The 71,725-nt window shown below is 35.3% G+C and overlaps 5 protein-coding genes across 10 annotated transcripts; 2 read left to right on the top strand and 3 right to left on the bottom strand.

Moving 5' to 3' along the window:
* Positions 1-10,387: 10,387 nt before the first annotated feature.
* Positions 10,388-11,047, top strand: LOC113338545. Its single transcript, XM_026583941.1, has 2 exons — positions 10,388-10,671; positions 10,771-11,047. The coding sequence occupies exons 1-2, from the start codon at positions 10,388-10,390 to the stop codon at positions 11,045-11,047; spliced, it is 561 nt and encodes a 186-aa protein (XP_026439726.1).
* A 12,860-nt stretch (positions 11,048-23,907) lies between these two features.
* LOC113338326 (F-box/LRR-repeat protein At4g14103-like) lies at positions 23,908-27,115 on the bottom strand. Of its 3 annotated transcripts, XR_003354725.1 has the most exons (5): positions 27,017-27,115; positions 25,566-26,478; positions 25,294-25,443; positions 24,413-25,149; positions 23,908-24,252 (listed from the first exon to the last, which is right to left on the bottom strand). XR_003354725.1 is itself a non-coding variant. In XM_026583769.1 (4 exons), exons 2-4 carry the CDS (start codon positions 26,448-26,450, stop codon positions 24,583-24,585), a joined length of 1,602 nt encoding a protein of 533 aa, XP_026439554.1. In that variant the 5' UTR covers positions 26,451-26,478; positions 27,017-27,115; the 3' UTR covers positions 24,260-24,582. The 3 variants fall into 3 exon arrangements, 2 of the variants coding, with proteins under 2 accessions (XP_026439554.1, XP_026439555.1); XM_026583769.1 differs by lacking the exon at positions 23,908-24,252 and having other exon boundaries at positions 24,260-25,149; XM_026583770.1 differs by lacking the exon at positions 23,908-24,252 and having other exon boundaries at positions 24,260-25,149; positions 25,566-26,460; positions 27,017-27,108.
* A 367-nt stretch (positions 27,116-27,482) lies between these two features.
* Positions 27,483-32,104, bottom strand: LOC113338544. Its single transcript, XM_026583940.1, has 4 exons — positions 31,766-32,104; positions 31,064-31,138; positions 30,295-30,552; positions 27,483-30,146 (listed from the first exon to the last, which is right to left on the bottom strand). The coding sequence occupies exons 1-4, from the start codon at positions 32,102-32,104 to the stop codon at positions 27,483-27,485; spliced, it is 3,336 nt and encodes a 1,111-aa protein (XP_026439725.1).
* Positions 32,105-57,875: 25,771 nt separating this feature from the next.
* LOC113338817 (E3 ubiquitin-protein ligase UPL7-like) lies at positions 57,876-63,525 on the top strand. 4 transcript variants are annotated; one of them, XM_026584204.1, is made up of 14 exons: positions 57,876-58,008; positions 58,105-58,227; positions 58,321-58,567; positions 58,687-59,279; positions 59,703-60,698; positions 60,803-61,134; positions 61,340-61,618; positions 61,738-61,990; positions 62,070-62,240; positions 62,323-62,415; positions 62,561-62,668; positions 62,842-62,958; positions 63,077-63,166; positions 63,261-63,525. In XM_026584204.1, the coding sequence occupies exons 1-14, from the start codon at positions 57,985-57,987 to the stop codon at positions 63,342-63,344; spliced, it is 3,510 nt and encodes a 1,169-aa protein (XP_026439989.1). In that variant the 5' UTR covers positions 57,876-57,984; the 3' UTR covers positions 63,345-63,525. The 4 variants fall into 4 exon arrangements, 1 of the variants encoding a protein (XP_026439989.1); XR_003354862.1 differs by lacking the exons at positions 62,842-62,958; positions 63,077-63,166; positions 63,261-63,525 and having other exon boundaries at positions 62,070-62,200; positions 62,561-62,600; XR_003354864.1 differs by lacking the exons at positions 62,561-62,668; positions 62,842-62,958; positions 63,077-63,166; positions 63,261-63,525 and having other exon boundaries at positions 61,738-61,980; positions 62,070-62,200.
* A 117-nt stretch (positions 63,526-63,642) lies between these two features.
* Positions 63,643-65,466, bottom strand: LOC113338820 (GDSL esterase/lipase At5g03810-like). Its single transcript, XM_026584206.1, has 5 exons — positions 65,160-65,466; positions 64,914-65,044; positions 64,607-64,840; positions 64,257-64,515; positions 63,643-63,984 (listed from the first exon to the last, which is right to left on the bottom strand). The coding sequence occupies exons 1-5, from the start codon at positions 65,401-65,403 to the stop codon at positions 63,788-63,790; spliced, it is 1,065 nt and encodes a 354-aa protein (XP_026439991.1). The 5' UTR covers positions 65,404-65,466; the 3' UTR covers positions 63,643-63,787.
* Positions 65,467-71,725: the final 6,259 nt, after the last annotated feature.

Raw genomic sequence — 71,725 nt, 5'->3', positions numbered from 1 at the left:
ACCTACTGCCGATACATATATGAAAACATATTTTCACCTAAAATGTTCATCGTAATAATTGTGAAAAATTGTGATATTTGATATTTTGTTTATTTAGGTAAAATATTTTTTAACTATACTATATATATAGTGGGTCTCATTTATCATAATTTAATAAATTTAATAAATTATTTTATTAAATAGATTCTATTTTAAATCATATTGAACGAAAGTTAGGAATCGTACAAAGCTTTAGTTGGCAACCCAGCAACAAGCTGGGTGCCAACTCCCTTTTGAATAGAAACACCTAATCTATGAAAGATAAAACTTCCTAGACCACAACTAGCATCATTACTAACTAGGTTCTATTTAAATTAAAAAAGAATATTAGCTTATATAAAAAATGGGTCGTATTGGACTTGCTCTTATAAATATTATCTGAAATTGAGTTTTCCCATACAAGTGGACAGGAAAATGAGAAAATATAATAGTGTCCACTCAACTTGCTCTTATACTTTTTTATATTATTTCTACGTTACCGACCAAATTCATTGATATTATTATCTTTATGCTGATTCATCGCAAATTTGCAATCAATTCATTGATATTATTATCATCCTAGAATTTAAGGTGGCGCGTACAACTTGCATGAGAATAGGAGAAGAAGAATATGAAGAGATAATTTCTTGTAGGATTTTATAAGTGTAGGTTGTAGGAGTATTTATAAGAGTTTATAAAACTAAGTACGCCGAATGTTGTATTTTTTGTTCATGGTTGTCAACCTTAAACGATAATTGTTAGAGCATTGCTCGGTTGAACCCATCAAGTGTTGGTACGTTAAGTTTGATTATCATATTTTAGTATTAGTACTCAATTAGAGTTGCTTGATTAAATGTACTAGAGTCAACTTCGTTTATGTTATAGTAGAAAGTCTAGGAATGTTGAGATACAAGTATTACTCTGAAGAACGTGAATACGTATCGACTACAACGAAGACATCATCCTTGTACTTGAGGTATAGTGACACTGACCTGACTTTTTCATTCATATCCTTGCTTTCAAGTCATTTAAGATTGAAAACATAACATGCGATGTTATATTTAATACTCTAGTAGTATACTTGGTCATTTTATTATGATCAAAGTGTCAAGATGAATATTTTATTACAAAGTATAACGTTTATCTCTTAAACTTTGTAAATGTGACATCGACACAATCTATGTAACTCGTTACTTGATTGTGTATTGGATATATGTGTGATTTCATCCTAGTAAACTATGTTTGATTACATTTGTCTAAAGGAAGTACATATATGAAACTTGTTTCGTAATCGAAAGGAAATCAATAGGCGTTTTGGTCCGGTTTTCATTGAAGATCTATTGGATGACTAATTCGAACCTAGGTAATAACTTCGGTAGAACCGATCTTGACTTATGCTGAGATATATGGTAGAACCGATATTTACGTAGTTTGGGATATGTGGTAGAACCGATCTTGGCTTATGTTGAGAGTTTTGGTATAACTGATCCTTACCTATCTTGGGATACATGGTATAACTAATCTTAACTATTGTTGAGAGTCTGGGTAGAACCTATCCTTACCTTTGCTGGGATACTTGGTAGAAGCGATCCTAGATTTTGTTGGAAGTCATGGTAGAATCGATCTCTATCTATATTTGGATATTTGGTAGAACCGATCTTAACCTATGTTAGGAGTCATGGTAAAACTGGTTCCAAGAGCGAAACTGGTCCTCTATATTCACATATTACTTTACGGTTTTGTGTGAGTTTGGAATTAAGGTTTGCTAAATAGGAAATTTCTGGATGTCAATATAATTTGTACATAAACATAATTATTATATATATTATTTTCCAAAGATATTCCTTGATACTCAAGGTGATCCCAATCTGAAATATTGAGAATCTTTGAATTAAAATTTTCGATTATATGCTTTTAATTTTCCAGCAAATCAAAAAAACATATCTCTTGGAAAGTTATATTATTTAAGTGTTAAAATATATTAGATATTTTCTAGCGAGAGATTTCGGAATTACAGGTTGTATATTAGTTGGAAATATGAAAAACGAAATTAGGTACTTATTGCATATCTTGAGAATATTTTCGATTTTGGAAATTCCTTATTGTCCAAACAACCTTGGTCTATAAATAGTTGGGATCAAGAAGCTCTACGAGTATCGTTGATGGGAAACTAGATAATTGCATTGTTATTTTAGTTTTCTATTATTGATTTGATTGACTAACGGTTGTTGAAATTTTGATTGCACCTAGTTTGATTATTCTTGGGAGCCTTCTCTTTTGACATAAGGGTCACACAAAGTAGATAAAAGTATTGATGGGATCTTTAGAATTGTTGTTAGATCTAAAGACAACTTGTAATCATCCATTGTTAATAAACTCCGTTCTGTGTGTGATCGATCATAAGTGGATTCAAGTTTGTGTTAAAAGGTACAAAAGAAGGCAATTAAAGATTTGAAGACAAGAAGATTTTTCTTATTGGTTTTTGTATCTCGTCATTTGTGCACACATCTTGATCGTCTGGGATCCGAATTAGATCTGGTTCATCTTTGATAGATTTGATCGTATAGTCTTTTTGATCGGTAACTATCATTCAGTAGTATTCTTCAACATCGGAATCTGATGTGAATCATAATCTAATTACTGATTTGGATTGATCTTACCGACAAAGGAGTTTACTTGTTTAAACGGAAAAGCCTTTGTCAAAACTCAACGAATCTTTTTCTAAAAGATTATTGGAGTAGTTACCAAACAACTTTGTTCCTTTGTTGTTTGGAAGACGATCAAAAGAGTTGAGTGCTTATAACTTTACATCGGTAAAGTTACTCAAGATAGTGATTTTTTATCTTGGGATTCACATGCCTAACCAGATGGCCGTAGACGCAGGGATACTAAAGGAACTAAGTAACTAGGGGTAGAGTACTTGGTCTCAATTATACGAAGTTGAGTTTGTTCTTTGTATAGAGGCTTAACTCTAAGAGTATTCAAAACTGGACTAGGTCCTGGGGTTTTTCTGCATTTTCGGTTTCCTCATTAAAAAAATCTTGTTGTATGATTTGCTTTTACTTTCCGCAATTATAATTATTTTAATATAATTAAAAATAAATACACTAGTATGTTAAATCATAATCACTTTATATTGATCTATAGTAAATCGGTTTTGAACCGTAACTATTATCAAGTGAGTACCTAGTTGTTGTATTGTCTCAACTTTGTCTATAGACGATCACACTTGGTATAGAACTTATAGGTTGAAACGAAAAAGCGTGGTGTATTTGGGTACCCTCGTAATTTCAATAATAATTGATCTTCATAGTTAACCATGATTTTTTTTATTCATTAATTAAGCTCGATTCTAGAATGAAAAAAACATTGAATCTCATTAGATAGTAATCGAGGGTATCCTGGAGCATAGCGCTTAAAGCATCGATAACAATCATATTGGATGGAGGGTCGGCCTCTTCGTATATCCCACAAGTTAAATGCATGTCTTTTCTGAAATTTAATCAATTTTTATTAATAATAATCAAAGAATAATTATTAACCCTAGCATCAGTACCAACATCTCTATCTCTATTAGTAGATTCAGTGACTCTATAAGCTGTCTTGACCAAGAAGAGCCCATTTGCAGTTGGGATCATCTCATCCTTACCTGAAACAGGGTTTTAATGATGATTATACGACTTGGTGTCCTGGTCAATTAACTGGTCAACAATTTTCATAAAGGAAGAGACATAATGGGAGAAAGGAGGAGCTTTCCAACCTGGTATCCGTTTGTCTTTCCAAATGTAAATATTCCTACCATCTCCAACTTCCCCACACTGATTCCCCATAATTATATTAATATCTCTACAAACACCTTTCCAAATCCAAGATCTAGACTTGTCATTAACATGATGAAGAGGATTATGAAAAGGGAAATACTTACCTTTCATGACTCGGCCTTTCTTTTTTTTTTTCTTTTTTTTCCTTAATCACATTTTATTATTTTTATGAAAATTATTTTTGAAAGATTACAAAGAAAATATCAGAAGAAAAGATAGCCAACTACATAGGCTTTTGAAAGGTTACAGGACAAATATTAGAAGAAGAGATAGCCAACTACATAGGTTATAAAAATGATATCTAGCAAAATCTGTAATATTCAACATTTGGTAGCTCTATCCTTGCTAAGAAACTTGGTCTTCCATAAAAAATTGCATGTGACCTGCTGCCAATCTTGCACCTTTTTTTTGCAGTTGTATCTGCAGCCAAATTAATTTCTCTGAAGCTGTGCCAAAATTTGATTGAATGAATATTACTTATTTCCTTTTGTCATCTCATCTTTACAAACATGGCATTTTGTTGTCTGCAAATTCAGATATCATTGTTTTGGAATCTGAGTTTAGTATTAAATTCTGCATCTTCCATTCCATTGATAACTCCACTACACTAATGATTGCATATACTTCTGCAATGTAATTAGTAGCAATACCAATTCCCCCATACATTACACCCAACACTTTACTTAAGTGATCTCTTATTACTATATCAAAACCAGCAGCACCTGGATTTCCAATGGATGCTCCATCACAGCGAAACATAACAAAACCAGTACTTGGTGGTATCCAGTAGAAAGGTTTAATGCATTGAAATTTAGTTCTTCTTGGTCCCAGATTGAAAATAAGAATTACCTGGTTATCCAAGTCAGAGTTCCACTTGTGTCTTTTGATTCTGAACCCTCCCCCATATATTGTCTTTTTTATCCTTCCCTTGAAGTTTTAAATATTAGGCTTGATCTGCTCAAAGAACATCTTATTTTTCTGAAACCACAGCTCTTTAAAAATTGCACAGGCAGCAATTATCCAACACTCTCTAATAAAAGGACTTTTACCTCTTGCATTTATCCACACCTTTTCAAAAGAATTTGGAAATTTGAATTTAAATATAGAACATGTCCATTTCCAAATCTCTTTACTGAATTTGCACTCCCACAACAAATGATGTATGTTATCTTGGTCTTCTTCACAAATACAGCACTTTGAAGCCAATTCATACCCTCTTTCAACCATTACTGAGTCATTAACATATATTCCTTGAATAATTTTCCAGATGTTGCTTGTTATCGTATGATGTAAGAATGAATTCCATATATATTTATAGAAATGCAGAGGATGTTCTTTATTTCTCACTAAATTAATTGCAGAGGAAGTTGTGAAATTACCTTTTATTTCTCCTTTCCATATTAAGCTATCATCTCCAATACCAATTTCAGGTAAAGTGTAATTTGAAAGCACTGGTTTTATCTTCTCAGGTACATTCCATTTTCCTTTCAGAATTAAATCTGACACTTTCATGTTGATGTGAGCTTTAACATAGTCAGTGTATCCAACTTCTTCTATAAGGGGAGAATTACCAATCCAGGGATCAAACCAAATAGATATCTTATTCCCATCTCCAAGACACCATATTATGTTCTCTTTCAAGTGATTCCATGCCCATTTTAAACCTGGCCAAATTGATGAAATTTTTCAGTTATTCTTCCATTGATTATGCTTATCTTGAAATTTAGCTTTGATAAATAGAGCCCATTTAGATTCAGAGTTTATTATTCTCCATAGAATCTTCATCAGTAATGCTTTATTGAGCCCTTCCAATCTTTGTATTCCCAAACCTCCTTCATTATAAGGAGAACAAACTTTTTTCCATGAGAGAATTTTGTATTTTCTAGTTTCACTATCCCCAGACCACAAAAAATTTCTGATTATTCTCTCACAGTTTTTGATTACTGATTATGTCCATTTGTAGATTGACATATTGTAAATTGGCACACTGCAAAGCACTGATTTTATGAGAACTAATCTACCATTAAATGACAGCAATTTTCCTTTCTAATTGTCCAATTTCTTTTTCATTAACTCCACCATTGGCCATAGAGTTGCAATTTTTGCTCTGCTAGATTGTAAGATTACTCTTAAGTATTTGTCAGGTAGAGTACTTACTTCCATCTGCATCATGTCTTTAATTTGCATTGTCCTTGCTGCAGTTGTTGCATCCACAAAAAGCTTGCTTTTACTTTTATTTATTACCTGGCCTGAGCTTTTCTGGTATTCTTCTAAAAGTATCATTAAATTCTGCCATGCTAGCTTACCAAGGAGAGCACTACTCATCACTTCAGTTTTTTTAAGTTCAACCCACCTAGAGCTTTAGGTTGTGCCACTTTTTTCTACTTAATAAGACTAATACTTCTACTATTCTGTATCTTTTTGAGAATTTTTTTCTTCCGAAATCTATCAAACTTATCAGTAAGAACCTTGGGCTTGGTAAAAACAGATAAATGGTGAGAGGTTAAAGTCCCTGAAACAATTTGAGCTAAAACATTCCTTCCAACCTGATTTAGATGTTTATCATTCCATAAAAGCCAACTTGCTACCAAATTTTTCAGACAAACGACCATAAGTATCTACTTTGTTTTTCTTAATTAAAAGAGGCACACTCCTAACTATTTAGCTTGCAGGGTTGTTCTCCGAATATTAAAAATACTAGCAATTTAATATTTTACATTAGGGTTAGTTTTGGGACTGAAATCCAACCCCGACTTATCGAAATGATAGACTTCCCCGAAAACTTATTGAACATGTGGATTATCTCAGCTAAATGTTTTGCTCCATAAATAGTGGCTCTAGTAAAGACTAAAAAATCGCCCACAAAGAATAAGTGACTAATGGATGGAGATTTTTTTGTAACTCTAGTTAACTTTTCCCACTATTTTCAGCATGAACAAGCGGTCGAGAAAAATATTTCATACAAATTACAAAAAAAAAGAGGGACAAGGAGTCTCCCTACCTAAGACCCCTTGTAGGATAAAATATCTCACTGGGACTGCCATTAAGAAGAATAGATGCTGAAATTGTTGACACACATTTATATATCATATCACACCAATCATCATGAAAACCTAATATTCTAAGAGCTATCGAGAAACTGCACTCAATCCTATCAAAGGCCTTAGACATGTCAAGTTTCACTTCCGTAAGGCTTTGCTTAGCTCTATACACTTTTCACAGTGTCCACAATTTCATGGGCTATAATTATATTATCAGTTATTAACCTAGATGAAAGGAAGGTGATGAGTGCTAAAAAGTGCATATTTCTATATATTTCTCTTGGCATTTAACTCATCTTTTGTGCATTAATTCTACATTTTATCCCATATTCTGTATTTTCATTGTTTTCAAGAATAAATATTTTTCTTACTTAATTTTGCATATTTAGGTAATAAATAAAGTTTGGATGAATAGCAGAGCGGAAAAGAGCAGAAAAGTAGTGAAAAGCCGGGAGGAATTACACAAGGAAGCCACGAAGAATGTTGTGCACAAGACCAAAAGGCTAGAAGTGGGCTTGAAGAAGAAGAATTGTCCTTAAAGAAGATATGGGCTTGGCATACTCAAGGCCCAAAACCCTTACCCAAACCCATTTTCTATATCCATACCCGCCTCCATTCTCAGCCGTTAGATCGGATCCATCTCATTATCCAATGGTCGCTTCTTCATCGTTCATCAAAATCTGAAGTCCCTGCAAAACATCAAAGTACCTAAATTCCAAGCCTTCAGATTAGATCACATTTAGATCCTACGGTCGCTTCTTTGCCTGCGCATCAAACCTCGATACTTCCGCTTAACACTACAACACCTAACTCCATCTGGTGTCGTTAATTTTGTTGTATCTCATAATCCAACGGTCGCTACATACCTCTCCATCGTAGCCGTTCGATTCAATCTATATGGGATCATCCAATGCTCTTTACTTGCTGTTCATCAAAGTTCGCTACACCCGCTCAACACCCTAGCAACCGAACCCTTATACCCCAAAACAAACAGCCCCTAACCCATTCTTCTCTCGATCTCTTCTTCCCCTTCTTCCCAAAATTTGCAGAGCCTGCAAATTCCTTTCCCCGACCATGGCAGAGCTGCTCTCTCGAGCTTCACCACTTCCACCTTCACCCGACATCCCAGAAACCAAAACCCATCACTCTAAACTCTATCTCTCTCACCTCTATCTCATTCACCCTATGAGATAAATCTAAGAGAGCTAGGGTTTGAGTATCAGTCGACAGGAGCATCAGAGAGTATGGGAAAAGAAGGAGAGGACGAAAAGGAAGCATGGGTCGAGCACAGGGGAGACAAATTCAGAGAATCAGTGAGTTTAATTTCAAATTTAAAAATTAGGGTTTGCAAAATTGGGGATTTTCAATTTAGGGTTTTGTTGTAAACTATAAATAGGAACTGATGTAGGATGTTAAAACTTGTTCTTGGGTCATCCGAGTTACCCCCTAATTGGGTTAATTTCATGTTTAATTTCAATTTCCATTTCAAATCAATTTAGGGTTCTTCAATTTTAATTTTTAGGGTTTACTGTTACTGTTAATTTTGTGATGTTTGATACTTTAATCATGTTATGTTAATCACCATGTTTGTTATGTTCTAATCCACCACTAGGGTGAGAAGACCATTGAACCATGTTGGTTAGCCATTTGGGTTACATCCTGTTGAGCTCAAAACACTTAGGTTAGTGACATTCCAAGGGTTCACTGGCTTGTGATTAGTGGTGCTTTAAACAGACCATTAATGCTAGGGGTCAGTGATAGTCTGAGGGATTAACAAAGCCATATTAGTTAGAGGCCTAGAACCTAATTGACCTGTGATTGTTTATGCTTTAATCAGATAGGCAATGCTAGGGGTTAATCCAGGGACTTTAGGTAGTTAACTAGACACATGACAAGGTTAACCTAGGTGAACTAGCTAGGTGAAGGGAATTCTCATCCATCTCCATACACTTCATTCCCATCCACAATTTCTCTCCCATGTTCTGTTTTGGTTACGTTTTTCTTATTCTTTGCCACTGCCTTTGGCTCACTGCCACTGAATTTTCTTTGTTTCTTTGTCTCTTAACTTCACTGCCTTTGTTTAATTTCCACTGTCACTATCTCACTGTCACTTAGTTACTTGTTTAGATAACTTTAGCTTAGGAAGATTTTAGCTTACTCACACCTTGTCTCTGTGGATCGACCCTGCTTGCCCTATTCTATACACTAGACCCTGTGCACTTGCAGGTATAATGTTTGTGACTCTTTTAGAGAGCCACCAGAAGGCTGTCTGGAAATTACTTATGAATTTATCCATTACCTTTTTCAATCTGGTGGCCAACAACTTAGAACTTGTAAGATACGTTACTAAGACTAATAGGTCTTTAGTCAGAAATACTCTCTGGGGATTTAGATTCAGGTACTGGACTAATAAAACTATGATTCATTTGCTTAAGTAAGTGCCCAGAGTGAAAAAATGCTTTAACCATATTAATAACACTCTCACTGACCACATTCTACATTTTCCGGTAAAAACCAGGTGCATAACCATCTGGACCTGGTGAGGTCCATGGCTACATTTGAAAGAGAATATCTCTAATCTCCTCAGCGGTAGGAGGCTGAAGAAGCATAAGATCATCCTCATTAGTGATACAAGGATTTAAATTTATCAAAAAATCTCAAGGTCAATGCATACATACCTACTATGATGATGGGAGGTGAGTTGCCATTTCGGTTTTATATAAAGAAAATGACATCGTAATGTCAAGATAATGTTATTCTAAGCATATCAATATATTATTTCCTTTTAACTTTTATGATTTCCAGTCGAAACTTTTTTTTTATACGAAAAGAAATTCATTGAATATAAAAGTTTAAGGAACAAAATTCTTATCCAGCCGGAATTTGGTCTTGATATCTCCATCTAACAAACTGATATAAGTTTACTGAGTATTTAGCTAATGAATGAGCCACATCATTGGTTTTTTCGGGTGTATAAGTGCAAACCCAAGTATTAAAGCTACTGCGTAAAATATCTATAATATCCGCAATGAGACTATTTGTAGTCTACTTCACAACATGTCTATTTCCATTGATGGCAGAGATCACATTTTGGCAGTTCCCTTCAATGTGTAAGTTTGTGCTTTCCATATTCTTTACCCACTAGATTCCTTCATATGCTGCAAGTGCTTCATCTTGCTCAGCATCCACGGATCTTACTGGTTTGCATCCAATTCCATGTTGCTCACCTACAACATTACGGAAAATTAGTCTCAATCCTGATTTCTTTGTCAATAATTCAAAGGTTGCATCAAAGTTTAGTCTCAAAAAATCTTGTGCAGAGGAGGTTTCCAAGTATCCATGTGAGGCTATAATCTGATCATTTCTAGCTTGATAAATAATAAACAAGATGTATTTTAACAACTATGTTTTTACAATATATACTCTTTTTTTTTTTGAAGAAAAAAAGTTAAATAAAAGAAATATATGTACAAGGTATTTACAAGCCAGGGAAGCAACAAAAAGGTAATGCACAAGCTTATTTCAGACTACCAAGGTGCTTTTGTTAAGGAGAAGCAAATTTTGGATGGGGTTTTGATAGCTAGTGAATGTATAGACAATAGACTAAGGGACAAAATTCCAGGTGTTTTATGTAAGGTAGATATGGAGAAGGCTTTTGATAATGTGAAATGGATATCCTTGTTGAGAATTTTTGAAAAACATGGGTTTGGCAGAAGGCGGATAAATTGGATTGAATGGTGTATATCTTCATCTCATATTTCAGTGTTGGTGAATGGGAGTTCAACGGATAAGTTTAAGCCAGCGAAAGGGCTAAGACAGGGGGATTCTTTGTCCCCTTTTTATATTTTTGCTGGTGCTGGAAGTTTTGTCTAAGTTGATCTTTGATGCAGTAAACAGGGACAGCTTCATGGATTTAGGGTGATGAAGAATGGAATTAGTATCTCTCATCTGCAAACTGCAGATGATACTCTTTTGTTTGTGGATGGGAATGTGGAGGAAATCAGAAGACTGTTTCTTATTCTTAATTCTTTTGAGCTGTTAACAGGATTGAAGCTTAACCTTGAGAAGAGCTCTATGATCAGTATGAGTGCTGACTGTATGGTGGATGTTTTGGCAGCTGAGTTGGGGTGCAAAAGAAGGCAGCAAGTTAATAATCCAGAAGCTTAATAATAATCCAGCAATCTATAAGCTTTTATTTAACCCTCTTTTATCACAAAAGGAGAGATGAGAGAGAAAGAGCGCAGGAGAGATGGGTGTGGGAGAATGATCATTCAGCTGGATCGAAAGAGTTCCGAAATTTCAATGGAAACTTTTAGCAATATGGAGATGATTAAAATTTTGGAGAGGATGAGCAGGAGTCAGGTTTTGGATCACAACACCGAAAGGGTTTGTATCTTGGTTAATAGAGGTACTGGAGATGGTGTATAAGGGTAAGAACAAAGAGTTGAAATATGAGAAAGGAGATGGAGATAGCCTTTTTGTCTAGAAGGTGCAATCGAATCATGGAGGGGACTATATCAGTATTTCAAGACACGGGAAAGGGGATGAAGATCAATCTTTTAGCATTTGTGTGCCAGAAAGAGATAACAAAAGTTGTTGGTCCTTATTAGCTGAGACTTTAGATCTATACATGGAGAGGGTAGGCTGGATTGAAGTTACTCAGGACATTCCATTTGTAGAAGACTTTTCAACAACAAGGGTTCGGTGATGTCTAGATTGAAAAGGACTGGTGTGGTCACAGTATCCAGGAAGATAGGGTGGAATCAGGCGGCGGTGACAGTCAAGAAGGAGTTGGGGATAAGGAGATATGTGGAGATTGAAGATTTATCAGAGAAGGAAGGTTTACTTCAACTGGAAGAGGAATAGTGGAAGCTTATCTGGAGACCATTGAAGTGGAAATTCAAGGATATTATTTTGTCTCTTTCTATGTGGTCTGGTGAAATGAGGAGCAAACCAGTGAGGGAGGAAAAGCATGCAAAAAGAAGAAGACAAGATACGTTATTATATCCGGTGGAGAAGGTGGATGAAACTCTTCACTGGCTTAAGATCAGAGGTCTTCTACAATCTAAGTACTTTTCTGAAGTAATATCACGTATCGGTAATGAACTTTCTTTAGGAAAATTATCTAAAATAGCTAGAGAAACATTGAGATTGGAAGGAGGTCATTTCTTGAGGATAGCCGTAACTGGTAATCTTGGTCAAGTGCAGGCGGTGCTGGTCACGGAGGTGGGAGATGTGAAGGTGGCGATGACGGTGGAGTGGGTTCCTAATTATGAGGAGAAATTTGTGCTGGAGGAGATGGATTACCGGAGTGAATTGAGGCGTTTAGATGATGCAGTAGGTAACGCAAGTCGAGCTCATTTTCAAAATGATGTTGAGAATCTGATGGCGCGAAATCAGCAACTGATTGCTGAAAGTCCAGTCAGATTAGAGTCAGCAGAAGGGAATGATGTGGTAGCTGAGTCAGAAGATGGATCAGGTAGATGGGCTTTTGTTCCGAAGGTGGTGCAAAGTCCAGTAAACACTACGAGTCGATTAGTGGTGTTCAATAACAGTGAGTCAAATGGAAATCATAACTTAAATGTTAGGGATTTCGACTTGAAAAGAAGAGGGTACCCAAATATACCTCAATCTAAAACTTTTCCATCTATAAGTCTTTTCTCCGAAAGTCGTTGTCTATGGACTGAGTCAAGACAATACAACTAATCGGTTCACACTTCGTGTGATTATCTATGGATACGAGATCGAGACATTACGACAACAAGATAACTTGTGTGATTGACTATGGATACAATATCGAGACAATACGACAACGAAGTATGATTACTTGATAATAGGTTCGAACTTAACCAAACACAATAGGATTGTTATCAAGTAAATAGGAATTAACGTTTGTGTATTTTACTTCTAATTATAATAAAAACAATTATAATTGCGGAAATAGAAAAGTAAAAGACACAGCAAGATTTTGTTAACGAGGAAACCGAAAATGCAGAAAAACCCCGGGACCTTGTCCAGAACTGAATACTCTCAGAATTAAGCCGCTATACAAAATCTAAACCAACTTCGTATAGTTGAGACCAAGAAACTAAATCTATAGTTCACTTAGTTCCCTCAGTATCCCTGCGCCTCCAACTTGTAATAAGTCACACACTTGAAACAATTCCTTGTGTTCGTATTCCAAACATTAAAGGAACAACAAATATGTTCGGTAACAACTCTTTTCAAACAACGTCATATAAGTTTGACAAAAGGCTCTTCCGTTTATCCCAATAAACTCCTTTATCAGGTTCTTAGATCAATATATTCAACAACTACCAAAGTAATTGTTTAGACTATGCAATAAATACTATTAATCACAAAGAAATGTATTGATGTCGATCTACTCAACTAATCAATCAAGGTTATCACAAATATAAACCGATTATAGTTGGATCCCCATTCGATCAAGTTTTGTGCACACCAAAGATTATGAACTCAGATAAGAAATCTCCTTTGTCTTCAAATTTTCTTAGATCTTCAATAAACACCCTCACACAAACAACTTGAATCTCTTGTGATCAATCACACACAGAGCGGCGTCTGTTAACGATGGATTATCACAAGATGTCTTTAAATTTACAAACAGTTCTAAAGATCCCCGTCGGCACTTCGATCTAGTTTGAGTGAATCTTATACCAGAAGAAAAGATTCTCAAGCATAAAAAAACTAGGTGCAATCAAAGTTCAACAACCGTTAGTCAATAAAATCAATCAAAAACTAATAATAAACTGCAAATCCCACCAACGGTACTCGTAGAGCTTCCCAATCACAAAGAAGTCTTTAAAACAAGCGGTCGTAAGAGATTTCGCCTAATTAGGGTACTTTCCTTTCCGAATAGACGGATCCACCAGTAACAACACAACTACGTAATTTTGATGGCTCTGAGGATTAGTTTGCTCGAAATGCAAACTTCAATATCTATAGACCAAGGAAGTTTGGACACCAAGGAATTTCCAAAACCGAATATTCTCAAAGATATGCAATAAAGCCAAAAACGGTTTTCATAATTCCTGAAAATGCACTGTCCAAATATTGACCGAAATCTCAGTGGAAAATCTCCAATTAGTAAATGCACATTACCAATTTTTATTTTCTAAAGATATGTATTTAATTGCTGGAAATTAAAAGCATATAAAAACTATAAACCTTAATTAAAAGATTCTCAATTTATTTCGATTCCGGATTATCCTTTAGTTATTAAGGAATATCTTTGAACAATAAAAGATAAGAATTACTGCACATGTTCAAAGTATGTCGACATCTTTACTTTGTAAATCCTTTTTCATATTTACAATCTTGGAACCGGTTTTCCACACTTCCAAACGAGTTTAAAATTGGTTCATCTGACTTCCAAGAACTATGTGGTTGATTATCCTATCAAATCACCATTAATGGATTTCACGGTTCTACCAAAAAAAAGCTTCGGTTCTACCTCCATGTGGGTACTAGGATCGGTCACACTTGCTTTCCAAAAATTGGTTGACTAGGTACTAGGATCGGTTACTACATACTTACGGTATTTTACTTGTGATCGGTTGCACAAGTCATCAGATCGATTACCAATTACTAAGACTTGTTATACCTCTTACAAGGATCGATTCCACATACTTGTGATCGGTTGCACCTCTTACTAGGATCGGTTCCCAAATGTCTAGAGTTGGTCATACCAATTACAATATATCGATCATACCATCTCAGGTGATTACTTAAGATCGGTTTCACTAATAAAAGTCATACCAATACAAAAGTCAGGCATTGTGAATAGTTTTACCAAGATAAATAAACAAGTTATGAGAGGTTATACTAAACACACATATTGGTAATCCAAAGATTTGCAATGAATAACAATACCAATAAGCCCAGCGATTTCCCTTTCGATTCACAAAATTTTTTTATGAATTGTACTTCCTTAAACGAATGTAAAACATTGTTTCCTAGGATGAAATATTCACCCATACCCATACATAATCACAATAACATTCATAAGATTATGTCGATATCTTATATAAGAAGTTCAAAAGATAGACGTTATACTTCGTATTGTAAATCCTTAATACTATGTCTAACTAGAATATAATCATTCACAGCTTCGCAGTTATGTTTTCAGTATGCACGACTTGAAATGCGTTAGAAATGAAACAGTTCAAGTCAAATATTACTAACCTCGAGAAGAAGGATGATGTCGTCGATGTAGCTCTTTACTTCTTCGCATTCTTCAAGTCTTCACGTAATACTTTTAAGTCTCATATCCTAGTAACTTTCTAGCTAACCTATACGAAGTTTAATTTAGTAAATAATCAAGCGACTATTTAAATGAGTTTTGGTTCACTAAATATGACAACTAATCTTGACATACCAACGCTTGGTGGGTTCAACCGAGCTATGCTCTAACAATCTCCCCCTTTGTCAATTTTAGTGACAAAACTCTTACATCATATTGATAAACAAATTACAAGAATTCATTACACATACGCTTGATTCCAAGTTTCAACAACATAATAACATGTATAAATTCAATCCATAAATGCCGTTGTTGACATTATAATAACAAAGCTACCCTAAAGGTAAGATATATAGGTATATTTTCAATCCGGACGTCTTTGTTATTCCCTTTTTAGTTAAATAACCACAAGTATCAATATCATATGTTACTCCCCCTTAGTCTATGCTTTACTCTTTCTTTAGATATAACGTTTAAGCACCATTGTCCTTTCCTTAGTGATACCAAATCACTTTTTTACTCCATATATTTCTCCCCTTTTTTGTCACAAAATGACAAAGGTAGGAGCAAATAAAAGACAAACCGAAAGTACCTTACAAATCTTAAAAGACTTGCAAAACTTATAAGAGTTAAGCATGAGGGTTCCACACACCATTTTAGATAACCAATATCAAGACTGAAACTACTAGGTAATTTTGTTTTGATATGTTACCAAGGAAAAAATTTCCCGAAGAAATTTTTCCTAGTAATTTAGCAAATCAAAAATTTACTAAGCACCTTAGTTCTTTTGCTAAACCGATTGTACGAATACAATCGCTTGTTCGATAAGACCAAAATAAAGATCAGAATTAACTCTATTTTTCTCATCAGGTTCTAATTATTCAAATAATAACTTAGACCTTTCACTTTTAAACAAGACAAGTACTAGGTTAGTTAACTATCATTTCTTGTTAAGGCATTCGATTAGACTTGAATAACCGAAACCTCCACTTTGATAAGTCTAACTAAGATCAGAATTAACTTAATTTCTCTTATCCGGAATCGAATTGGACTAAACAATTGATCCCGAAAACCTTTTTGTTAAGCCATAAACAATTCATATAAACTAAATAAATCAACTTGCATAATTATTTACCTCAACCGGAAGCAATTGAAACAAACATAGACATTATAGTACCGCAATTGCACCGAAATTTTGTAAGCCTAAACAATTGATTCCAAACCATAAAGAAAGATAACAATAGTTTTTCTTAACCGGAAACAATTGAATCACACACACATCCACACAAAAATAATAGAATGAACATCAATTGTACCGAAATTTTGTTAAGCAAAAGCAATAAATATATGCAATAAAATCAGGCTTTTATTAAACAGGAAAAACGATTAACTAACAAATTTGTTACCTCAAGCTCCACATCCTCTTCACCCCAGAAAGATATATCATTAAGCGCAAGTTCACATTAAAACTCTCCCCCGTTGATGTTGTCATCCTCTCGCAAGACAAAAGAACAACAACAAAAGGCAAGCTTTACCAGAGAAAGGTTGAAAATCGGTTTTAACTAATGCGATGCAAAAGTTGAAAACTCGAAACACATATGCTTTTATGCTAAACCAATCATATGTTTTTATGCTAAACCAAAAATAATTCAACATATTGTGACTTTTTCACACATGAGTTTCAGTCGGAACCCCTTATGATCCTTTGATAAAGCCTACCAACATGGGCTATAACTTAATCCTGCTAAACCAAAAAGTCACCTAAACCATAAGGGTTCAAACCATATGAGATCGAATATTAAGGTTATGGAAACCGAAATCAAACATCCCATAAACACATAGCAATAAAATAAAGCATTCAAGCACATGCTATGTAATCGAAAACTATCACAACAAAAATTATAAAATAATAATTTTATTCATAAATAATATATAGTTTTATTCATAATAGACCTTAAACAATAATTAAAAGAAATCAAAAACTGATGTCTATTCTCTTTCTAATCTCAATTCTTGTGAAGATTGCTTTCAAAAACTGGATTCAAATTCTTCTGAGCATTTCCTTTCCCAGTAGACTTGTTCATCTCAAACAGTTGAGAATGAATATCAGCTAGTGCTTCTTTTGAATCCTTTATCATCAGCTCATGATATCTAATGCAACTTCTAACAGTAAGAATCTGTGTTCTTAGAGAATCTTGAGGATTATCATGTTGAGATACATAATGAGTTTCAGTCAGAACTGATGCACAGAGTGCTAAATCATCAAGAGATGATCCTTCTTTTGTCGACTTTTCCATTGACACAATATAGTCTACTTTCGGACAAGAACAATATATATATATACAATGGAAGAAAATCAAGGGATAATTTGGTTTATAGAAACCGAATATATTTTTCCCAAAAGTAAAAGATATCGGTTAAGACTATTTTTACTTAATAAACAAATATGTACATCATGCCCAGATTTATGCTTCCTCATAATCAGAAATTTTGGGCAACAAGTGAGGATGCATTTTTCAACACAATCAGTGTGTGTTGAGATGAGAATTATTCTCACCATAGGTAACAAAGACATCCTTAGGATGACTTATAAACACAGTAGACTGTGTTTCCTTATGTTCTTCTTCCTTTTGTAATTGCAAGAGTTTGCATTTTCCTTTTGAGATCTAATAAACTTACCAGCCTTCAAAATCTCTATCCCCTTGCGAAGAGCCTTGATAAATTTATTTCCATGGAAGATTGCAGTTTCCTCCACACGAAGAACTTAGTATATTATCAGAACAACTAGTTTCTGACCTTTTTGGTTTGTCAACCAATTTTTCTTGCTCAGACTTCACCTTTCGGGTTTTATCTGACAGGAATGTCAAAAGGTTTTCAAGATCTAGGCTTAACCTTTTATTTTCCTTAATTTCCAACTAAAGTTTTTCTAAATAGTTCTTTAGGAGTTGATTAGACTCACAAGATTCATCACTGTTAGAGTTGGCAAGAAGTGCATTACAGTTAGATATTCCTTCATAGGGTTCTTTCTCCGGAGTATCATCAAGAGTAGAGACATAAGCCTTGTTGCACTTCTGAACTCTTCTGCTGGAATAATGTTTAGCCATATGCCTGAATCTACGACACTTGAAACATTGGATTTCTTCAGTATCCTTTTTATGACAAAAATATAATGTATTAGGAACATATTTATCATTAGATAAGATGTCCTTAATTCGTTTTGCTAGAAGCACAATTGTTGAGTCAAGCTCATTTTCAACAAGTACTTGTCCTCTCGACAACGTTTCTCAGTTTGATTTCTCAGCAGAATTTCTCTATCAAAGATATTTAACTTTCCTACAAGAGAGCTTCGAGAAAGTATAGATAGATCATTTGCTTCTATTATGGTATGTTTCTTGGACTCGTATCTGGATGATAACGATCTGGGAATTTTGCATACTATTTCCTTTTCAGGTATAGTCTTTCCAAGCAAGAAAGAGGTATTGACAATCTCAGAAATTTTAGAGTTAAACTCCTCAAAGGTATCGTTATCATCCATTTTAAGATATTCCCATTCAGAAGATAGGGACATAAGTCATGCTTCTTTCTCGAAACCATTTCCTTCACGGTCTCAAGAGTATCTCATGCCTCCTTAGAAGTTTCATATGACAGAATATTATGAAGAAGATCATCACTTACTGTGTGTATGATGGCATTAAGACCATCAGAGTTCTGCTGTGCAAGAGCTCTTTCTTCATAACTGTAGAATGCTAAGCGTTTAAATTCTGCTTCTGGATATTCTACTCTTGGTCTTTGATATTCGTCTTCGATTAATAACCAAGTATTAAAATCTCGGGATTGAATAAAGGTTCTCATAGTAGCTTTCCAAAATGGATAATTCATCCCATTAAATCTTGGTGGTACGTTAATTGAATTATTCATAAGATTCATTTTCTTATAGGTTGGATCGCACCAAACACAGATTGTTAGATCTTTTCGTGTTTGCCTGCTCTGATACCAATTGAAAAGACGAGGGTACCCAAATATACCTCAATATAAAAATTTTACACCTATAAGTCCATTCTCCGAAAGGGATTGTCCATGTACTGAGTTGAGACAATACAACTAATCGGTTCACACTTCGTGTGATCGTCTATGGATACGAGATCAACACAATACGAAAACAAGATAACTTGTGTGATTGCCTATGGATACAAGATCGAGACAATACAAAAAAGAAGTATGATTACTTAATAATAGGTTCGGACTTAACCAAACACAATGGGATTGCTATCAAGTAATTAGGAACTAACGTTTGTGTATTTTACCTCTAATTATAATAAAAAAAAATTATAATTACGGAAAGTAAAAGACATAGCAAGATTTTGTTAACGAGGAAACCACAAATGCAGAAAAACCCCGGGACCTTGTCCATAACTGAATACTCTCATAATTAAGCCGTTATACAAAATCTAAACCAACTTCGTATAGTTGAGACCAAGCAACTAAACATATAGTTCACCTAGTTCCCTCAGTATCCCTGCGCCTCCAACTTGTAATAATTCATACACTTGGAACAATTCCTTTGGTTCGTATTCCAAATAGTAAAGGAACAACAAATTTGTTCGGTAACAACTCTTTTCAAACAACGTGATATGAGTTTGATAAAAGGATCTTCCGTTTATCCCAATAAACTCCTTTTTCAAGTTCTTAGATCAATTTATTCAAAAACTACCAAAGTAATTGTTTAGACTATGCAATCAATACTATTAATCACAAAGAAATGTATTGATGTTGATCTACTCAACTAATCAATCAAGGTTATCACAAAGATAAACCGATTATAGTTGGATCCCCAGCCGATCAAGTTTTGTGCACACCAAAGATTATGAACTCAAATAAGAAATCTTCTTAGATCTTCAATAAACACCTGCACACAAACAACTTGAATCTATTGTGATCAATCACAAACAGAACGGAGTCTGTTAAAGATGGATTATCACAAGACGTCTTTAGATCTACAAACAGTTCTAAAGATCCCCGTCGACACTTCGATCTAGTTTGAGTGAATCTTATATCAGAAGAGAAGATTCTCAAGCATAAACAAACTAGGTGCAATAAAAGTTCAACAACCGTTTGTCAATCAAATCAATCGAAAACTAATAATAAACTGCAATTATCTAGTTTCCCACCAACGGTACTCGCAGAGCTTCTCAATCCGAAAGAAGTCTTTAAAACGAGCGGTCGTAAGAGATTTCGTCTAATTATGGTACTTTCCTCTCCGAATAGACGGATCCACCAGTAACAACACAATTAAGTAATTTTGCTGGCTCTGAGGATTAGTTTGCTCGAAATGCAAACTTTAATATTTATAGACCAAGGAAGTTTGGACACCAAGAAATTTCCAAAACCGAATATTCTCAAAGATATGCAATAAAGCCAAAAACAGTTTTCATAATTCATGGAAATGCACTGTCCAAATATTGAACGAAATCTCAGTAAAAAATCTCCAATTAGTAAATGCACAGTACCAATTTTTATTTTCTAAAGATATGCATTTAATTGCTGGAAATTAAAAGCATATGAAAACTAAAAACCTTAATTAAAAGATTCTCAATTTATTTCGATCCGGGATTCTTCTTTAGTTAGTAAGGAATATCTTTGAACAATAAAAGATAAGAATTACTGCACATGTTCAAAGTATGTCGACATCTTTACTTTGTAAATCCTTTTTCATATTTACAATCTTGGAACCGATTTTACACACTTCTAAACGAGTTTAAAATTGGTTCATATGACTTCCAAGAACTATGTGATCGATTATCCTATCAAATCACCATTAATGGGTTACACGGTTCTACCAAAACAAAGCTTCGGTTCTACCTCCATGTGGGTACTAGGATCGGTCACACTAGCTTTCCAAAAATTGGTTTACTAGGTACTAGGATTGGTTACCACATACTTATGGTATTTTACTTGTGATCGGTTGCACAAGTCATAGGATCGGTTACCAATTACTAAAACTTGTTGTACCTCTTACAAGGATCGATTCCACATACTTGTGATCGGTTGTACCTCTTACTAGTATCGGTTCCCCAATGTCTAGAGTTGGTCATACCAATTACAATATATCGATCATACCATCTCAAGTGATTACTTAAGATCGGTTTCCCTAATAAAAGTCATACCAATATAAAAGTCAGGCATTGTGAATAGTTTTACCAAGATACATAAACAAGTTATGAGCGGTTATACTAAACACACATATTGGTAATCCAAATATTTGCAATGAATAACAATACCAATAAGCCTAGCAATTTCCCTTTCGATTCACAAAACAAGTTTATGAATTGTACTTCCTCAATACCCATACATAATCACAATAGCATTCATAAGATTATGTCGATGTGTTACATACGAAATTCAAAAGATAGACGTTACACTTTGTATTGTAATTCCTCAATACTATGTCTAACTAGAGTATAATCATTCACAGCTTGGCAGTTATGTTTTCAATATGCACGACTTGAAAGATATATGTTAGGAATGAAACAGTTCAATTCAAATATTACTAACCTCAATAAGAAGGATGATGTCTTCGATGTAGATCTTTACTTCTTCACATTCTTCAAGTCTTCACGTAATACTTGTAAGTCTCATGTCCTAGTAACTTTCTAGCTAACCTATACGAAGTTGACTCTAATAAATAATCAAGCGACTCTTTAAATGAGTTTTGGTTCACTAAAATATGACAACCAATCTTGACATACCAACGCTTGGTGGGTTCAACCGAGCTATGCTCTAACATGACTCTCCCCAAATTGAATCAGTGGAGGAAGATGAAATAGAGGAGGTTGCAGAACAAGAACATCAATTGACGGGTCATGATAAAATTGTGGGAGATGAATCTTCTCTCCAATATTGAAAATAATATTGTATTGAAGCTTGGTGATGTTCAAATCTCTCACATAGAGAGTAAAGAGAAGGTGATGGAGGCGGCAGAGCTAATGATGGTTTACTGCTGTACTTATGTAGGTGTTTGTGATGGAAATATGGAGGTGCTAAAGGAGGTGGTTTTGAAGCAGGTTATGAAGTACAAAGAAAGGTTTAGGAAAATCAATGAACAGAAGAAGAAAGAAGCTGCGAATAGAATTGATGGTGAATGGTTGGTGGAAGTGAGTCCATTGAAGACAGTGGTGCGGATGAACGATTCAAGCGATGAGATAAATGGATCTTAAACTTATTAGTTGGAATATTCGTGGATTAAATGCGTTTGATAAGATGGTGGCTCTGAAGAATTCGGTCTTGGCTCAGAGATGCTATGTATGTATGGTGCAGGAGATTAAAATTATGAAGATGGATCGGTGGCTGGTTCGAGAAATATGGTATGATTCTGATTTTGAATGGCATTATCAGCCCTCTGTAGGAAGTAGTGGTGGATTGCTTACAGTTTGGGATAATAATATGCTTCAGAAGGTTGAGGAGAGGATTGGTGTGAATAATATTACTTTTGCTTTTTGTTATAGGCCCACTGGCTTCAAATGGGCAGTATGTAATGTTCACTTCCCATGTGAGTATAATGATAGGGCTTTATTTTGGAATGATTTAGAGGAAGTCAGGAAATGGTGGGAGGGTCCTTTGTGTTTTGCAGGGGACGTAAATGTTGTTAGGTTTGAAGATGAAAGGAATAGAGGAGAAGGTGATGGAAGGAATAATGTTTTTCTCAATAATTTCATTTACTCAGGAGCTGGTGGACTTACCACTGGGTGGTGCATTCACATGGTCTGATATGCACTCTGACCCTTTGTTATGTAGGTTAGACAGATTTTTATTGAGTATGATTTGGATTTGGTTTTATCAGAAGTCATTCAGATGGTTCTTACAAGGGAAAGTTCATATCATAAGCCTATAATGCTGGTGACCATGTCAAATTTGAAGTATACTCCTTATTTCAAGTTTGAAAATTCATGGATTTTGCATAAGGACTTTCTGAAGAAAGTGGAGCAGTGGTGGGGTATTATAGATTATCAAGGAAAATCAAGTTTTGTGTTCTTTAAAAAGTTGCAAAATTTGAAGTATTTTTTGAAGAACTGGAGTAGGGAGGAATTTAGGGGTGTGAAGATGTTGAAAGTTGAACTGACTGAGAAGGTAGCAGATCTGGATCAAATGGAGGAGACTCATGCTCTAACTAGAGAGCATTTTGGAGAAAGGATGAGTTGTTTATTGAGGCTTAGAAACATTGAAGCGGTTGAAGCTAGAAAATGGCATGCAAGAGCTAAACAAAATGAGTTAAATGGGGTGATTCAAACGCATCTTATTTTTTCAGGATTGCAAATGCTAGGAAGAGGAGGAATACAATTGCTAAACTGAAGATTGATGTGGTTCATTGTTTTGACGAAGATTGTATAAAGTTGGAGATGAGGAACCATTATACAATATATATTGTTAAACATTAAAAATAAAGCAATGACATAAACAAATAAAAAAATGAAAAATGAAAGATCATTCTGTATCTTTTTTAACCCAGGTACTACCATGTCTAGTTGGGCCTCTTTATTGTTTTGGTGCTGAACAGTTTCGTAATGAGGCAAGAAGTACTGCACCCATGACATTATCACTATACTACCCCGACGACATTGCCGTCTTCGGCTTACATTGCCGGCTTACTTTGCCTTAAATTAGTAGGACAGAAAGTTTGTGTGCTTCTCAAAAACTTTGTAAGCCGTGTAGTATGTAAGAAATGTTTGCAACATCATTTGTTAAAGAAAATCTTAATGAATGATGCTGATGGCATTCTTTAAAATTACAAGGAAACAGAAGTTGCAGAACGTTAACAATTCGTCTATATATAAATCTGAAGACATGAAACCTGTATTCAACTCTGTAGACTGTAGGTAACTGCCTTTGCCCAACACTTGGAAAATCACAAAACAGTCTGTATCAATGCCAGTATCTAAATCTCTTCCTTTCAATGCTTGGAGAGAACTTCCAGTATCCTACGATTTTCAAGAAAATGGAACTTCACAAAACCGTAGTCTTGGTTGCCAAGATCTAACTAATCCTCACCTTTGGTCAGGTATATCTTGATGCATTCATGGGATAGATTGGCCAGGAGTATCAGCAATGGATCGAACTGCAAGTAAATAAGCAATTATGATGATTCTCAAAGGATGCCTGAGTTGCAAGAATGGAACCTTGCTTTGTATCCTGAAATAAACCTTGGTTGGAAGGCTACAAGGTTCAAACAACCATACCCCCTAGGTTTACATACAGAAATCAATGTATTCTCTTACCAGTTACAATGCAGATCAATTCGCAATCTACTACAGCCAAAAATGCGAAAAGCCCAATGGTTGGATTTCTAAACAGAATTCCAGAAAGTTCTGTTTCAGTTTGAGGTTTTCCTTGCCATTTTGTGCGAGTCGAAACTGGAAACGGCAGCACCCAGATGCACAGTAAAAGATTAACAGAAATTTATCATGCAATCTGCTGAAGCTCTTGGAAAACTTGGCATCTCTACCATAAGTTTTTCTTCACTTTTCGTGTTTACCAAGTAGAAACTAGGTGCATGGTAACGAATAGTCATCATTTGCAAAGCTTTTGCATTCCTCAAAATCATTTTCATCCACCTCATCTCCCTTGGATTCCCAACAAAATGCTGAAAGCAAACTGATTTAAGGTGTGGAAATAAACATCCAGTAGTCGCATTATCGAGTGCCCAACTATTATCTTCATACTCATCATTGCTCTCGCACTCAGCAGCATCAGCGACATCTCCTTCGTATTCATTGTGGTAGTTGTTTTCACCCTCAACAAAATATGCATCATCGTGTTCATTGTCATCATCCCCATCACCAGCTCCTTCGTCTTTATTGTGGTGGTTGTCTTCACCCTCAACAGAATTGGCAGCATCGTCTTCATTGTCATTATCCCCATCACCCTTGGCATCATCACTATCATTCTCATCGTCCTCGTCACTGTCGTTCTCAACTTCCCCGACACTGTCTTCTACCATTTTATCATTCATATACTGGAACCGAAATTGAAATAATAAAAAGATATCAAATGATTAATTACTACACAGACATAATAAGTTAACAAATATAAGCCCAGAATTTGAATTTTGTTATGTATCCCATGACGATACGCAAAATCATGAGTTCTGAACACTTGCCTGACCAAATACGAGCGACTCCAGATTAGGTACTCCTTTGAGCAAAGCAATTAGTCCTTCATCAGTGGTTATGCTGTCAGATATTTTCAACATTTTGACATTATGAAATGTCGGCAGATAGTTTGACAGATCGTATGCGGAGCAGATAGCCTATTTTTCAAAAAATAAGTAAGTTACAAGGAGACATGCTGAACCATAAAAGTAGAAAGAAACACAAAAACTATCTATTCATAAACATTTAAGACATGTTACGAATAAGCAAGGAAGAATACCTTAAGGGTTTCATTATGAACAGTTAGACATTTTACATGTGCAAGGGCACCAAGTAACTGACTTGTTGCTTCTGCACCAACTTTATTTTGAGAGTTGAAGTAAACAGTTGCTTCGACTAGTACAAGAAAATTAGACAAGACAAACTCTTTCGCAGCATAACCCCAGTAGGAGAAACTGACAAGCCTTGGTGCATCAATTTTGAAAACACAGTTTCGTAAATCATTTTCCTCGTCATGCCAAGTACCAATTTTCAAGAGTTTGAGTGTAGGAATCGAAATACAGAAATTCCTCGTAGAATAAGTGCAGCTGAGCAGAATCAGTTCTTCAAGGACAGGGGACCTTGAAAAGAGTTCCTCATTCCAGGACTCATCGCTAAATCCAAAACAAATAAGTGCAAGGCGCTTGAGTCTCGGAAAAGAGATATATTTAGGAAGACGGACATTGGGGTAAGTTAATAGCTTCAAAGATATCAGTGATTCACAAGTAAAAAGAGATAGGGGAATAAATAAGCGGCGCTTTTGTCTTATGAATAAATCTATCTCTTTAACGTTAGCCCTTATTACAGTAGAAATCCAAGAATGAAGCCGGTTCTCATTTAAGTGGTGATTGCAGTGAAGAGAGAATTTGTCTATATTTGACGAATCATGACGATGCAATGTTCCATCTACAAAATCCATGAATTTCTGGGTCTCGGGATAAGTGGGGATGGAATTGTATAATGAATTTGCAAATTCAAGGATGGGGACAGTGGTCCAAATGAAGTTCCATCTTTTTGATGGTACACTAGTACGAGCAATATCCTTGATGCGAAGAAAAGAATGGATGTGATGAAGAAGTGAGTCTGGTAAATTACTGATCCTATCCACTCCTGCTGCCTCCCTCATGTTGGAATACCTGTCCTCTTTCAGTAGCCTTAAATTAATCATACAAAGAAGAAAAGGGGGAAAAAATCAGAGTAAACCTTTATAATGTTGAGTGAATTTCAGTAACTGTGGAATTCCACAAATGCTAAGGCCACTAAAACTGGTATTCGTGATTAAAGAAATTAGAAATAACTTAGAACATCAAACCAGGTCATAGTAAATGAGCTATAAACATTTAGCAAAACTCTTTCTAATCGTTTTGAGTTGAAATGAAATGAAATTTATTTCAGAAAATCCAGTCATTAAGTTTACAAGTAGTACTATTATTTTTTCATTAATCAATCTTGTCATCACAAGATAAAAGGAATGACAGTCAAACTGATAACGGATAATGAAGTTATTAAGGTGGTTTAACACTAGAGTAGCAACAACATATGGTGTTTCTAGTTTCATTATTGAGCATCATCATCTCTCTTTCAAAAACCTAGATTTCATTTGAATTTGTCTAAAAAATTAGTTGAAATGAAGTAATAAAAACAAGGAATTACAGATTGAATTCATGTGCAAATAGTAGTAGTAGAAAATACCTTTACTCGTGAACAGCAAGAATTTGGCGGCTTCACAGAGATCACTTCTGCAGAAACTCAAAAGAAGAAAGAGGAGTGAACTTGAAAAAGAAAACAAAGGGAGGAAAACATTTTTTTTTTCTTACTCGGTCAATAAAATAGATAAAAAAGCAAAAACTGTACGGCCTAGGCTATAATGAGCTAGCCATGGGCTATCAACAAAACTAGCCTATTTAAAATGAAAATAAACCTCACCCGGCCATTCCACAAAAAGCATAGAAATTGGTCTCCCCTCATAAAACTCAAAAATGTCCTCATCTACCAAACATGCTTGCTTAGCCGAAGCATCTGCAGAAAAATTAACTTATAGCGAATATTGGAGTAGAAATTCCTCGCCAATCTCCACTTCTGACTTAATTGCCAAGGTAAACCCTCATTTTGAAAAGTTTGAATGCAACTCATCGAATCAGATTATACGCAGATATTCCTAAAATTTCCACCTTCTGGCCAACATAGCACCATATATAACTGCGCACACTTCCGCATAAAAGTTTGTCTGCAATCCCAGGCCAACGCAGAGGACTCCCAAAACAGCTGCGTTTACATCACGAAATGTAACGCCAGCTCCAGCCGGGCCTGGATTCCCAAGGGATGCACCATCACAGAAAATCATGATTTCATCTTGGTTAGGAGGACACCACCTTATCTCAATAAGAGAAGAAACTTTGCACGATCTATGCTTCACTTTGAAATAATTCAATATGCGTAAATCCTCCATTGTATTATTCATAAGGCCCTTCATCCATATTGAGTTATCACGAATTAACTGATAAACTTTACCTTTAAAACCTAGTAATTGCACAACAACATCTTCAAAATAAACTTTGTTGCGCAGCCTCCATAACTCTGTAGTGATTGCAAGATTAGCGACCAACCACAGATCCTTAATCATCTTGTTGCACCCCTTAGCAGCCTTATATGAAGCCACCGGATCTTCTCTTGGTTGCAGATTAAAAATACGTGCCGCCCAAGCCCAAATTCTCTTGGCAAATCTGCACTGCCAAGTAATATGGCTAAGAGTTTCGCAATCCCGTCTACACAAACAGCACATTGAAGGCAAACACCTTCCAGTCTTCTTAATGACGTTATCATCACTAGCACAACACTTCTTTGCCCAGACCTTCCAATATTTAACACTTACAATAGGGTGCACAACTGGCCGAGAAAACAAAGTTGCGATTGGCAGAGTTTCCGCATTCTCTCTAATGGCAGCCTTTGCAGATTTTACTGGGAAGACTCCTTTGTTATCTAAATCCCAAATCTTATAGTCATCGTCCCCAGCAATAATATGCAAATTTCCAACATCAATATTGAGCCGAACCATCAAATCTCGTGTGCTTTGAGGAATAGTCCAAGCACCATCAACAATTATATCACTCACCTTAGCCTTAGGGCCTTTGGAAGTAATACCTAATCTCTTCGCAATCGAAAAATCACCAAGCCAATTATCAGAGAATAGGGAAGTATTAGCGCCATCACCTATAGTTGACCTAGTGTGTTGCTGCACAAAATCATAAACCCACCTGATTCCAGGAAAAACCGTAGAACCAAATTTGTAACCAATCAAAACTCCATTCAATTTGAAGTACTTCGCCCTCAAAAATCTGGCCCAAGTCTTGTCCGAATCACGAATTGAAATCCATAACTTCATAAGCATAGCCTTGTTAACATCAATCAATCTTCTAAGGCCCAGGCCACCTTCACGTCTTGAACAACACAGGTTTTCATATAAAACCGTAAAGAACTTAAGCTTTTCCGCATCATCCGACCAAAGAAAATTCCTAATGGCCCTCTCAACCTGTTTAATGATATTGCAAGGCCATTTATAAATAGCCATAGAGTGAATAACATAACTAGCAATCACCGATCTGATCAAAACCAGTCTAGCTTGAAAAATTAAGAGTTTACCCTTCCAACTAGCCAACTTGTCCATAATCTTTTCAACCACCTGCCTGACATGAATGTGTAGCACAATGCCAGGCTTTAATTGAATTCCCAGATATTTATCCGGAAATAAATCCCTTTCCATGTCCAAATAATTAGCAATAGCAATACTCCGAGAATAAGTGCCACCACTGTAATAAAATTTGCTCTTTGAATAATTTACGCACTGTCCTGAAACCTTCTCATAGACATTAAGCATAGTCTTCAAATTTTGCAAACTATGAAGATTACCTCTGCAGAAAACAAGAATATCGTCCGCAAAGAGAAGGTGTGTTGGAGCTACACCTTTCTTACTAACCATGTTGTGCATACTTCTTTTAGCAAACAATTTAGAGAGATTACGACTCAAGATATTTTCAATAAGAACAAAAATCAAAGGTGAAAGAGGATCACCTTGGTGCAACCCTCTAGTGATGCTAAAGAAACCCTCCGGACTGCCATTTATTAGCACAGAAATCCTAGCCGAACTAAGAATACTATGAATCCAAGAGCACCAGGTTTCAGATAAACCATATTGACGGAAAACTTCAGCTATAAACTCCCAACTTACAGTATCAAAAGCTTGAGCAATGTCAAGTTTTAAGCCGACATTACCAAAGTTCCTTGGCGCAGAAATCTCATTAATCAATTCAGATGCAAGAGCTATATTTTCATGAATGTTCCTTCCCTTCATAAAAGCCACTTGTTCTTCAGAAATCAATCTATTCAGAACTGTACCAAGCCTGGTAGCCAAAAATTTTGTAATGATTTTGAAGAAAAAATTACTCAAACCAATAGGCCTAAAATCCTTAATAGTATCCGACCTTGTGTTTTTTGGAATGAGAACAATAAAACTAGAATTAATGCCATTAGGAATTTTCCTCATCAACCAACAATTTTTACTGGAACTAAAAAGATCAGTAGCAATAATATTCCAACAATGTCTGTAGAAACAACCTGAGAAACCATCTGGGCCAGGCGCCGAATCTGCTCCCAAGTCAAAAATAGCTCTCTTAATCTCGTCTAGAGTTGGCACAGCATCCATAAAAGAACTCTCAAGGTATGAGATTCTTTCATGCTCAAATTCAAACAATTTTGGATCAATGACAGCCGCTCCACCATTAAACTTTTCCTTATAGTGATTGACAATGAAATCTTTAATTTCATCCTGCAAAACCAAAGTAGAGTTAGATGAAATCCTAAGTTCAGATATTGTATTTTGACTCCGCCTCATACTAATGTTATTATGAAAAAAATCGAGTGTTTTGGTCACCATCCTCCAACCAAGTAACTCTCGATTTCATCTTAAGCATTACTGCAAAATCAGTCTTCACTGCATCCACAACATTCTTGGCATCTGCCACCTTGGTGAATTGGACTTCATCTGCCGGATCTAAATCTAGAAGATCATTTTCAGATTCAAGACTAAGTTCAACTTGTTTCAAACGAAATTGAACTTCACCAAAAACAGTTCTATTCCATATCTTCAAGACTTCCTTCAAACGTTTTAACTTTCCAGCAAAAACAAAAGGAGGCGCACCAACAAGGCGCAAATTCCAGTTATCTTCTACCAGCTACATAAAACCTGGATGATCAAACCACATCTTCTGGATTCTAAATGGAGCTCTTGTCAGCCTTGGGCTGTCAAAAGCAAACCCAAAAAGAGGGGAATGATCTGAACAGATCCTTGGCAAAGCTTTGCACCTCCAATTTTCATATTTGTAACTCCAAGCATCATTCACAATCGCCCTATCATTCCTTGAAACAATACGATGATCACCACTCTGACAATTAGACCAAGTATATTTTTTTCAATCGAATATGCTTCCACCAGCCCATTATCAGAAATCCAACTTCGAAATTCATTCATATAAGTAATTAAAGTTGGCCTACCGCCATTCTTTTCATCCAGACGAATAACACAATTAAAATCACCAAGCATCAACCAAGGAATAGATACAAAACCCAACCCCAATTATTGCCACAACAATCTCCTTGTAAGCGGATCCCAAGAAGCATGAACAGCCGTAATCCAATCACCATCAAAGTCTAAAATAATAGCTTGTTTAGAAGAAGATAGAATACCTGGTCTTTCCAAAGAATTCTTCCATAGAACCCATATGTTACCTTATTCACCAACATCCTCATCAGTGATAACATCTTCACAAAAATCATCCAATCTCAAAGAACTAACAAAATGTGTAGTGCAAAAAACTTTCGGTTCTGCAATACAAATAACATCAGGTTTGTGCAAGTGATGGAGCTCCTTTAACTTTGCCTTTGCACCATCTTTGGCCAAGCCTTGAGCATTCCAATAGAAGAACCTCATTGATTACCCCTATCACATGGAGGGCTTGCCGAACCCCTTAATTTCATCTTATTTCTTGTTTCAACATGGCTAGTACTCTCCGCAGGTTTAGTGCCCGGTTTCTTTTTTGGTTTAGTTTTTGTAGTGCCAGCCGCTTTCTTTTCCAAATTTTCTTGCTTCAATTTGTCTGTCGTTTCCCAAAGGGAGGAAAACAAACTAGACTCATTTGGGATTTTGTTTGTTTCGTCTAGAAGAGTTGACTCACATTCAACTGGGTCCACCAACGAGAAGCACATTCAACTTGGTCCACAAACGTGAACTTTTTTTTTCTTTTTTTTATATACAAAGAACGACCTTCAAAAAGGCTAATGATCCCCTTAAAAAATTGTCAAGAGACAGATTGGAGGAACGGACCAGTACATAGAATATTTGTGAGTTTTAGCCCAGTGAGCAAGCTCATGAGCAACAGAATTGCAAACACGAGGTTGAAATGTAAATAAACAAGCAACTAAACTGGAAGAAAAGTACTGAATATCCTTAAAGATAACATCTGTTTTAGAATCCCCATCAAACACGCCAGCAGAAAATTGGTCGATAAGATCTTTAGCATCACTTTCAATGATGATGTGAATAAGATTTTGCTCCATAAAGACTGCTCGAATAGCTTTGGCTTCAGCTTCTTCAACGGGGTTTACTTCAAAAACTGTAGACGCACAAAAAGAGGCTTTGCTTGGAAAATGTCTCATCACATAGCCCGCACCATTGTTCCCAGATAAATCATCAGTATTACATTTTATCCATCCAATGGGAAGGGGCATTCATTTGTCAAAATACGCAATGGTTATAGTGGTGGAGATGTGCAGCTTAAGGTTCTTAGTTAAAAGCATGACTCTAGCTTTATGCAAGACAACAAAATGGGTTTCCTTAGTGTTTTGAAAAACCAAGCTATTTCTACTTTTCCAAAGAGACCAAAGGATAGAGACAAATAAGCATTGAGATTCATCAGAAAGCTTAAAAACCAGGGTCAACAAGTGAAAACATTATCCAATCCAGAAAGGACTTGTTACTAAAAGCCTGAGTATTAACACATAGAGAAGAAAGAAACCAGACTCGACTAGAAAAAGGACAAAGAACTAAATCATGCATTACAGATTCATGAGGGTCGTTACATCTGGAGAAGTCAACAGTATGCATGGGCATTAATATTCTAGTATTCAAAACATTCCTTGTAGGTATGGCATTTCTAGCAGCTTTCCAGGTAAAAAATTGAATTTTGTAAGGAACTCTGATTTTCCAAATGCGTTTCCAAAGATTACTACAAGGGGAAGACTAAGTCCTCTGAGTCCCATGTAAGCATATTTACAAGTAAATCTACCATTCTTTGAAAGTTCCCAAGCCCTCCTGTCAGGAGTGCATAACTTGCTTAAGGGAATGGTGATGATCTTCTTAATAGAAGCATCATCAAAGTGGGTGTTTAGTCTATTAATATCCCACGATCTAGTATCAATAAAATAAGAAACTTTAATATTAGGATCAGGGGAACAAGGGGATTAGGAGTAGAAAATCCCATGGTTGGAATCCATTTATCACACCAATGGTAAATAAATTGACCATCTCCACAATCCAAGAAATAAAAGGTTAAATCAATTCTTTAATAGCACGTAAACACTTCCAAGTCTAAGATAAATTATTAGGACACTTAGCATTTAGAAAATTAGACTGAGAAAATATCTAGCTTTAAGAGTATTAGCTAACAAACAATTAAGATTTTTGATAATCCTCCAAGCATTCCTAGCTAACATAGACATATTTTTTAGCTCAGCTTTCCTAAAACCCAGACCAACTTCAGATTTAGGAGAACAAAGAATATTCCAACCCAGAAGGTGTAGCTTCCTATCTTTTGGGTCCAAGGTCTCTCCCCACCAAAACTTGCAAAGATGAGAATCCATCTTTCTGCGGAGATATTTTGGAATAAGGAAAGCACCAATTTCCACCAACGAGAACTTGTGTAAGATTAAAATGAAGAAATTTAGGCATGAATCAACTATTAGCTTACTTAGAGAACCATCAAGTGGCCTGATGGTTCTCATGATCCCTCCCTTGGAGGAGGTATGGGTTCGAACCCTGGACCTTAATTTCTAGTAGTATTCAGGGGCCAAAGCTAGCCACTGTACTAAATCCATAAAAAAATAGCTTACTTGCATCATTTTTTCTTTCTGGATCTAATTTGAATGGATATGACTACCTGTTCGTGAATCAGACCCAGTATCCAGGTGCGTCTAGATCTGATTCAAAGTGTTTGTTTTTCGAGTCATACTTGTAACTAACATAAAAGTATGTGAATCAGTGGCTTGGACGCATAAGTCAGAGGCATTTTATTCCATGATTCGAATGGGTCTCAATCATGGATTAGGTCTACGTCAGGTAGCGAGTCCGGTCTGACAAAAACAAAAAAAATTGACATCTGACTAGTGTTAAATCAACTGCCGAGTCAAATCTAGACGCCAAGTTAGCAAAAAGAAAACGTGATGTTAGTTGGAAATAGAAATGATCAAGTTACATAATACGAAGCATTTCTATCATAAATAGAAAAAAAATACACAAAGCATTTGCTGGATCCTTTGTTGTAAAAGGTGTTTAAGCATACGTTCGACCATAATTTTGTTGATGCGAACTTTACAAATGCATTCTCTTTTGATCAAATGTATCCTTGTATAAAAGTATTGACCTTTCGATCAAATAATCCTTATTGAAACGTTATCTTATATTTTGAAATACATCTGGCAAGATCAAATGTATCCTTATAACAAGAACTAATCAAGAACGTACTTTTAGGACTGTAATTCATTCCAGTACTTTCGTTTGTTATCGACTGCAGCGAGAGATCCTTGATCATCTAAACTCGTAACATTTAAAGTGTTTCTCTCAATGCTTTGCCAAGCTCTCAATTATGTGTTGTATTAGAGCATTGCCCGGTCGAACTCGCAAGTTTTGTTGTCTCAAGCTTGTTGTCAATGTTAGATGTTGTTAGAGCATTGCTCCGATGAACCCACAAGTTTTCCTATAAATCAAGCTTATTGTGTTAATTGATCAAAACTATATCTTGATTTCTAGTCTACTAAGTCAAATCTCAGACTAGGCATAGAAGTTGGTCGTTGAGTATCAGACATCACCATCAAAGACTGAAGATCAACGAAGATACTTGGAGAAATCCATCAACAAGGTATGTGAAGATTGAACCATTCTATTTACTCGCATGCATCACCATTCTATCTATTTGACTATGTTGTACGACTTTTAGTAGATTTATTGCAAAGAACAAATTTTGAGTCAAGCTTGTGTTGTTAAACATCTCAAAATATGATTCAAGCATTGGATGTTCAAAGGTCCTTGACAATATTAGTTCAAAATAATTTATAGTTCAAGAATTAATTTTGTAGATTAATTGAAAATTTCCCAAGCAATGATTTTATCATCTGGGAATGTTTCAAACATCAAGAGACAGAAATTCAGTACTTATGTTATTTTGACTCAGGGTAGGTTGGCGAACCATCTCGTAAACCTTAGATATCTGAGTTTATGGAATACATGGAAGGTTGGCGAACCAGTTCGCAAACCGCAAGTTCATAACGGGGTAGTTCACGAACCACGGAGATATGAAGTTTCTATATTGGTGAAAAAAGATAGCAGTTGGTGAACCCGGTTCACGAACCGAGTCCATCTGATTTCTCAAGCCGAGTAGGTTGGAGAACCAAGTTTATGAACCATAGCACCCCGACTCATGAACTATTTCCTCACGGTTCACGGACCGTTTCACCAACGGTCAAGTAGAATTTAACAGATGCTCAAAAACTTATTTTTTAAATTCTGTTTTGCGTTGCTATGACTCTCTTAAACACCTAAGACAACATTAATAACTAAAACACATGTGTACGTGCATCATGATTAAATTCATAAGTGTTTAAATGAACATCAAATTGCTTATAGTTCATAAGGCATATTTTCCAAAGAACGATCATTATACACGGTACCATTACCGTACCAATGTGTAGATTCTTCTAACGTTATTTCAAGACAAACTTCTCAGATGCTTACTTGGAACCCTAACTAGAATTTCATATAAACAGAGAAAGAGTTTGCTTGAATCTCAAGTTATCTTAGCTTTAATTCTAAGCAATCCTCAGTCTTTAAAAACTATAAATAAAGATACTATTTCAACTGGGAACTTCAATACCTGACACTTTGTGTCCTAGTTGATAACTAGAGTCGTCCTATGTTGACCTAGGTTTCCTCTGAAAAACATAATTAGGTATACGACCGAAAAACTTCACTTTGGGAATTGGTTAATCCAGGTCCAACTATCTTTATCTTGATAGTTCGTGTATCCTCATCTTGCTTTTTTGTTATCGAGGTTTTCGTAATATCTTTCAGGAATCACAAAGTTCTCTTCGTCTCAGACTCTGTGATTCTTTTAGATAAATATCTGAAAACTATGACTAATTGATAAGTTGAAGGTTGTTCTTGAGATGTGGTAAAGAATCCAGGCTTCTCATCTAAGTGAGTGTGAGTGTTCCGGATGAGGTTTACTAGATTTGTCTATTGCAAAAAGATTTCCAAACCTTGATTTTTTATCTAAAGGGAAATCAAATAGGCTTATATGTTAGAGGCGGAATGGTATCTAAAGTATTCACATAGGTTGAAGCAACTCTTAGGATGTAAAGGATACCAGCTAAGGGAATCAATTGCCTAGATTCTTGCGAGTTTCAAGAGAAGTAAGAAGTGTGACTGTAACTGAATCCCTTGGATGGTGGATTCAGTCTCAGCTACATTTCAGTCCGGAGTCTGATAGTAGGCTTGTGTCTGTAGTGGCTTAATACAGTTTGGTGTTCAAATCTGGACGAGGTCCCGTTTTTTTTTTTTGCTATCGCGGTTTCTTTGTTAACAAAACTTCTAGTGTCTTGTGTTTTTCTCTTTTCGTATTTTATTATTTATTTTTATAATAGGATTTGCACAAGTAATATGTACTCAATCTTAGTAGATACGTCCATATTAATTATGATCGATTACAATACTTGTTCTTCTAAAATTCGTATCTTGAAAGATTGACAACAAGTTTCATACTAGGATTATTTGGATCCAAGTAGATTGATCTTGGATATTGATTTTTGGGATCGTCCAAGTACTCTGCTTGACAATTAGGTTCATGTACTCCATTTTCTAGATTTTCTCACTGAGAAAGGATAGAAATATAAACTTTATATACATATTTTCAAAGATCATTAAATTGGTTTACTTGCAATTTTTTATTAGGTTTTGTCCATACAGGTTTCTGAACGAAAATTTTGGCGGTGTACTTTGAAAAGACGAGGGTACCCAAATAAACCACAACTTTTTAATATCAACCTATAAGTCCGATACCAAGTGTGATCGTCTATGGACAATAGTCGAGACAATACGACAACTTTATATTCACTTGACAATAGTTACAGTAATACAAGCGATTGAAAATATAGGATCAATGTCAAGTGATTAGGATTAACACACAATAGTATTATTTACTTAATTATAATAAAAATTATAATGCGGAAGTAAATTAAATAACACACATAAGATTTTGTTAACGAGGAAACTGCAAATGAAGAAAAACCCCGGGACCTATTCCAGTTTTGAATACTCTCAGAATTAAGTCGTTATACAAAGAACAAAATCTAACTTCGTAGAGTTGAGACCAAGTAAACTACCCCTAGTTACTTAGTTCCCTCTGTATTCCTGCGTTTTCGACCTTTTGGTCACGCACGTGAATCTTAAGACAGAAACCACTATCTCAAGTTGTTTTACTCCTTTTGATCGTATTCCAAACAGCAAAGGAATGAAACTGTTTGCTAACCACTCTATTCAATCTTTGGTAAAAGATATGTTTGAGTAGCTGACAAAGGCTCTTTTATTTAATTTAATAAACTCCTCTGTCTGGTTAGATCAATCCAAAATTTAATTACTGAAATAATCAATTTCCGGATTTGCAATCAAACAATATAAAACTCAAAGAGTAACTATAAAGTGATGTCGATCTTACACAACTAGATAATCACAAGTCTATCAAAGATAAGCAAGATCTATTTGGATCCCAGCCGATCAAGATGTGTGCACGAATCACAATATACAAAAACTAATAAGAAAATCTTCTTCGTCTTCAAATCTTCAATTTCCTTCTTAATAACCCGCACAACACAAACTTGAATCTTCTTGAGACCAATCACACATATATGGAGTCTGTTAACAATGGATTATCACAAGATGTCTTTAGATCTAACAATAGTTCTAAAGATCCCTTCGATACTTTGATCTAGTTTGAATGACCCTTATATCAGAAGCGAAGGCTCTCTAGAATAATCAAACAAGGTGCAATCAAAGTTTCAACAACCGTTAGTCAATAAAATCATATCGAAAGCTAAAATAACAATGCAGTTATCTAGTTTTACACCAACGGTACTCGTAGAGCTTCTTGATCCCATAGAAGTTTTTAAACAATGCAATTATCTAGTTTCACAATTATGATTTCCCTTTCGATCATGAACAAGTTCATACATCTACTTCCTTAGACCAATGTAATAATACATAGTTTCCTACGATGAAATCACACCTATATCCCACACATAATCAAGTAACTAAATAGATAGACTATGTTGATGTCGTATTTACGAAGTTCAAAAGATAAGCGTTATACTTCGTAATTCAATATATGATGCGTGTCGTAACCACAAAAAATTAATTAATATTTTTCCACCTAATTAACAAGTAATATAGTGTAGTCAAGTTCGTTCCCACGAGGAGCAAGATGTTTTAGTTGTTTAGTTGTCACCAAAAGGGGGGATTGGTTTTATATGTTAAAAACAAAAGAAAGTGAATAAAGAATTAAAATTTTAAGTTGAAATCAATAAGAGATATTAGATCAAGGAATCCATCTTCGTTGCAAAACAATGATTCAAGTTATGTTCGTTTCCACTTTTTATTAGTCACAGATTATCACCAACTGTAGGTAAAGCAGTAGCTCAGTGTTAAACCCCTAAATCCCTAGTATCACCGGATACGGAAGTTCTCGACTACCGGATTCTATTCACCAAACCACCTAGTAGTATCTCACTCAAGATGTAATTTAGTTAAACGCATTAAGATTTATGAATTTATTAGGTTGATATTAGTAGTTAGACTCTTAGCTCAAGGTCTACATGCTAACGTTGTTTCCACACACAATTGCTCCACGGAATCCCTCCGCAAGGTCTCGTGTGTGCTACTTATGTAAAGAGTCAAGAAACGATTACTTATCCCCTAACTTTCACTAGCTTTAGATCTATTTAGTTGGCCACCTAAACAATCTATCAATCAACCATGAATGTATAAACATTCCTATTAGTAAAAACAAACGATAATCATGTGAAAAACTTCAAAGTAAATTTAAAAACAAAACTCAAAACATGTTAAGAACTAGGAATTCATCCTCAATCAATAAGAAAATTAGCTACTCATGTTTTTCAAATTCACACAAATAATTAAAGGGAGAATTTTTAAAGTTCACACAAATAATTAAAAGAAGAATTTTGAAAGCAAGCAAAAACACAAGTGTTGTGTGTGTAGAGGTGTACAAAAGTGTGTGGAGAACTTCTCTATTTATAAGCTTCAATATCCTTGCAATCCTCTTAGGAATAGAATCCCTTTCCTTTTGTAGCTCAACTTCCAAATCCTTGTCTTTGTAAAACTCTTCCACCTTCTCCTTCCAAATTCAAGCCCGATTCCTCAAACCCATTCCAATTCTAGGTCTTCACACCCCATGAGAGAAACTCATACAAAAATTTGTTATTTTGGTCGCCGGGAAAATTCTGGAATCACCGGAATTCGGCCGGAAAAGTCACCGTCGTCCACTTGAAATGTCACTGCCGGCAACCTGAGATGCTTCTCCGCAGACGGAATATTCTGTCCCGTCGCCGTTACAGTTAACGGTCAAACAGGTCAATCGTCAGTCAATCTGGTCAAAGGAGAATCAGCTTCTTAGTCATCCCGTCTAACTCAGCTTAAGCATCTGATTCGGTCTTACTCAACGAGTCACTGAGTCAACTCGTCGGACTGAAAACCGACAGAGTTCCTTTTGAATTCTGGCTATTCCCTGTCAATTTCAGGCCTTTCTTTCTTCACCTGTTACAAGCCTAGCATACATCTAACATTATCAAATCTTTCAATTCAGCTTCCACCTGCATACAGTTCAACCCACATTCACATCACCATCTTTTTCATATCAAACCCTAGTTTCATGAACCCTTGATAATCAGCAGCATCAATACCCATCGATCTATGGTAACCACAAACAACTTTCTCTGGATTTCACTCAATAATCCATCTCAACCCATTTAAAACTTCACCCATCGTTTCAGAGACAAACTCATCTTCTTTATTCAACAGAGATCCCCAATTTCTTCTCAGCATCATCAATCGATTCAAAAGAAACCAATTCAAACCCATTTATAGCAACAACACTGCAAATTCATGGTAGCTCTCATCATCTTCAATTCATCAACAGCAATTCAATCTCAATCGAGACCAAAATATAACAGTAATTCTCGAGCCACAAAACCCATCTTCTTCTCTCTGTAACATCAATACCATCTCCAACTTTTTCACTGTTTCTCGATTATAATCCCATAAGTTCTTCTACCAGCATCGAGATTCAACGGTAGCAAACTTCGAATTCTTCCTTGTTGGTGTCGAAATCACCATCTAGCTGCTCTACTGCTCAAACCCATCTCTTTGTTGAACTCAGAATCGACATCCATCTGTGCTTCTCGATCATCTTCTCTGGATCTCAACCACATGACTTTCTTCATCTGATTTCCAGAACAACCCATGTTTCATCTTCCTCTTTTGGTGGCAGTAACACCAATTTCTTCCATCTGCTTTTGATTTCAAATACAACCCACAGATCCCCTTTTAAACTTCGTCTCAATTCACCAAAATAACTCAAGCCCCAATTTTGTCTTCTCGTTCTAAGAATTGATCTTCTTAATTTCGACACAGATCCATTTCAATCACTCTCAGTTCTTAGTTTCCTCTCTAAATCTCTCGGACACGACAATAGCAGCAGCGGATGCTAATGGCTGCGCCTCTATCTCATCTCAATTTCAGGAGTTGTCTTGAATAAATGAATGAGAAACGAGTTTCTCAATTTAGGGTATAGAAGTAGGTTATCTTCGATGCCCGGTCGCCTTGATAAGGGCTATCCCACCTGGCAACCTCTTAACATGAGCTGGCTGTCTTTTATACTTCCCCAAAACAGAGTTTCCCCTTAACCTTGGCTGGGCTCCAGATAGTGTTCGCTCCTAAAATGACAAGTTTGTCCTTTTTGCTCAAATTTGGATGCTTATTTCTTCTTTTCTTCCGTGCGACTCCAGAGTAGCTAACAACTCAAAAACACGCGTAAAGTACATAATTTACAAGAAAAATAACAAAGAAAGCATAAACCCTATATAGTAAATACAATATATTCTACACCTATCAATATAATTCCTTGATACTTTGAACATAAATCCATGACCAAGTCTAATCACTAGAGTTTCGTAAATATAGCTTTGGATGTTATGTTTTCAATATAAAGCGACTTGGAAGATACGTTAGGAATGGAAACAAGTCAAGTAAGTATTACGAACCTCAAGCGGAAGGATGATGTCTTCGCTGCAGCTTCTTCACATTCTTTAGGTATTTAGATTAATACTTGTAATCTCAACATTCCTATACTTTCTAGTCTAACCTAAACGAAGTTGACTCTAGTAATTAATCAAACGACTCTATATGAGTTTTGATACTAAAATATGACAACCAAACTTGACATACCAACGCTCGGTGGTTTCAACCGAGCTATGCTCTAACAATCTCCCCCTTCGTCAATTTTAATGACAAAACTCTATTACATATGGAGATAAATGAATTACAACATAACTCATTCTTCATACTCTTGATTCCAAGTTTCAACATCACAATATCCTGCATATATTCAAAAAATAAATGTCGTTGTTGACATTTGAATAAAAAAAGCTTTACTCTCCTTAAAGGAAACCTAGGTAAATATTCAATCCGAACATTTTTGTTATTCCCCCTTTGTATTATGAAATACTACACAACAATATGGTATGTTTCTCCCCCTTAGTCTATGCTTTACTCTTTCGTTAGATATAATGTTTCAAGCACATATATCATTTCCTAGTGATTATAAATCACTTTTTTGCTCCATATATTTCTCCCCATTTTTGTCACAAAAATGACAAAGAAACGAAAACATAAAAGAGCAAACCGAAAGGATCTTACAAATCCATAAGACTTGTACAACCTATGAGAGTTAATCATGAAGGTTTCACATACCATTTTAGATAACCAATACTAAAATCGAAACTACAAAAGTAATCTTGTTTTAGTATATTATCAAGGAAACATTTGCCCGAAGCAATTTTCCCTGATCCAATAAATCAAATTGTGTATGTACAATCTCTTATTTCGATAAGACATAAATAGAGATCAGAATTAACTCAATTTATCTTATCAGGTTCTAATTATTCATAAAAAAACTTAGACATTCCTTTAGACAAGGCAAGCACTAGGTTAGTTAACTAGTTTTTTCTTGTCAAGGACTTAGATTAGACTTGAATAACCGAATCCTACATTTGATAAGTCTAAACTAAGATCAGAATTAACTTATTTTTTCTTATACGGAATCAAGATAGACTAAACAAATGATCCCGTAATTTTGTTAAGCGAAAACAATAGATACAAATAAAATCATTGAATTGTCATAGTCTTTCTCAACCTAAAGCAATTGAAACAAAGATAATCCAATGGAAACACAACAATTGCACTGAATTTCGTTAAGCAAAAACAATTGATATCAAATAATAAAGAAGATACCAAATTAATAAGTCAAATAGAATTGACATAGTTTTTCTCAACCGGAAATAATATAATCACAATAAACAATCCATACAAAATAATGGAAAATAACAATTATACCGAAATTTTGTTAAGAAAAAGAAAAATATATGCAATAAAATCAAGCTTTTCTTAAACAGGAAAAACGATTAACTAACAATATAATAATAGTTACCTCGATTTCCACAGCCACTTCTCCATAGAATGATATATCATTTAAGCACAAATTCAATAAGAAATCTCCCCCTGTTTGTTGTCATCCTCTCGCAATAACAAAAAAACAAAAACAAAAGCAACCTTTACCAGAGAAAGGTTAAATTGATTTTAATCAGTGGGTGCCAGTAGCAAACGTTTAAACCCAAAACTCACATGTTATGCTAAACATAACTTGTGTAAACATAAATTGATATCAACACCATTGTGACTTTCACACATGAGTTTTAATCATATATCCTTATGATACTTTGATAAAGCATACCTAAAAGGATAGAACTTAGTCCCGCTAAACCAAAAAGCCACACAAATCATAAGGGCTAACATAATATGAGATCATAAATTAGGGTAACAAAAACCGAAACTAACATCTCATAAGCCGAAAGTAATAGTATAAAAATATAACCATTCAAAGCAATCTTATGCATTCGGAACTATCAAATAATGAAACAAAAATTATAAAATAAAATCTATTCATTCATAATAATTGATAGTTTACTCGAATAGACCATATACAAAACGTCGAACTAAATCAACAATTTGAATAGTCTATTCCCTGGATCAAGTACTTAATCCTTAGAGGTGCTCTAATTGTTCACTGAGGTTTCTTCAGTATTCAAACTCTTGAAGCACGTCTCGAGAAACTTGTCAGCAACCATCTTGAAAATGCGGGGGTTTAACAACTACACCCAACGATTCGTTTGGCAATATGAGAGGACTTACTCCAATATACTTTCTATAGAATCAACTAGACTGTCAGACTCAATATATAAGAAAAGTACATCCAAGAGTTTATATCTCCATCTCTCTATTCAATCTGCAATAAACAAATAGAAATCTGCGAGCCCGATTGAATATTAGAGAAGTAACTTGAACAGTACCAAAGACCAATGTTCAAGGATCAATCAATTTCAATCAACAACCGAAGGTTGGATTTCCTAATTGATCGATTCAACTCACAACCTGTGATATTTCAATTATATAACAAAATATAACGCAGAAAATAAATAACACAGACAACAGAGTTTTGTTAACGAGGAAAACCGCAAATGCAGAAAAACCCCGGGACCTAGTCCAGTTTGAACACCACACTGTATTAAGCCGCTACAGACACTAGCCTACTACCAATGAACTTCAGACTGGACTGTAGTTAAACCCTAATTAATCTCGCACTGATTTAAAGTACAGTTGCGCTCCTTGCTATCTGATCCCAGCAGGATACTACGCACGTGATTCCCTTAGCTGATCTCACCCACAACTAAGATTTTCTACGACCCAAAGTCGAAGACTTGATAAACAAATTTGTCTCACACATAAAAGTCTATTGGAATGGATAAATATGCCTCCCACAAAAATACCTATGAGTTTTGTTCCGTATTTTGATAAATCAAGGTGAACATGAACCAATTGATAAACCGGTCTTATATTCCCGAAGAACAGCCTAGTACTATCAATCACCTCACAATAATCTAAATTGTATGATGGCGAAACTAGATATTGTGGAATCACAAACGATGAGAAGAAAGTGTTTGTGATTACTTTTTATATTGCCTATCGGAGATTAGATACCGAGAAAATCTTAGTGAAAATGCGAGGGTCTAAACACCATACCCAACAATTTGTTTGGCAATCTGAGGGGACTTACTCTAATATACTTTCTAGAGAATTAACTAGACAGTCAGACTCAATCTAGAGAAAAATATATACAAGAGTTTATATCTCTAACTCTTAATTAAATCCGCAATCAGTAAATAGAAATCTGCGATCCCGATTGAATATAAGAGTAGTAACTTGAGCGGTACCAAAGACCAACGTTCAAGGATCAATCCATTTTAATCAACAACCAAAGGTTGGATTTCCCAATTGATCGATTCAACGCACAACCTGTGATATTTCAATTATATAAAAAAATATAATGCAGAAAAGAAATAACACAGACACCAGAAGTTTTGTTAACGAGGAAACAACAAATGCAGAAAACCCCCGGGACCTAGTCCAGATTGAACACCACATTGTATTAAGCCGCTACAGACAGTAGTCTACTACCAATGAACTTCAGACTGGACTGTAGTTGAACTCTAATCAGTCTCACACTGATTCAAGGTATAATTGCGCTCCTTACATCTCTGATCCCAGCAGGATACTATGCACTTGATTCCCTTATCTAATCTCACCCACAACTAAGAGTTTCTATGACCCAAATTCGAAGACTTGATAAACGAATCTTTCTCACACAGAAAAGTCTATTGGAATAGATAAATTTGTTTCCCACAAAAATACCTATGAGTTTTGTTCCGTCTTTTGATAAATCAAGGTGAACAGGAACCAATTGATAAACCGGACATACATTCCCGAAAAAAATCCTAGTATTATCAATCACCTCACAATAATCTAAATCGTATGATGGCGAAACTAGATATCGTGGAATCACAAACGATGAGACGAAGGTGTTTGTGATTAATTTTTATCTTGCCTATCGGAGAAATAAATCTCGAGCAAATCTTAGAGAAGATAGTACTCAAACGATAGAATCGGGCAAGATCAGAACACGCATCTACAAAGAAAATTGTTGGGTCTGGCTTCACAATACCAATGAAGTCTTTGAAGTCGTTAACCTACATGGTCTCGATAGAAACCTAAGTTTAAAGGAGAATCGACTCTATCTTATGCAACTAGTAACACACATGAGGTGTGGGGATTAGGTTTCCCAATTGCTAGAGTTCTCCTTTATATAGTTTTCAAATCAGGGTTTGCAGTCTAAGTTACCTTGGTAACAAAGCATTTAATATCCACTGTTAGATGAAAAACCTGATTCAGCCAAGCTAATATCTTTCAATTGTTAGATAGAACTTAGCTTGTTACACACAAATGAAATGTACCCTCATTTAGGTTTATGTAACTGTACCCAAAGGTGTACACCATGTTGGCTCAACAATAGTTAACCGAGGTAAGCCATATGATTACTCTCATATCAACCTTATTCATCTTAACCATAACTAGTTCAAATGACTCAAATGGAACTAGTTAAACAGTTGTTCAATTGCTATATTCTCATAGAAGTATACAAGAGCACAATCGAAACAAAATAGGTTTGATTCACTCGAATCAACTCATGAACATTATATCCACGGTTTGCAAAGGTTGCATTCCTTATTATATAAATTTTTAAGTTTATGTACACAACCGATTTTAGAAAGTAACCTACTCAAGTATGCAAACTGGTACACATACCTAAGTAGACGGACTGAGTTTGGTTACGCCAGTACGCGTACGGGTGCGCATACCAATTCACACTTTCAAACTCCAGCAGAAATTCACTGATGTGAAACTTCCACCAGTATGCGTACGGGTACGCATACTTACCCAGACATCAGCAACCGCCAGTACACGTAGGGGTACGCATACTTCAGGCTCCCGGTTTTGTATTTATACATAAATGTGATAACACACTATGTTTATATCCAAACATGGTTACTTGATTCTAAACTCTTTATTTCAATCATTGAAACTTTCTTAGAGGATGACAATAGTCGTTTTCACATACTATTAGCATCAAAGGGATTTTCAAGTTATTGAAATTATCATAATGAAACATTCCAAGTCTACACCAAATGATTGTATCGCACAAACCATGTAAGATGTTACTTGGAAATTTTCACATGATCATATTCTGATTTTTATCAAGAATGTAAGATGAACTTGGTCGAAGCGAAAGCTTGCCAATACATATTTCGAGAAATATGTAAGCGAGTTAAACTCAGCTCGAAATCTCAAATATCTATAATAGAAAACTATATCGTAATAAGACTTATGTCTCAATATAGGAGATAGAGTACATATAGACTTTCCAAGTGATAGATGAGTTTTAGTCTCCACATACCTTTTGTTGATGAAGTTCCATAAGCTCCCCTTAGTATTTCTTCATCTTCAAATGATGAACGCCGTGAAGTCGAATGCTCAACTACACAATCTATGTCCTAGTCCGAGATATCTATAAATAGGCTAGAAATCAAGACTTATAGTTTTGATCACTAACATTGACAAACATGCTTGAGATAGAAACGCATGCGAGTTCGACCGAGCAGTGCTCTAATACATCTCTTGTTTTTCAAGTTTTTCAACTTGTTTATTCATGTCTGCAAGATCATCCATTGTCTTTTCAATTATATCCTTTAACCAATCTTGATTTAGAACCGTTATTATGAGATTGGTTCTCAGTTCTTCAAAACCATTGATGAAGTTTACCATACTATCAGTAGGTATCTACTTGGTTTCTTTTGGATCTTAAAAGTTGAATTCCAAAGACATGAATCCTTTTGGGATCCAATAGAACTATCAAACATGACTTTTGAGATGATCTTCTTCTTCCTATCTGTACTGATTTCTTGACACTCTTTAAGTTTTCGAGCTTCCTTTTTATTTGCCTTTGAAATACTGCGAGTTATTGGAAGCATGCTCAAAAATTAAATAAGAATTTATTAGGGTTTCTCAATACATGCAAGAGGGAATTTTCATAAAGAAAATAACCTTTGGACCGCAAATACCAAAGACATTTATGTAAATTAAAATATATAGTGTATATTTTATTTCCATAATAAATTATCCGAAATCCTCATGCTAGAAAGATTATATTCTTCATAGGATAATATTAAAATCCGAAAATTTACATAAACCCTAATTATCTAAAACCAGTGTTGACATGAACTTTTTAGATAATATGGATTCACAGTTTATCCAATTTTGTCATGAATTTTTCTGATATTTACAAACACAATAATGGCTCTCGTTTCATGTGCTTCCTCATCCTGAATAATATGAGCACAATATCTGGATAAGGGTGCAACAACTTCATACAACTAAGTGGTATCGGAGTAAGCCTTGACATGCTTATGACGAGTATCAGAACCATTGTTCATGTTTCTATTTGGAGATTTCTGCCAATGTATTTTCTCCCAAGAATTTGATCTTTCCTTGTGATGCAAGTTGGATCATTAGGAGAAAATGAACTGATTTTAATTTTGTTAATGAGATTTTCATATGATCTTCTCATTATAAGGATTCCCTTATCATGTACATCAGTTTGATTGTCATAAACAATCGTAGGATTTTTTTGAATCCATATATTGTTTTTCTTAGCAGAATTTATCTCCTTTCCTTTCTTCTGGAAAATTTGAGTAGGTAAACTACCTTCATGTAAACAGAGACTGTTCCAACATGATTTAGGTGGAATCTTTTTCCAGAAGTGATTATCAACTATTTCGTTTGAACAATTTGAGTCAACTTTATCAGTATGGGGTATAATATGTCTTTCAACTGAGGAATGATCTTTCGGTTTTTTAAGACAAGACACTTCTTTAAATATTTTTACTAAGAAGCACAAGTTTCTTGTCACGGGACTGAAAGCTATATTCCTTATGATCCTTTACACGAAACTAATTCAAAGTTTCCTTTGAACTAGATTTCGTTTGATCCTTAGCAGATGCAGAAGGAGGCTTTTCATTCTCTTATGAAGAATTTGTTGGATATTATTCAAAATTTTAGTGCAACTTCAGGGCAGGTTATAAATTTCAGCAAATCAAGCATATTCTTGAATAAACACATGCAAAGACAAAGAGGTGTGAACATAACTGAAATTCTTTAAATGAGGAATATGGATTTGAATGAGAAGTACCCGGGACTACCACTTTTCCTTGGGAACAACAAACAAGAAAGTTTCAAGCCAATTGTAGATACAGTTCAAACTAGACTTAGCGCATGTTGGGGGAAGATTATTATTCAAGTTAGGAGAGCTACTCAAGTGCAAACAGTGACAACTACAATAGCTAATTACCAAATGGGGTGTTTCAAGATGCCAAAAAAACCGACAAAAGTTATAGATAAATTTCAGAGAAGATACTGGTGGAATAATTACAAAGGCATAGGGCGATATCCCAAAACATGGTGTTCTGTATGCAAACCTAAAAGATATGGAGGCTTGGGTTTCAAAAATACTGAGAAATTCAATGATTCTTTGTTAGAAAAAATTGCATGGAGAATGATCACAGAAAAGAACTCTCTTTGGTCTGGAATCATGGAGGAAAAATATTTCCACTATAAAGATCCTTTGTGTGATAAGTTAAGTTCTTATGGCTCATGGATCTGGGAAAACGTAATGTGGGGTTTGGAGATAGTGAAAAGGTATCATGTATGGTGCACCGGAGATGGAAATAATGTGAAGATATAGAAACATAATTGGACTGATAATATCGGTCCAAATTATCTAGTTAACTCAAGTATGCATGTTCAATGTAATTCTACAGTCAAAAGCCTCATGGAACAAGACAATAAACAATGGGATCTGCAAACTCTTCAAGCTTCTTTCTCTCCAAGTAAAGTTTTCTGCAACCCAAAAAATCAAAATTCCATAAAATGCTAAAGATTCTCTTCAATGGAGTTTGACCAGAAATGGCTATTTACTTTCCATCCATTTATAAAGCTCTTGTTATAAATAATGTCAACAACATCAGCAAGGTAAATCATAGATTTTGGTTAAAACTATGGCATTTGAAGCTTTCTTACAAACTGAATTTTTTCTTGTGGAAATTCATGAATGACATATTGCAGATAAGAAGCAGGATTGGAAGACATGTGCAGTTGGATGATTACTTGTGTCCTTTCTGTCAACAACAAAATGAAAAAAATTCTCATCTTCTGTTGCATTGTGATCTTGCAAAAACAATATGGTTTTCTCTTATCACTGGAGCCATGCATGCTCATCAACAAGTTACTTCTCTCTAGCAGTGGATCAAATCTTGGAATCAAGATCAGAGGATTATATCTTTCAAGAAAAATCACAATATGCTTTTGGCCACTGTTATTATATGGAAAATTTGGAAGCATAGGTGTTTAAAACATTTTGAGAATAAAATCCTAACAACATAATATAATGCGCTAGAAATTTCTGCATTAAATATAATATAAATGATATTGATTCTAATCATGGATGCGTGTCAAGTACATATAAAAAAGATGAGCAAAATTGGGTTGCTCCTCATATGAACTAGGTGAAACTTAACTTTGATGTTGTGTTTGATTTAAATTCTAAAATCGCTGATCTTGGTCTAATTTTGAGAGATTATGCAGGAAGATTTTTTGAGTCAATGGTGAAGACTAGAAGGGCCAGAGATACAGAGCAAGCTGAAGCTTTTGCTCTCCTTGAAGCGGCTGAATGGACTAGGATGAAAAGGTTTAGTAATAATATAATATTAGAAGGAGATTGTAAGTCTGTAATGGAGGATGTCACCTCAAATTTTGCCATGGATAGAAAACAGGACCATAATCTTCTTTCAGATATTAGTAGGATTTTAGAGTCTGATATGGGTAATAAATGTGTTCATGTTGTTAGGTCTTGTAATGAAGCAACTGATGCCCTTACAAAGCATGCTAAAATTTTTGAAGTTAGTGAGTTGTGGGAGAGTAGTCTTCCAAATTTTATCTTCTCCATTTTGGGAAAAGATAACTCTATCATGTAATCTTTTCCTTTTAATGAATTTTTGTTTATGGTAAAAAAATAATCGCGAAGGGATGTATTTCGCTTTTCTGGATCGTGCGATTGTGTTAAGCTTCGGTTGGATAAGATATTTCCACCACTTAACCAAGTTATTCGTTCATTTATTAAATTCTCAATCGTTCGTGTTCATTTATCAGATTCTTGATTGTTCTTATTCAATTTCACTCCTTTGTAATGATCAGACACATTATCTATAAGTTAATAAAAAAAAATAAAGTAAATTATGAGACCGTTAACACAGAGAAGGGTGCTTAATAACGATAAATTAAAAAGTAAATAAAGTATTGATGATCGTTTATGGACCAAATATTTTCTTTACTCGTATTAATTTTCTTTTATGAATTTATGATTTTAGAATAAGCTGATTTTAGATCATTATCAGTTGAATCATATGCAGTATATGAACTTAATATTATGAGTAATCCATTAAAACTTAATATTATGAGTAATCCATTAAAAAAAAGAAAAAAAACGCCATAGACGGGTATTCCCCAACATCCATAATGTTTTTGAATTGCTAACCAATTGAGCAATGAATGTAAGGCGTTTGACATGTTAATGTTCGGTTGACCTCATTGGCAGCTCATTGTTCTTCCCTTTGTTTTGTGTCCGGCAACCCTAGCCAAAGATAGCACACAAACATTGAAACACCCTAAATTAACGTTTAGTCCCAAAATTTACGAGCTTTAGACTCTCTAGTCCACTCCTCTCAAGCCTGGTACTCTTCGGTCCAAATTTTCTCAATCTGAAACGAGTTAGTCCTTTTGTAAACGATTCAATCCAGAATGATTTTTGTTGATGACAAAATTAACCCTCGTATAAAATTCCTGGAGTATCTTTTTTATTCATTTCTTCGTTATCCTCTGATGAAGTTCCACAGCAAAAACAGTTTAGGTTTTAGTTATTCATCTCATTCTAGCTCGATTGTCCGAAGCTTTTCAACAAATATTAGTACATCGTACCTTAGTTATATCCGATCTCTCTATAGATACATATATACCAGATCTCAGGTGATTCTAAATTATATATTTTCTAATCTGGAATTTTTAGGGATTAGTTTGATTATGTAAGTCTTTGTTTGATGATTCTGAATTTTCGGAAAATTACTTCGTACTTCCAGTATTTGTAAGTTAATTAAGTAATTTGTATGAATAATTATAGTTGATTACGATTCAATTGAGTTTTGGTTAGGGTTTTAAGGATGTATATGATCTCCGGATAGTAAAAATCAAAAAGGAAAAAACATAATATGTAAACTCTATTTCTCCTTTAGAGCAATTTTGATTTTGATAATCAACATTATTGAGATAACATTCGTGGGATTTTCTGTAATTTTGTTTATGTTAGGTGTAATTTAAGTGAGTTGTGTGCCTCTTACTGGAAGCATCAAATTGATAATGATACTTGGCTTGTAAATTGGGGATTGAGCACGCATTAATAAACTAGCAGAACATATTGGATGTCAAATTTTTGTATGCACAGGTCTATGATGTTTAGTTTCCCTCTGTGCTGGTGATAACTAGGATATGCAAAGTTTGAAATGGGTAGTTGGTCGTAATGTTTTTGTAATTATACAGTAAATTGAAATTTATCAAAATGGATTTTAATCTTATTTTGTAGTTGCATCGTTTATACTTGATAGTCTTGAGCACTAATGATCGAAAGAAATAAAATGTGTAACTGGCTACATATTTCTGGTTAGTTACATAGTCATTTCTGGTGCCATATCTCCCTCCAAAGGATTGAAATACCAAACCTGGTCTGTGTAGATTGTGTTTTTCTTCTTTGTTTGTGTATACACTTTAAGCAAGCTTAAAACTTTGGAAATGCATGCACTAATCGGGTTTCTTGGCCCAATCTCCTTCTTTGCAAATGGTGTATTGCTTTTGGTTTCATTTAATCTCCATGCTATTTTATAAAGTAGAATGGAATATGTAGTGTCACGTCACCACAGATTGAGCAACGTGATGTAAATGATCCTATAAAATATTAATAACTTAGCATGATATAGTCATTTTAGGATTTTATATAGTTGATGTAAATATTGCGTTCTTGCCTATAAGGGTTCTTGGAACCACTATTAAATCAAAAATTGTGGAAATTTATATGAAACCGCTGGCAGAAATTTTAATTACAACTAATTCCCTCATTGGAGTTTTAGACTGTATCTTCTTTATACATTTATTTGCATCACGTTGTTTGCTATATTTATTGATCCATTATTGCATATATCAACAATTACTCTCGGTCTTGATTCTTTGAGATACTAACTTTATGAATATATGCCTGTGTAGTTTTGGAATGAAAATTTTAATTGTTTGTGTTACAGGAGTTTAAGGGTTACGTCTTCAAGTTCAATGGAAGACGTGACAAACAAGGTTTTACACTTGACCAGGTATTGTGTAGTGGACCCTCAGGCTAAACAGGTTAGATAACTGTACATTTGCGCTCTCATTTAAGGTTTGGTTTCCTGTTTTACAATTATTGAATTTGTTGAGTTATTGTTTTAACTCATTTATCTCTTCTTACACTATGTTCCGATATGCGGATAAGCCATGGAGAAAGATGAGTTTAAGATAAGAGATTCATCCAGTTCTAGGTATATTGTGTATTTTCCTGTACACCAGTTATGCGCGGTGTACATAAAAGTGCACTTTTTTGTGTGTGCTTTTTATACGAGGTGTATATGCTGGTACACCGATTTGTATTAGATAATTATGATTGGTAAGATTCATTGGTATTTTCAAAATTAAAATGTGGCACCTGAATTCTACTTGAGGTTTGTTAGGACATTTTTTGTTTGATTTGGTTTAATAAAGGAGATGCTTATAAAGGTACCATTTTTCTTATACATAAATGTGATTATGTATGCCCTGCTTGGCCATCATTAAGCTAGCCATTGTCTTGGAAAAGTCTTGGTTTTCTGTTGTGATTTTTTGAGCTCAAGATTAGCTACTATAAAAGAAGGATGTGTTATATTAATCAGATGTCATGATTCATCATTTATCTCTGAAATCATGTGTTCAATAACAATATTTGTGGATTTTTTGCCACTGCAGTGAGTTGAGTATTGAGTCTTAGATATGCAGACCTCGTCAATGTGCTACCGACTCTGATACGAGTATTAGCATGGGCGATTAATTTGAAAAAGAGTTTATCTACCGTTCATGCTTGACTGTCTTATGCTTTGGATGCTTTGTTGACCTTGACCCTTCTAGAAGGTAAGTACTACTTAATAAATGAAAAATACCACCGTCATTTCATTTGAACATAATGGTCGTTGAGTTGGCATTGTTCATACATTTCATATGGTTCCGGATATAGGATTTTATTTTAATTTTTTGTGTGTTTTTCCATTTTGGTGACATTAATCTTTTATTGTTAAATTGGGTTAGCTGAAAACATCTAATTTGTCTTGATTCAGTTAATTGTACCCATAACAAGGGATGTTGTGAAAAGTTAGTTTATATCATTTGGTGTGTTATGTGTTGAGATATTGTTGGTTGATCAACTCCTTCCCACTCTCATTGGTTATCTTTAGAAAATAATTGGAGTTATGGAATGTGTCTGGTATTGAAAGGTATTTGTTCCAGCAATTATCAAATTTGTCACCTTTTAATTTTTAGTTAAAAATTTATACTTGGACATTTGAAAAAATGAGTATTGATCTTCATTTTTTAATTTGAAAGTTTTGATTCTTGTTTGTTTTTTTGTGTTAATGAAAAATCTAGTCTGCTTCAGTTGATTGTTAATGTGTACATAGTTGTACACCTGTCGATTGTTAATGTGTACATAGATGTACACCTGTTGATTGTTTATGTGTACATAACTGTACACATGTTGATTAATAATGATACATAATAGTATTATACTCTGATGCACCTTTGACATCATTTTTTTTGGTTTTTTTTGGATGTACTCAGTTTCAAGTGCTTAGAATGCCCATTACTGTTTGTGCACTTTTTTTTTTTTTTGAAATATTAAAATGTATATATTTAGAGAGACTTATCAAACGCTAGAGACCGCTAGTCCGAGTTCTTATCTGGATCTCTACAATGTACCGACACTTTAAACACTTGTTTTACTAGTTCGTGCACATTTTGTTTTTGAATAATTAATGTTTATATATTTGCACGCGTGTTGATTATTTAGGTGGATATATTTGTGCACATGTTATTCATTTTAAAGTCTGGGAAATTAGGGAAAGCATTAATGTATACATAGTTGTACACACATTTTTTGTTATATAGGTGTACATAGTTGTCCACATGTTCATTATTTAAATGTAAATAGTTGTACAGTTGCAGAACTATATTGATGTATACAAACCAAAAATTAGGGAAATCACTAATGTGTACAGGTGTTGGATTTTCTATAGGTGACATATTTGTACACCATTGTGCTATCTCAATAATATATGCATGTTTTGTGGTATATATTTGCTGCGGTATTCCTGATTTTCCTCATGATTTTGTGGACTTGGATGTTTATAGGTTTGTACACCATTGTATAATCTCATAATATATATCACCTGTTTTGTGGGTATGAATGTTGGATTTGTTAGATTTTTTAATAAGTGTGTACATAGTTGTACACCATTGTGCTATCTCAAAAATGTATGCATAGTCATAGTTAGATGATAGATTTTTATAAGTGTGTACATAGTTATACATCATTGTGCTCACTCTTTATTGGTATGGATGTTAAATTTGTTGAGTTTTTTTAGGTGTGTACATAGTTGTACACCATTGTAAGATTTCAATAATATATATGACTTGTTTTATAGGTATGGATGTTTGTTTTTTTATAGGTGTGTACATAGGTGCATGATTAATGATTTTTCGTGGTTGTAGTAATGAGGTTCAAACTCTCGGACTTGTGAAGATTAAATTTAAAGGTTTAATAAAATTATATAAAAAATTATTAACAATGGGTGCGAGAGGTAACCAAGACACTAGATTCCACTATTATGCAAAATTGAGTGATAAATATTTCAAAACTCTATTCAGTTCTTAAGTCCTCTTTTATCTTTAATTCACTATCAATCATACAGATTCTCAAACATTATTTGTAAACCTTAAGCATAGATTATCAAGATATTAAACCAAGCATAACCTATCAAACTGAATAACAAATAATTAAGACAATCATTCAAATAATTTAAAACTCTGCAAAAGCAGCGATTAGGTGAATTATATAATTAAATGAAATAGTTACCCATTTATGTTGCGTGAATAGCTTCCTCCATTTCATTGGTTACGAGGGAATTATCTCATCATAGTAAAAATGCTCTCAAAATAATTTATTATGGCTCAAAAATGGTTTACAAATGATGAGAAGAAGAGAAAATGGTGTAAACAGCTAATGTGCGACCCACAGGAAGCGTCACATAAGAACGATACATATGAATTGCTGTAATATATTACGACCCACACTCCGCTGTCGCTGTCCCTGTTGAAGAACGACTGCTCTGGCAGGTCCGTTCTTCGTGTTCTTCATCATCATCATCAGCAGCAACAGAGTTTTGTTAAACTCTGATTTCGTCTTCTCTAGCTCTCCCTAGCTCCCAAAACTCTCGACACCCTTTTCCAAACTGTTTTGCCTTGTATTTATAGTGAATTGGAGCCGAAAATCCGACCATTGATTGCATATATTCTCCATTTAATCCAAATATTCTCGGCTGCCAATAATAACGAAAATTTCCAAAATTAACTCTGTCACACGTTAGAATTGGTTATGCACACTCCAATTCAGCTCTCCCACGCCTAGTAAGTCGTCGAACGTCCCTTAATCACTTCCATGCATAGCCAAAACACACACAACAACGTGTACAGGGTGTGTTCAGTCCGTGTAGCTCTGTTTTGAGCTCGAGAATCAAATCGATATTTCCAGCCAATTCCGATCAAATTCGACACACAAACTATCTTCCTTAGGATAAATCATAACTTCCTACCAAGTTTGAGCGATTGAATCGCACTCTAACCCATTCATTTTGACGATCACAATTCTGCCAGTTGAAAACTTCATTTCCCGCCAAAACACAAATTCAAATTGTTGAAGAAGGTGCCCCTTATCCAGAGTGCCGGGGTGCGAATAGTAATTGGGGTGGAAATAGTAATTTTTCTGGGTTCCTCCGGGACATTTCTGGGACGCTTTCGGTGCATTTCTGGGGTGCCTACGGTACATTTCTTTGGGGTGTAAAACACTGCTTTTTGAGCCCATTTCTCCGCAAGGGCTTATTTCTCTAAAATTTCCTACAAGAACACAAAATAACACAATAAGTACTTAATCGAGTCTAACAATACAGAAAATTGAGAACAAAATAGACACTTAAATGCGTCTATCAGTGCACACCACTGTGCTATCTCAATAATATATGCATGTTTTGTTGGTATAGGTGCTGAATTTTTGTAAGCGTATACATAGTTGCACACCATTATACTCTCTCATGATTTTATGATTTTTTTTGTGGGTATGAATGTCGGATTTGTTGGATTTTTGTAGGTATGTACATAGTTGTACATCATTGTGCTATGTCAATAATATATGGTATGTTTTATGGGTATGAATATTTGATTTCTGTAAGTGTATACATAATTGTATATCATTGTGCTCTCTCAAAAATATATTAAAAAAAAATCTTGATGAAACTCTAAGTTGTTGTTTTTTGAGATAATGAGATGATTTTAATAGCATAATTGCTATGTGTTAAAGGTACTTTTCGAGGGAGCTTAAGAAAGTGGAGAAAAACAACGAACATGTTCTAGATATTAATGAGATATCAAATTCCTTCTTACTTGATGATTAGCTTTTTTGTGTCTATCTTTCTTTTTTTTTTCTTTTCTTTGTCCTGACTATTATGGTTCAAATTAGATTAGGTTTGTTTGGACTTTAGTTTGTTTTACCCCTCAAGAGTAGTAGTCACCATTGAATCTGATTCCAGTATATTCTAGAACGCTATGACTAATATGGTTCAAGAAAGCACTTTGTGAAGTCTCCCGAGCGCACGAAATAGTAAGATTATTAGACTTTGGTGGGCTAGCAATGTCTGCAAAAGGTTTATTTTGGGATAAAACATCTTTATTATCGGTAGAACCTTATTTTATTTTTGTTTCATATGATATCTAGCAAACTCATATTACATTATTGTACACTGTACTTGTTCTTGATAATTGTTAATGTGCACATAATTATACACATGTTGGTCGATTATGTTCTTGGATATGGACTAGTACACATGGGTATACATGTTTTTGGAACACCTGTACACATGTTATCAATTTGTTACTGTATGCATGTTGATCCTTTTATTTTTTATTCTTAAGGATTCATACACTCAAAATGGTAGCGCGCCCAAGCCTATCACGAGGTTTGCGGAGGTTGATGGTTCAAATCCATTTGAGTTTCCATGTTATGTATATTTAATATGGATAGTGTTATTGATGCTTAGATGGACGATTCAAGTTGTATGTGGTGTACAAACTGATGCATCTTGTCTTGTTTCTGGATTTTTACAGATATACATGTTTGTATACCAATGCAAACTAAGATTTCTAAGAAATGAGAATTATATAGTCATATGGGTACTCTTTTTGTAGCTCTCGGAAAGAGCTTTCCGAATATATAAAGTTTGAGAATTTTGGACAAACGATTTCAAAGATAAATTGGTTTTAATTTTTTTGTTATTATTTAAAATTGTTGACATCATTATAAGTCACTTTGGATTAAACCGTAAATATTTGGACTAAATTTTATATTAAAAAAATTATATGTGTATTTTACATATTTTAAATAACTGGATGGATGGATTTCGGAGTAAAGCGTATTTTTCCCTTTGAAGTCGTGGAATACAACAAAACAAAACAAGACGACAGTTTTCTCCGAAAAAAGGCCGAGGGGAGGGTTATATGACTTAATCAAATATCATATATTCTCATAGAATCCTGAAATCTCTTTCTCTTCGATTTCATTTCGATGGCTGATCGTCGGAATAATCAAGTAATCTCTCTCTTTCGTACTTTCAGTCTCACAGATTTGAGAAACTTAGGGCACAATTTCTATGCCTGATCATGTGTTTTGCTGTTGTTTTTGTAGGTATCATTGAGGGGAGCAAGTGCTAAAGAGATAACAAGAGCAGCACTTCTTGAAAAAGTTACACAAGAAAGAGAGCTTCGTAATTATACTCGTAAAGCTGCTTCTGCTTCTCTCTTCATTCAGGTTGTAATCATTTCTTTCTTTGATTTTTTCCCCAAATTTCATTTTTCTAGGTCTAATGTGATTATTGATTATGATTTTGTTGTTGTTCTGTAGAGAGTATGGAGGGGTTATAGTGTTACAAAGAAATTGGTTGTCAAAATTCGGCAAGAATGGGAGGAAGCTGTAGTGAATTGCCAGCCTGATGTTGTGGTTACTGGTGAATGGGTATCGAGTTGTTTATTGAGACCGTATATTTTCTTTATAACTCGTTCATCTATTGCGCAAAAGCATTTAGAAGCCAGGAATTTGAATTGTATTCTGACTTGCTTTAAGATTCTCTTGCAAAGCATTGACTCAACTGGTATATGCTCTATCTCAAATTATTGGCTAGTTTCATTAAAAGTCTGCGATTCTGCTTGGTAATGCATGTGCTGAATCGAGAAACATGTGCTGAATTCTTAAGTTGTTTTGAAATTGTAGAATCTCAGAAGAATTTTTGTTCTCTGGCTACGGGTACCCTTGAGGAGAAAACTACGTGGAATTACCAAGCAAAGAAGATAATTTTTGTATCGTCGTTTGTGCTTGGTGAATGTGATCCAGTGTGTCCTGTGGGGGATGACTCTTGTGTGGCTACTTCACTTGCAATGCGGGTGGTTGTTGCCTTGACTGATTTGAAAGGGTGGAAATGCATCAAAAGTGAAAGCGTTAATGATGCAGAGATTGCTGTAAAGCATTTAGTCAAATTTATAGGAACTGAGCGAAGTGGTCTTCATAGAAGTATTAGGAAATATTTGATGAAACTGGATACGAAAGCTGCTTTGGAAGGAAGCTCGGCTCTGCAGACAGGTGATCACTTCTTGATTATAGCAAGTGCTATAACATTGGCATTACGACCTTTTCAAGCTGGCAAATCACTTTCAAATGATTCCTTGTACTTGGAAATGCAAGATGTTGTGGAGCAGCATTGTGTTTTTCTACTTACAGTTCCTTGTCTAGTTCAACGTTTACCAGCGATTCTCGTGCCTGCTTTGAAGCACCAGTCTGTGTTCGCACCTTGCCTCAGCACTTTACTGGTAGGGATCATCTAATTATTTAAAGTTTAACTATAAATCTCAAGTACTGAGCACCAAAAAATGAAACATAATATAATCTTCATAAATAAAGCTGTAGAGTTCTGTAGGAGTTTAAAATACTTATGGACGGTAGTTCCCATAATCTTAATCAAATTGACAACTTAAGAAAGATTCAGTCACCGCCTTCCAGCATTGCTTTTAATTTAAAATACTTTTCATAAGATACTATTCTGTAGGCATTTATAACTGCCTTTGGTATTACTCATGCTTAATCTTATCAGTCTTCTTCTTTTATTATTACTGTAGAAGGTGTAATTCCCATGTTGTATCGTGTGATAACAGTTCATCTATTCTATTGGCATGATTGCATTTCATTGATCCAAAACATGTCGAGGCTGATCAAACTATGGCAGGTGGCGGCAGACCTCTAAGGAGAGTATCTTCACAAAAATGTCAAAGTTGTATGATTCTGCTTCTTGTCACCGATTTATTCCAAATGCTGGTTGGGCTCTTGCAAACATAATAAATTTGGCAACAGAGTGTCAGAACAACTCCTCAAGTCCAGGGAAATTTTCTCCAGGCCTAGATTGCACAGTGTATGTTCGTGTTGTTAGCATTTTTGCAGAAAACTTATTGGCTGTGCTTGATAATGTTGGTAGCATAAGGAAGGTGGAGAACCATGAATATCAAGAAGATTTTGTTTCTGGAGAAAATATTCAGCCTGCTGTTTCCAAGAGTCACACAAGTTTTGAATCGTTAAAATTGCCATACTTAGGCATTTTTAGGTCAGTTCATCAGCGGTGGCATCTTGTGACACTTCTATCATCCATCAAGAAGGATGCACTAGTTATGCAAACTGGTATTTCTCCTCCCAATCAGAAGTTGGATTGTCTAGGCAACTTGGAACTGCTTGACGTTGCGTATTTCTATTCATACATGCTGAGAATATTCTCATCCTTAAACCCTGCGGGTGGATCATTACCTATCCTTAACTCGCTGTCTTTTACTCCTGGATTTCTCACTCATTTATGGAAAGCTCTCGAAGCCTCCATATTTCCAGAAAACTGCCCCAGTTCTACTTCTGATAAACCTTGCACAAGCGAAACCGGAGTTAATAATGATGGAAATACAGGTAGAAAGTTAAAATTGACCTCAAAGGATTCAGGGAATAAGTGGGTGAATGCACTGCAAAGGATCACCGGAAAGTCGGCTAGGGATGTGGAGGATGGCCACTCTGTTTATGAACCACCGAGTTTCAACCAATTCGAGGGAGACTCATGTGAAACATGGGATGTTGAACTTTTCAAGCAAGGCCCACTAGGTCTTTCAAGAGATATGTCATGTCTGCTACATCTCTTTGCGGCGATATATTCTCATCTCCTGTTAGTACTAGATGACATAGAGTTTTATGAAAAGCAGGTATATTGGTCGGATTTTGATTTCACCAGAAATTCACTCATTTTCTTTTTTCTTTTCTTGTGGTATTATCTCTGCTCATCTCTGAGCATGATTTATTGATCTAGGTTCCGTTCATGCTGGAGGAACAAAGGAAGATCGCATCTGTGCTTAATACCTTGGTGTATAATGGGTTTTCTCATGGTAGCCTTCGTAATAAACCATTAATGGATGCTGCAGTTAGATGCCTCCATTTGTTGTATGAAAGAGATTGCAGACACCAATTCTGTCCGCCTTCTTTGTGGCTCTCACCGGCCAGAAATAGTCGCCCCCCTATTGCAGCAGCTGCTAGAGCCCATGAAGCTATATCTGCTTATTCTAGGTCTGAGGATGCTTTATCCATTCCAAGCATGGGTTCTGCTATCACTACCACCCCTCATGTGTTTCCATTTGAAGAAAGGTAATGTTATCTCAGAAGTAATTTAGTATGCTTTTGTTATTGTGCATCTCTGCCTTTCTAATTGTGGATGAACTTGCTATGAGATATGCTAGCCTACGCGATCTGTCGCTCAACTCTATGTTAGACTATGCGATAGTGTTTGTTCTTTCATTATCCGTTCATGCCTTATTATGCTGTTTTTTGACATCTCTAATTTAATGGACAGAGTTCAGATGTTCAGAGAATTTATTAAGTTGGACAAAGTATCTAGAAGAATGGCTGGTGAAGTTGCGGGGCCTGGTCCAGGATCGATAGAGATAGTGATTCGCCGTGGTCATATTGTTGAAGATGGATTTAAACAGTTAAACTCCCTTGGGTCAAGGTTGAAGTCCTGTATTCATGTTTCCTTTGTCAGTGAATGTGGCTTGCCAGAGGCTGGCCTGGACTATGGTGGTTTATCAAAAGAGTTCCTAACTGATATATCAAAAACAGCTTTTGACCCTGAGTAAGTTTGGATGAGCTCTTTGCTTATTCTATGCGTAACGTTTTCCCATGTTGTTAGGTTTGAATTCCAAATGTGACACCACTAATAAATTGTCTTTTTTTTTTTTTTTCCTGTTGAAGTTATGGAATATTTTCTCAGACGTTAACTTCAGAGAGACATTTAATTCCAAATACATCTGCAAGATTTCTAGATAATGGTATGCAAATGATTGAGTTCCTAGGCAGAGTTGTTGGAAAAGCGCTTTATGAAGGAATTTTGTTGGATTATTCCTTCTCACCTGTTTTTGTACAAAAGATTTTAGGCCGCTATAGTTTTGTTGATGAATTGTCAACACTTGATCCGGAAGTCTACAGGAATCTTATGTACGTCAAGGTAAGTTGTTTTTGAATATTGTTCTTGTTGTGTCTTCATGCTGTCCCTTATTGACCTGAGTTAAACATCTTATCTACAGCATTATGATGGTGATGTCAAGGACCTGTCATTGGACTTCACAGTTACAGAGGAAATAGTTGGAAAACATGTTGTCACTGAGCTTAAACCTGGTGGGAAAGACATGGCGGTGACAAATGAGAATAAGTTGCAGTATGTTCATGCCATTGCTGACTATAAACTCAATCGGCATGTATGGAATTTAGTTTTTGGTATGCTAGCTACATTTATGTCTAATTTTGTGTATTCTCTTACAAATTCATATTGATCTGCAGATGATACCTTTGGCAAATGCATTTTATAGAGGCATGATAGACATTATATCACCATCTTGGTTGAATATATTTAATGCTAGTGAATTCAATCAGGTATGTTTCCATATATCTAATCGTTCATGTTCAAATAATTTGTCTCTACCAAGTAAAGAAATGTTGCTTTTGATTAGAAACAAATATTTTAAGGCTGTGCACATTTTTACTGCTATTTACTAACTTGTGGTTTTACCTTATGCAGCTGCTTTCAGGTGGAAGCCATGACATCGACATTGATGATTTAAGAGAAAACACGAGGTACACTGGCGGCTATTCTGACGCAAGTCGAACGGTTAAAATTTTCTGGGAGGTAGTTGCCTAACAATTTGTAAAATTTCTTTTAGCCAGGACTTTGACTTTTGAGCTTCATGAAACAACAAAAATAATCTATATAGAAGTTTGTATACCCTTATCCGCTATTAGATTTTGTGGGAGTTGGTGATGGTGACCTTAACATTCATCGTATTTCCTCTGCTGTTGCAGGTTATTGCAGGATTTGAGCCAAAGGACCAGGGTATGCTTCTAAAGTTTGTGACAAGTTGTTCTCGTGCTCCTTTACTTGGATTTAAACACTTGCAACCAACCTTTACTATTCACAAGGTCTGATGTTAGTTAGCTTTCATTTACAAGTTTTTCAGGTCTGTTCATATGTTGTTATGTATAATAATGAACTCGGAAAGAATTTGAGCTGAAACAGGAATCTGTTCTTACTTGTTAGGTTGTGTGTGATGTTCCTCTTTGGGCATCCTTTGGAGGTCAGGATGTGGACAGACTTCCTTCAGCCTCTACATGCTATAACACGCTGAAGGTATCAAACATTGACAAAATGACCACATGTGCTTTATCTTCAGATAACAAACACAAAACTCTGATTTTTTTTAATTTGTTTTGAAAATATACAGCTTCCTACATATAAACGGGCGAGTACTCTGAGGTCAAAGCTTCTTTATGCAATAAATTCAAATGCAGGATTCGAGCTCTCTTAAAATATGAGGTATACACTTGTGGAAATTCTGTAAGCTTTCTAGTTATCTAACCTTGTAAGTAAGCCAATCTGAATTTGAGGTTGTAATCTTGTGTATAGCAGAAACCTAATTGTTTACTACTATAATGAACAAAGAGAATCTATTCCATGCTTCAGGGTTACCCCAGTTTTTTAGTTGCTTAGTGCATGTGTCAAGTAAAAACTAGTTGTGTTTTTATTTTAAATTTAATATTCTTGGTTTGAGCAAGCATTCTTGGTATTGTTTTATTAGAACTTAACATAATTAAACAAGTGGTGTAATTCTTGACGACCTTATCCAACTACATGGAAGCATACACAACTCATTACATTATGGAAACATAACTCTGATTAGCAGCAACCCTATGTACTTCTAAGAACTTGTTTACATCTAGCAACAACAATGACTCTGTGTGATATCAGTGTTTAGCCGGAGATGAGGGGGATTCCCTGGAGGAGGAGTACATCAGCTAACATCTTGTTTGCAGCTTCAGATGGATGGAATCCATCCCAAAACACATACTCTGTTGCATTCATGCAAGTTCCGACAGACCTATCATTGCAAAGGAATGCTGTCTCGAGTGTTCCTGTCCCACAACAAGCTTTCCTGGCCTCGAAGAACCCTGTAACGTGGTGAATACCCACACATCATCATTACTATGTAAAGTTGCAGGAAATAAATTGGATTTGTGTTGCCAATCTATGGTGTGAAAGGCAAGGCGTAAAAATTGTGAGCCATCAGTTTTATTTTTATTTTTCTGGTCGCCCTCGCCTCGCGCCTCACACAACATAGTTGCCAGTATCCTAGTGAGCTGAATTAGTTGAGTAGTCTAAATGTTGCTCCAGATTGCTAAATTTTGGTAACAAGGTGGATTTTTATTCATGTCAGACTTACCATTATCAGTAGGCCTTGTAACGAAGCTGTAGAGAGGGGTGTATATATCAAACACGACCATAACAAGGCCAGGGAGTCTGCTCTGTAATGCTATAGCTGTGGAATTTAGCTTATTGTTGAAAGCAGTTGCATCCCTGTTTAGCCTTGGCACACATTGGCTACTCCCTAAAGTACCAAATAACGTAATTGCTGCTGGCAGACATCCCAGTGGTGGTAAGGATGTTACCCCAATCTTCCTTGCTCCCAATTTGTACAGATTCTGTCACAAAATGTCATTCAAAGATTAGATAACCGTCTGCTGCCAGATCAGCCAATTAGGTTATGTCCGAGTGTTCAATGAGAGAAGAAACCTGGACGAAAGTAGAGAAAGAGTTCATGAGCATGTCTGAGTATTGATCCGGTGTGTACGGTCCATTGAGAAGAGGATTTATGTAGTAATTTTGAACAAAGTCACTACTCCCAGCACTGAGAAGGTAGATGGAACCGGAGATGATCGACGTAGCATTAGATTTTCCTACCATTCTTACCAATGTCTTCTGATAATCCTTGTAGTTCTCCAGTTGTTCGGGCAATGCAATAGCACGCTACAGTGAAGCAAACGAATCAGAAAAAAAACAATACTAATTCATACAACGTTTGAGAAGAGTAATGGTTTACATATAATCGTGACGTTCTATCGAATAGACCAGATGCAGCAGAGGCAAAGTTAACACCAGTCAGTATGTTACTCCCTTTAGCTTCTGGACTGAAGTAAGCTGGCGGGTATGTAGTAAAACCCAAGTTCTCAGCTGAGTTAAACAATTGCATGAAAACAACAAAATCCGTCAGTGAACTACAAAGACGAAGAAGATGGTCGAGACAACGATGCAAATAAAAGATGAAAATGAAATCTGTTTGCAATACCGGTGAAGTCTGTAGCTAACTTTCCATTGCAGAATCTTCCTGTAGGTTTATGAGTTACAAAATCTCTCCCATACGGATAGAAATTGGCTTTAATAAGAGTTGTACGGTTGTTGTTGTTGCCCACATCAACTACTGAGTCTCCAAAGATGTATAGTGCAGGTACAAGAGCATCTCCATTAGCTAAGGTGAAGATCATAACAACAAAAACAGAAGTAACCATGAGATTTCTTAAAGGTCCACCCATATTTAGGAATTTTTCGACGAGAAAAAGGAAGAACTGAGAATGAATGAAGGTCAAGGAGCAACGGGTTTTTATTCCACAAGAATAAAGAGTTCCTTAACATCTGCTGATTTTAAGGTGATGAAAACATGTCTTGTGCATCGTAAAGCTACTAAGTTTCAACCTTTAGTTTAACTGAAAATGTTTACATTTTTGTCCAAGTTTGAAAGAAATCTTTTATGATAACTCAGAAAACCCCATGCAGTGACACACTTCAAAAGAAAAAGGTGAAAATCACAATTTATGCACCTTCATTATCCAAGTTGGCGTGTTTCCATAAAGAAAGCCTTTGAGCTGTTATGCAATGGTGCAGCAAGGATTACAGTACTGCCGGCTGTTGGATCAAAAAAAAAAAAAAAAAAAGAAATACTCCGGGAAAGTATACAGTACTGCAACCATATTGTCTGCATATATTCCGGGAAAGTCCATAACGTGTTTGGATACCAGAAGTAGAAGTGCTTCTGCTTTTCCAGAAGCAGAAGTCAATCCAAAAGTCAAAAGCAAGAATACTTTGCTTCACAAAAAGGTTACCTTTTTACTTCTAGCTAGGGGTGGGATTTGGGTTGGGTCAACCCACCCAACCCATACCCAACCCGAACGTTGGGCGGGGCATGGACAATGTATTTAAAAACTTTGGGCAAGTTTGGACATAGATTTTATAAACCCGAGTTAAATTTGGGCAAGCATGGGCACAAATATTTTTACCCAAGCAACCCGCCCAACCCGAAGAACTACGAAATAATTATATAAAATTATTTTTATAATTGGTATTATTATCTATTTAGAGTAATTTTAAATATTACATCTTCAAATATAATAATGAAAATATAAATTATATCTATCTCATTAATCATTCAATATGGAAAAAAATTATATTATTGTAAATAATCTTCAGTTAATTGGAAATTTAAGATAAATATAGCAATTAAATCTTATTATTACTAAAATTTGTTATTATCATATTACCAAACTCATATGTCTAGCGAAACTTGGGCCAATCCGAGGAACCCGAAGAACATAACTTGGGCGAACTTGGGCAGTATTTCCATGGGTTCCACGGGTTCGACGGGCAATCTGGGCAAATGATTCCTAGCTCGGGTCTGCCATGGCCAAGCCTTCTAACCCGCCCAACCAACCCAAGTCCCACCCTGATGTAGAACATCTCTAGTTCTTCTAGAATCTTCTCAACTTGTTTATCAAGTTAAGCACTTCCTGTTTTAGTCTTTAAAGATTTCTATTTTTAGAGTCTTTCTCTTTTTAGTCTTTTACTTACGCCTATATATACAGGCTTCTTTCATTTATTGAGGTACAATTATTATTATCAAATTATTCAATATAACTCAGTTTGAGTCATCTATTATCTTTTCTCAGCAAACCTTGTTTACTTTCATCTGTTTTCTCACCTCTTTCGTCTATTCTCATCTCAAGCAAACTCTGCTTTACTTTCTTCTTACAAGTGCTACATTAAGTGGCATCGAGCCAGCGTTTTGAGATTCTTATCTCAAAACATATCCTCAATTCGCTTCTGCAATTCAAACCCTAATATGTATATATATATATATATATATATATATATATATATATATATATATATATATATAAAAGAAGAAGGTTCTTTAGTTAGTTTCTATGGGTGACCAAATCACAAGAGCAGAGTTTGCAAAATCTATAGATAGATTAGATCAACTTGACAAGAATGTTGCAAGTATACAAAGCATCTTAGAAGATATGCAAAAGAAGATGAATCTCAAAGAAAATTCTGATGGTGGAAGAAAATCAGGAAAAGAAGAAATTTCTGACAATGAAAATAACTCACAGGAAGAAGGAAAACATTCAAGATCAAAGTATGATTCAAGAGAAGAAAAGAAATCTAATTCCACCCGTGACATCCATACCACAGAAGGAGTTAAAAAAAAATCATCATACTAGACAGTATCAAAGAGACAGCTATCACCAGAAATTTGCTAACCCTCAATTTAGCAGTAGTGAAGATGATGCTGAAGAATATCTAGGAAGTGATTGGGCTGGAGAAAGACGTACATGAACAAATCAAAACTCTTGGATCTCTACCTGATTACAAACTGAAGGCTGATTTTCCTACGTTCAGTGGTAGGTTCAAAATAGAAGAGTTACCAGACTGGTTTTATGAAGTTGAATATTTTTTTCGACTTTATGGATGTACCAGAACGAATTCAGGTGAAACTAGTTGCTTACAAACTCAAGGGAGGAGCTGCTGCATGGTGGTCTAAGGTGGGTGAAGATTGCAAGAATTTTAGTAAACCACCAGTAAAGTCATGGAGAAGAATGAAGGAACTCATAAGAGATAAGTTCTTGCCAAGAGACTACAAACAACAACTTTTTATTAAGCTTCAAACTTGTCGATAAGGTGCAAAGTTAGTAGAAGAGTATGTCTCTGAATTTTACAACTTGATAGCACGTAATGAACTTAACGAAAGTGAAGAACAACTTGTAGCAAGGTTTATCGAAGGTTTGAATCGAGTGATTCAAGAAGGAATGACTCAAATAACTTACAACATGGTTGAAGCAATTCAACAGGCCATTAAGATCGAACGATAAGTTCTTAGTTCTGCAAGATTTCCTCTTAAACAAAATCCAAAATATCAAGGTAACTTCAAAACCTCTTCTTCATACAATAATTACAGTGAGAGCTCTTCTTATCAAGATGATATCCCTAGTGGACAACAATTTCGATCTACCAATTTTACTAATTCTCGTACACCAAAGAATACTTCACCTATTCTTCCTATTCCAGCTGAATTTCAGTCCGTACAATAATCCCAGTCTGTTACTTCCATACCAAGTAACACCTCAAATACCCGTTTCCCAAATAAAAAACAAACATCTTTTCCTCTTCCACAAAAAAACTTGAATCCCTATGCTAAATTTAGAGGAGAAAAATGTAATAAATGTCAATTACCAGGTCACACTTCTTCACAATGTCGTAGAGTTCATGGTTTGGTACAAGGTAGTCAAGAGGATTTACACAAATACAATGGTTTGGTTAATGATACTACACAGGAGTCGGAAGAATTTGATGTTGACGAGACTATTGAAGCAGATGAAGTTGGAAAGATGTATGGAGATCATTACATTGGTGTGATACGACCATTACTACTTTCTGAACCTTCTCATTCTCAGCGTGATAGTACTTTTAGGACTAAATGTTCCCTTGGTGGAAAAATAGTTGACATGATTATAGACAGTGGTAGTATGGATAACTACATTGCAGCTGATGTAGTTAAGAATTTGGGTTTACCAATGATTCCAGATCCTCAACCCTATTCTGTTGGTTGGGGAAATAATTCTTCTTCTCAAGATATTACACATAAGTGTCTTGTTAAGTCTTCATTCATTGGGTATGAAGATGAAGTCTTATGTGACGTGATCAATATGAATGCAACACATTTACTTCTTGGAAGACCATGGAACTATGATATACGTGCAGTTCATAACTGTTTTGAGAACACGTATACCTTTTATAAAGATGGGAAAAATAAAATTTTGGTTCCTTCCAAAACTGTAGCTATTTAAAAAAAACACAGTGATGGAAAAACTAGTGTCATAGTGGCCTCTATAGTTAAGTCTCTACATTCTCATACGCTAAGTTCTCATGAAGCCCTTAAACATGAAGTGGACATTCCAAAAAAGGTACAACCATTGCTTATACAATGCAAGAGTTTATTTCCTGATGAATTACCTACTTCCTTGCCTCCATTGAGAGATCTACAACACCAAATTTATTTAATTCCCGGATCTTATTTACCAAATATTGCTCATAACCGTTTAAGCCTTACTGAGCATGACATTCTTCGAGGAAAGGTAAATGAATTATTACAAAAGGGTCTAATAAGGCTTAGTAAGAGCCCTTGTTCGAGTCCATCCTTTTTAGTAAGCAAGAAAGATGGTGGATGGAGGATGTGCATCGACTACAGAGCTATTAATAAAATCACTATTCCTCATCGATTTCCTATCCCTCGGCTTGATGACATGATTTATATGTTAGTAGGTGCAAAAGTTTTCACTAAACTTGATTTAAGAAGTGGATATCATCAGATTCGCATACGTATTGGTGATGAATGGAAAACTACTTTGAAGACTCAAGAAGGATTGTATGAATGGCTAGTAATGTCTTTCGGCTTATCTAATGCTCCTAGTACTTTCATGCGTCTAATGAATCAGGTACTACAACCCTTTCTTGGACATTTTTTATCGTTTATTTCGAGGATATCTTAATCTACAGTCATAGTGAAGATGAACACCTTATACATCTATCTAAGGTTTTCGAAGTACTTGCTGACAATATGTTTTATGCAAATCTTAAGAAGTGTACGTTTCTTTCAAGCAAAGTCACTTTCTTGGGTTATGTTATTTCTGATGCCGGTATTGCAGTTGATGAAACTAAGGTTAAAGCAATTAAATGGCCTACACTAACATGTATGAAGGATGTTAGAAGTTTTCATGGCTTAACATCATTTTATAGGCGTTTTGTGAAGAATTTTAGTTCGATTGCTGCTGGCCTCACAGATTGCTTAAAGGGAGAGAAATTTTTTTGGACAGAAGAAGCTGACAATAGTTTCAATATTCCAAAAGAAAAGTTATGCACCACACTTATACTTTCCATGCCCGATTTTAACAAGACTTTTGAAATCGATTGTGATGCTTCAATAGTTGGCATTGGTGTTGTTTTATCTCAAGAGGGACATCCCGTGGCATATCATAGTGAGAAGAATTCTGATACAAGAAAAAAATGGTCTACATATGAACTTGAATTGATTGCTTTAGTTCAAGCTTTAAAGCAGTGGCATCCTTATCTTGTACATAAAGAATTTGTGGTCAATACAGATCACCAAGCTTTGAAGTACCTTCAGACATCAGCTAAGGTGAACAGAATGCATGATAGATGGTTATCCACCATCAATCAATACACATTCTCTATTCGACATAAAAGTGAGAAGTTAAATACAGTCGCTGATGCTTTAAGTCGACGTACTCATCTTCTTGTTACTCTTAATAACGAAAGTGTAGCTTTTGATTTTATCAAAGAAGTTTATCCAGATGATGAAGACTTTAAAGATATTTGGAAAACCTGCGGAACAAAAAATGGTGGAGAAGCTGGATTTTTGATACAAGATGCTTTTCTTTGTAAGGATAATCGACTATGTATTCCTCAAGGTTCATTGCGACTTCAGTTAACTCAAGAACTACATGGCAGTAGTCTTGGTGGTCATTTTGGTAAAGATAAGACAATTTCCTTGGTTGAAGAAATATATTTTTGTCCTTCATTAAAACGAGATGTACAGAAATTTGTTCAAAAGTGCATGGTTTGTCAGCGTTCTAAAGGTACGATTCAAAACATTGGTCTTTATACTCCTTTACCCATTCATGAAGCTCCTTGGGTTGATGTTAGCATGGATTTTATTTTGGGATTACCTCGTACATCTAGAGGGAACGATTCTATTATGGTTGTCGTGAATAGATATTCCAAGATGACACATTTTGTTGCATGTAAGAAAACGACAGATGCTTCAAACGTAGCTTATTTGTTCTTCAAGGAAATAGTACGTCTACATGGTGTACCTAAAACAATAACGTCTGACAGAGACACTAAATTCTTAAGCTAATTTTGGAAATCTCTTTGGATGAGACTCGGTACTAAACTGCAGTATAGTACAACTGCTCATCCGCAGACTGATGGACAAACAAAGGTTGTTAATCGTTCACTTGGGAATTTGATTCGAGCGAAGATAACTGACAACAAAGAAAAACAATGGGATGTTTTACTGTCTCACATGGAGTTTGCGTTCAATACTTTTATTAATCGATCAACAGGTAAAACACCATTCGAGATTTTTTATTCTAAATTACCAAATCATGTACTTGATTTAGTGGTTATACCAAAGGTTTAAAGGGCTAATGTTCAAGCTGATAAGATGGTAGACAAAGCTGTTCAGATTCATCAAGAAGTGAAAACAAAACTTGAAGTTTCTAATGCCAAATATAAAGAAACTGCAGATCAACACAGGAGACTTTAAATTTTTCAAAAGGGAGATTTGGTTATGATTCATCTGCGTAAAGAACGTTTCCCTACAGGTACATACAATAAGACTAAGATGAAGAAATATGGTCCTTTCAAGATTTTGAAAAAGATAAATGATAATGCTTATATAATTGATCTTCCTTCCGATTGGAATATCTCTAACATTTTCAATGTTCAAGAGATTTTTACTTTTCATGGAGACATTTGAGCAACTCGTGGACGAGTTAT

This window comes from Papaver somniferum, unplaced genomic scaffold, assembly GCF_003573695.1.
Source record: "Papaver somniferum cultivar HN1 unplaced genomic scaffold, ASM357369v1 unplaced-scaffold_19, whole genome shotgun sequence".
NCBI classification, from domain to species: Eukaryota; Viridiplantae; Streptophyta; class Magnoliopsida; order Ranunculales; family Papaveraceae; genus Papaver; species Papaver somniferum.
Note: the sequence above shows the minus strand (reverse complement) of the source record. Positions and strands in the feature narration are given on the sequence as shown.

What these genes read in the sequence shown, in the direction of transcription:
- LOC113338545 (XM_026583941.1), top strand. Translation starts at nt 10,388, where the DNA reads ATGCACAAGCTTATTTCAGACTACCAAGGTGCTTTTGTTAAGGAGAAG. An exon ending in AATGGGAGTTCAACGGATAA is followed by an intron (nt 10,672 to 10,770) that starts GTTTAAGCCAGC and finishes TCTTTGATGCAG; the next exon opens with TAAACAGGGACAGCTTCATG.
- LOC113338326 (XM_026583769.1), bottom strand. Translation starts at nt 26,450, where the DNA reads ATGAGGGAGGCAGCAGGAGTGGATAGGATCAGTAATTTACCAGACTCA. An exon ending in TTCATAATGAAACCCTTAAG is followed by an intron (nt 25,444 to 25,565) that starts GTATTCTTCCTT and finishes TTTGAAAAATAG; the next exon opens with GCTATCTGCTCCGCATACGA. An exon ending in AGTCGCTCGTATTTGGTCAG is followed by an intron (nt 25,150 to 25,293) that starts GCAAGTGTTCAG and finishes TTTCGGTTCCAG; the next exon opens with TATATGAATGATAAAATGGT.
- LOC113338544 (XM_026583940.1), bottom strand. Translation starts at nt 32,104, where the DNA reads ATGCCCCTTCCCATTGGATGGATAAAATGTAATACTGATGATTTATCT. An exon ending in TATTTACATTTCAACCTCGT is followed by an intron (nt 31,139 to 31,765) that starts GTTTGCAATTCT and finishes ATTTTTGTGAAG; the next exon opens with ATGTTATCACTGATGAGGAT. An exon ending in CAGTGAAGACTGATTTTGCA is followed by an intron (nt 30,147 to 30,294) that starts GTAATGCTTAAG and finishes TTGGTTTTGCAG; the next exon opens with GATGAAATTAAAGATTTCAT.
- LOC113338817 (XM_026584204.1), top strand. Translation starts at nt 57,985, where the DNA reads ATGGCTGATCGTCGGAATAATCAA. An exon ending in CTTGCCTCAGCACTTTACTG is followed by an intron (nt 59,280 to 59,702) that starts GTAGGGATCATC and finishes AGGTGGCGGCAG; the next exon opens with ACCTCTAAGGAGAGTATCTT. An exon ending in GTGTTTCCATTTGAAGAAAG is followed by an intron (nt 61,135 to 61,339) that starts GTAATGTTATCT and finishes TTTAATGGACAG; the next exon opens with AGTTCAGATGTTCAGAGAAT.
- LOC113338820 (XM_026584206.1), bottom strand. Translation starts at nt 65,403, where the DNA reads ATGGGTGGACCTTTAAGAAATCTCATGGTTACTTCTGTTTTTGTTGTT. An exon ending in ATAGAACGTCACGATTATAT is followed by an intron (nt 64,841 to 64,913) that starts GTAAACCATTAC and finishes GCTTCACTGTAG; the next exon opens with CGTGCTATTGCATTGCCCGA. An exon ending in CTTTCTCTACTTTCGTCCAG is followed by an intron (nt 64,516 to 64,606) that starts GTTTCTTCTCTC and finishes ATTTTGTGACAG; the next exon opens with AATCTGTACAAATTGGGAGC.